Source organism: Rhipicephalus microplus, chromosome 9, assembly GCF_043290135.1.
Source record: "Rhipicephalus microplus isolate Deutch F79 chromosome 9, USDA_Rmic, whole genome shotgun sequence".
Taxonomy (NCBI): domain Eukaryota; kingdom Metazoa; phylum Arthropoda; class Arachnida; order Ixodida; family Ixodidae; genus Rhipicephalus; species Rhipicephalus microplus.
Genome location: NC_134708.1, coordinates 80,866,526 through 80,935,056, shown reverse-complemented (window position 1 = coordinate 80,935,056; position 68,531 = coordinate 80,866,526). Strand labels below are relative to the sequence as shown.

At 45.5% G+C, this 68,531-nt stretch overlaps 1 protein-coding gene and 1 long non-coding RNA gene across 2 annotated transcripts; one reads left to right on the top strand and one right to left on the bottom strand.

Moving 5' to 3' along the window:
• The first annotated feature begins 22,041 nt into the window (after positions 1–22,041).
• LOC142771939 (uncharacterized) lies at positions 22,042–25,282 on the top strand. The gene is made up of 2 exons (XR_012886214.1): positions 22,042–23,231; positions 24,661–25,282. It is a non-coding gene; the product is annotated as an uncharacterized LOC142771939 (long non-coding RNA).
• LOC142771938 (uncharacterized) lies at positions 24,657–26,231 on the bottom strand. Its single transcript, XM_075873943.1, has 4 exons — positions 25,891–26,231; positions 25,732–25,831; positions 25,215–25,369; positions 24,657–24,777 (listed from the first exon to the last, which is right to left on the bottom strand). The coding sequence occupies exons 1-3, from the start codon at positions 26,085–26,087 to the stop codon at positions 25,268–25,270; spliced, it is 399 nt and encodes a 132-aa protein (XP_075730058.1). The 5' UTR covers positions 26,088–26,231; the 3' UTR covers positions 24,657–24,777; positions 25,215–25,267.
• Between the last annotated feature and the right edge of the window lie 42,300 nt (positions 26,232–68,531).

The window sequence follows — 68,531 nt, the reverse complement described above, 5'->3', positions numbered from 1 at the left end:
GCTATCGTGCTACACCACGGGGCGGTGGATCCGCCGTTTTTATTAAATCGTCATTGTCATACAAACGCCGCAATGACCTTGCGTTTTCTAATATGTTCTGTGAATCTGTATGGATAGAATTTGACAAGAGTGTTTTCTCAGTCGATGGCCGGAACACAGTATTAGGGTGCATTTATCGTTCGCCAGCATCTTCACAGTCTGAGTTCTGTTTACAGTTCGATAAGTTGTTGCACACTATTACGAACGAAAACAAAAATATCATCATCTGCGGAGACATCAACGTCAACATTATCGACCCTACTAATCAGTCATGTTCTGATTATCTCGGGTGTTTACATGGCTACGGTTTTGAATCTTTAATAACCACTCCCACCAGATGTGACATAGCAGGATCTAGTACGTTAATTGACCACATATTAACCAATTTTGCTACAGACAATACAGAAGGAGTCATTGAGCACAGCATAACGGATCATTACCCTATATTCCTGACTTTGGGCACAGAAAATTACAAGTGTAAGGAAAACAAAGAGAGGATATCTTTTAATTCTCAAAAATTCGTATCTATGGTACAATCAATTGACTGGACCGTCGTAATAAGTGAATCCTGCGCTGAAAAGGCTTATCAGCTATTTTTGACTACAGTTACACAATGCATTAACGAATGCACGACGGTACACATCACAGCTCGTCATTTCAGTAATCCCAGAAAACCTTGGGTTACAAGGGCGCTACTTCGTTGTATCTTGAAGAAAAACCAACTTCACAAAAGAGTGTCTTGTGAGCCATTTAACTCTGAACTTAAAATTCGTTTCAAGAAATATTCCAACACGCTTGCAGCCGCACTTAAATGTGCAAAACGAGAATACTTTCAGAAAAAAATTTTGGATAATGGCAATGATACGAGGCGCAACTGGCAGGTCATAAACGAATTCTTAAATAATAAATGTCGTGAGCAGATAACGAAAATTAGAACTGAAGCAGAAACATACAGCCATCCAACTGATATCGCCAATGCGTTCAGTGAGTATTTTAGCAGTACCTGTGAATCTCTGAGAAATCCCCCATTACCAACATTACCTCGCCAGCCTTATTCTTTCTTCTTGCGACCAACGAGTGCAGAGGAAGTTCTTCTTGTTATAACTTCGCTCAGGTCCACGGGACCTGGTCTTGACTCTGTTCATCCATCCCACATCAAGTTAGTCTCTAGTGAGCTATCTCCTGTCATTGCAGATTTTGTTAACAAGATGTTTAAAGCAGGCATATTTCCCAATTCCCTAAAAGTTGGTAGAATAACACCTGTTCACAAAAAAGGTGATCGCGAACTTCTGAGTAATTATAGGCCCATTTGTATTCTTCCATTTTTCAGCAAAATAATCGAGCGTCTTATGCATACAAGATTATTATCCTACCTGACAAAGTTTAATCTGTTGACATCTAAACAGTACGGCTTTCGGCCTGGCTATTCCACTGAGCTTGCGCTTCTAACCCTCACCGATAAAATAAAAGGGGCAATCGACCAAGGCTTCGTAGTTGGTGGCGTATTCATAGATTTAACGAAAGCTTTTGACACAATTAATCACAAAATTCTTATACATAAACTTGAATCGTATGGCATAACTGGCCCTGCACTTCAATTTATATCTAGTTATCTCTGCAATCGCACTCAAGTTGTTCAGATTGACGGTAAAGTTTCAGCAGCTAAGAAAGTAAATCAAGGTGTTCCTCAGGGCTCGATCCTTGGCCCGTTGCTCTTTTTGCTATTTATTAATGATCTACCTAATGTTTTGACCGCTACAGATTGTATCTTATATGCAGATGACACGACCATTTTTACTTATGCTAACAATGTCGATGAGCTACAACGAAACATTAACGTGGATCTACATAATATAAGTTCCTGGTGTCGAATGAACATGTTAAGAATTAATCCATCAAAAACCGTTTTTATAGTTTTTCATTCCTTCCCGACTGTACTTTCAAAATCTATATCTGTGCGTCTGGACGATAATTTAATTCCCATGTCCGACAGTACAACGTTTCTCGGTGTAGTTCTTGACCGGCATATGAAATTCAATCTTCATGCGCAATCACTCATTCGCAAGATAACCTTTGGAATACGCGCCATAATCAAAACTCGTTCATATTTTCAGCCACACATAATCCACTCCCTTTATCACGCACATATTCACAGCCATTTATCTTATTGCATATCAGCCTGGGGTAACACATATTTGACCCACCTCAACCAACTACAACGCCTACAGAATCAAGCACTTCGACTCATGACTTTCAGCCATTTCTTAACCAATGCAACGCCACTTTATCAGAATTTAAATATACATCCTCTTTATCACCTCTTTCAGCTGAAGTTATCAGTTGTGATGTATAGGCTTTTTCGCGGTAATGTGCATATAGATGGCATTGTCTTGGAAGGCCTTGTAAATAATAATATTACTAGGTTTTCTGAGCTTGATAACCGCCTTCTGCCTAAAGTTCGCACAAACTACGGCAAGTTCACTACCACATTTACGGGAATCAAGCTGTGGAATTCCCTTCCTTACGTAATAAAATCATCAACCACAGAACATGCATTCAAAAACCAAGTAAAGAAATATTTTTTGCAACAGTTGTCTTCATCTTAGCAACTGCTTTTTAATGTAGCGATAACAATTGCTACATGTTATATTGTCCTTACGTTTTGTATTATAACTTGCGCTTGTTTGTTCTTCAGAGTTTTCTTTTTTGCCTTGCTAAACATATATGTATTTTCTACTTTCGTTTTTTCGCACTGTGCTTTTTTTTTTCTTACTGAAGATACCGTAACAACTGAATGTTGTATATTTTGTTTCTTCTCCCGTTAACATCATGTATGGGAGCCCCCCTGACAGTTTCCAACTTTGGGGCTCCTTGTGTGTATTACCAATCCTGTACGCACTTTTCTGTAAACTGACATCGTTGTTGAATAAACTTGAAGGTGCTGCCAAGTTGTCTTAAAATATTCTACTTCACACTCACACCACTCAGAAAGAAACTCCTAAGTGACATTTTTGGACCTCCGCATGAATCCTAATAACTTTTTATGTTGCTAATAGTTCTTTGTCTCATCGCCATTTCCTCAAAACGTATCCGGCAAAATCATACAGCCATAGTGGTTAGTAATGGAAGAAACTTCACATCAAAATCCAAGCACAAGTCTTGTGTTTTTTTATTTTTTTCGAGCACAACCAGGGCGGAAAGACAATAAAAAGGATTGTGTTTGGCCCGCTACAGTTTGGAGTACGGATGCAAAATATATTGGTGGAAGCTTCTAATTTTTGCGCCTTTCCAATCCCATTACCATCTCATTCAAATTAGGGCACTGCTGACAAACATCCTGTATATTGACACTTGTTCAAAATATATATATATATATATATATAACCCATTAAGTGAACGTGGAGGCTACCGCTATTGTGGCTGGGTGGTAGAGCATTTAACGTGCTATTAGAAAGTACGAGGTTCTGATAGTACGAGGTTAGAAAGTACGAGGTTCTTTTATCAAGTAACTTTTTCGACCACTTTTCTTTCTACACAATTACATTAGAGTTTGTTTTTAAACCATTCAGTCTACTTTTGTAGGCACATTTGTCTGTCAGTTATCATTACTACGTTGTTTAAAAAAGGAATAAACTAGCCCTAATGCGTCTTTTTTCAAATAAAACTATTCTTGCAAATTTGTTGGGCTACGTTGTTTACACTGATGGTTAATAGTTATTTGATTGTCAAGAGGCATATTTGGCTATTGTATTTATTAGAAAAGTAGCCGCTAGCACTGCATGTATGTTTCATAGGCCCTCATGGTTTTTGGATATTCATGAAATTTATATAAATTCCATGATTAATGCCAAAGCAATGTTTAAAAACTATGGATTGAATAATATTGTGGAATATTACTTTTTGTATCAATGGAAATAGTATTGGTAGAAGCCTTGTACAAGATAACATTGTTCCTACTAGTGAATAAGACTAATACAATGTAACACTGTACAAGCCGTCATCACTGCTTGAAAGCTCAAATTTTAAGAGAAATGGAGGATCGAGGCAGCATTTAAGAGTGGCCCGATATCCGTTTTCTAACGCCCTGGGCAATGATTTATCTTTGTACGGATCCTGGAGAAACAAGGAGTAGCAGTAGCGATAGGAGCAGCTCTCTGTCTACCGACCAACACTATAGTAATCATGTGAGCAGCAGTGGTCGCAGCGCGCATGCTGCTAGCCAGCCCAGCACACGCAATCAACTGCAGAGCTCCAGTTACAACCACAGCTCAAGCCACCTTTCACGCCATGACAGCAGTCATTACTCTGGCAATCATCATACGAAGCAGCAGCTGCCGCAACACCCTCAATTGCAAACGGGCGGCCAGTACAAGCCCTCGCCTACTTCCTCGTCCTCCTCGGCAGCCAGTAAGAACAGTAGTCACTTCGCCCAGCCTCTGCAGGGCTCATGGTACCAACCTCACCAGTCCAGGGGCAGCTCTTCTGAGCAAGGTGAGGACCACACCAGCCTAGCTCTTTTTCATTATTCTACTTGAAGGGCACTGAATGAGCCACGTGGCTATAAAAGAACAGTCATTGCAAGTGCTGCCAAGTTGTCTAAAGATAATTTCTTTTGCAGTCACTCGCCGCAAAAAAACTTCCTCTGGGGCACATCTGAAGCCACGCAGTACTCTTTCCATCATGTTTACTGTTTTTTTTTTTGAAGAATATTCCTTTCTTTGTCGGGCTTTGTCAGGCGTCCGTCGGGATCTGTCCTCCACCCTCTACCATAGCAGTAACTGCGGGCGCGCACGTCCCTGAATACCGGAGCTTCTACCATGTCACGTATTGGGGTCTGTAGCTGCCCACAGCAGCAGTGGGCGAGCGCGCTTTTCCTCGCCCTTAGCAAACGGAGCCCCTACATCCTTGAATTGAGCGTGACTTGCCACCACCTGATTACAGTGCGTTTGAAACGCGTTTGTGGTGCCCCCGTTGGTGTACACGCAGTACACAATTTTCTCCTATGTCCTTTCGTGGAGGTGGTTTTTTTTGTGCAGTTGATATTTCCTTAAAATGAAAATATCAAGTCAAACTGGTTATTATTGGACAAGAATTCTGCAATCAAGAAAGCGTTATTCCCAAAACCCTAAGCACAAATCTTGTGTGCTTTTAAATCTTTCAGAATACAGCCACAGCTGGAAGTCAATAAAAATTACGTTTGGCATGTAGTAAGGCCAGGTAATATTAGGCGTACTATTGCTGAATATAATATTGAAAGCTACTAAATATTGTGGCTTTTTTTTCATCTCAAGCGAAGTTCGGGAACTGCTGACAAACATCCTTTATATTGATGCATTTAGACTGTCCGGCCTCTCCATGCAGTTCTGTGAATTATGATGGTGCAAGTTTTGCAGACAGCTGAGCACAATGTAACTAGTTTCCTCAAAGGATTCCAACAATGCAATCAAAATGGGTACTGACACAGAGTTTGCCAGCTTTCACTGAATATTAAGCCTCCGTGAACTTCTCAAATGTTATAGGTCTGTACGTGTCTCTTCCGACTAGATTGAGTATGTGTGTGAGCAATATGAGTGCACAATGATTACATGCACGGAAGTTCAGCAAAGCATGTTGTAGTGTGATTTTTAGGCCTTAAGAAATACTGTGACAAACAGAAGAATTGTCATTAATGTCTTGATTGCTTAGTTTTGCATGCTTTTTCAAGACGCCTAATTTTGTTTTATTTCTATAATAAGAAAGTTGTACTATTAATCAAAGAGAAGCCAACCTTCTGAGTTCTTTCGGTAGTACACATGAACATACCTTTTCCTTCCTCTTGTTCTTGTGTTTGTTTGAGCTAATACGTTCTCTCGGGGATTATGGCCTTATTATGATGAAAGAGTAGTAGATTTCATTTTTGTTGCACTATGAATTTTCAGATCTTCTTTCATTGTTTTATTCCTTGCTCCTACTTACAGGCTTGCAAGTGAATGCAACATCAAATCCCAAGAAAAGACCTTTGCCATCTTCAAGTGCGGCCTCGAGTGCAGCCTCCACCACGAATTCCCCCGTGCCTTCGTCGAGCCAAGAACCTCGGAATGATCTTGACGTTCGACAACCAGCCAAGCGTTCACGACGGTTGTGAACAACAGAAACAGTTGCCCCTCAGCGCAGGACTAGTTACCTACCACTTCATCATTCATAATGTGCACAGAAAGCAATATCCCAGAAACCTGTATCACCATCCCATATGGTGGGGCGTATAATCGCCGCATATGACCCATGCATCTGACATAATGGCCGTGTGTGTGAGCAATTTACGCATAAAAGAAAAGCAAGAAATGAGGAAACTCTGACAACGTTTTTTTCAACGAAATGTGATTCTGTGTGCTTGCACAGTATATATACCGGGAAGTCTGTTGTTGCAAGAATCCCGAGCTTGATAAATGTACTAACAAACACCGTTGTGCTTCCATTTCCTTTTTTTGTTTTTCTCATATTTTGTTAAAAACTCGCATAATCGTCTTAACTGTCTTTTGTATGCATTCTTAGTGCGTGTCTGCGCTATGTGTGTTTTTCTTTTATTATCCCTTTCATGCCTGGTATTACTACTATGTAACACGTTCGGCTTGTTTTGTTGCCTGCCGGATGCTGTGACACATGCCACTGATTGCTTAGGCAGGCCTAACAACATATTATGTTTCATCCTTTCAGTCTCAAAATGAGTCATTGACACAGCATGGACATCATTGTATAGTGCACTCAACATCAAACTTTAGCAATAATGGCCACATGTTACGCTGGTTTATGCACAATATAGCGACTAGTTCTTTTGAACTTTGAATAAAGATGCATTTGTCATGAAGTCACTGGTGATATTTTTCTGCCTGATTACAATAAAATGTCAGCCGTGAAATACAGTGGAAGCTCGTTTGAAGCGCCAACTTGCAGTTTCGTCTTGGTTCGCGGGAAGTGGCAGTTTGCCTATTCGTTGAGCATTGTAATCTTTCTGTAGCGTTGCTACGTTCAAAAGTACTAAAATAACTAGATAAATAAAACTTTATTAAGAGTAAAGTTTATGTCGCATTAACTATTTCAACGTTCACAGTAATAGTGAATGCAATGCATCCTATTATATAAAACATTCCTTCCAATTCTTGGGCATGTTCGGTCGGTATTCCTCATTTATTTTTCAACCAAGCTAATCAGAAACGACTTCGCATTTGTTCCCTTGTGACAGTTCGCTTATGCATTATGGCTCATTTTTTATAAAGAAGGCGTCTATGAGCTTTAACGCCAAATTGTGTTGACTCCTATCCCAACCAAGAATGCCCTTTCAACGAGAAGCATTGTCTGGCTCTACATTGATGTAGTTTTTCAACGCACGAAACAATACGGACAGAGAAAGAAAGGACGGGCGCTAACTTTAAGCAATGTTTAATCTGGAAAAAGGTAACCATAGATAGGCACCCTCGCTTTTATATCATCATCATTACAAGCATATTGTGAATTCACATATCGAGTTAGCGTTTATAGTTGAGCGATTGTCAATTAAAAAGCGATTGCTGCGCATATCTGAGGCGCCATAACAACACGTTAAAGTGACTCTAAGGACTGTAGCGTGTATCGCGCTGCGCTGAGAGTGCAACGCGATGCTCAAAAAGGTAAATGTTTCCAACGCTTTGCTACGACGACACGGTGGTGGCACCTGTCTGTCGCTTTGCGTTCAACACTGTATCACATCCGAGACAGGCGCGCATCTTTCACTGCGGGCGTGCACGCCTTCGTTTTTGAAGATAAGTTCTAGACGGCGCTCGTGTCCATTGTGCCTCGATGAGCTCGTTCGCCTCCGCTACACGCTCGAAAAAATCTAACGCAACGTCTCCAAAATACCAGTCGCATATTTTCTTGTGCAGAGCATCAAATAAACGTTTTGTTCACTCTCTCCAAACGCAAGACTATCGTCTTCCGACGACATTCGCAGTGTAACATGCAGATTCGGGGTCATTTTTTGAGGGACGCTTATATGTTCTCTCCTATAGTAAAGCACCCAGTGCTTAAAATTAATAAACGCATTTTGTCAGCCCAATAGTATAGGTCTGCTGGCTCAGGTACTCGGCTGCTAACAGGCAGGCCGCGGCATCGAATCCCGGCTGCGGCAGCTGTATTTTCGATGGAGGCGGAGAAGCTGTAAGGCCGCGTTCTCAGGTTTGGGTGCACGTCAAAGAAATCCCAGATGGTCGAGATTCCCGGAGCCCTCCACGACGGCGTCTCTGATAACCATATTGTGGTGGTTATGGGACGTTAAAACCCACATATAAATCGTAATACCATGCTCCTTCCTGAAGTTTTTCAACAGCCCGTTATGATGTACGCGATTCTCAGCGCAAACAGTGCCCGCATTGTTGGAGAAGCTTCAAGACTGCAGTACATCGTTTTCTTGAGATTACGCCCACTTCACGAGTATCTCATATTAGTGTGAAATCTACGTCGCCACTAGCGATAACTCTAGAATGTTCGATGGCGAGTGTATAAATGTCAACATGTTTCGCCGCTTGCCAATTTATTGACCGCCGACGCTTCATTCGCCGCTACCAGTGCAAGTCTGCTCCTGTGATTCGAGTTTCCGTTTACCGAGCACAAGTTCGCCCAAATAAACAATTTAATGTTTATCTTACTCTCTCCTTCTTCGTCGAAGTCAAGACCCCGTGACAATATCAATCATATTGTAACGGGTGCAAGAGAGGAAAAGCCGAAAACTGGTTTATTATGGGCGAACTTGTGCCCTGAAAATTATGTGCGAAGAGATGGAAGAGTCCGCTAGAGCGTTCAAAAAACAAAAACTGTTCCTCTGCCCACGCACCTTCTTCTTCTTCGCAGCTCCAACCCACACTGGCATGTGTCTGTGAACAAGAGGCATGAGTCGTGCGGCCCCAAGCAGGAGTGCACACAAGACGGTGGACGCTGATTTTTCATGACGTCCGATATTGCAAACAGTCTCTGTGGCAATATCTTTGTCTAATGGACCAAGAGTCGACAGTGTTTAGCAATCCAAGCTGACGCCTTGTGGTGGGTGATGTAAACAAGTCATAGCTTCCGTACGAAATTTCTTACCTTTCTCGCGTGCGACACGTTGTCAAAGGCTCCTTTCAAGTCGAGGGCGAGTATCCCACGTGGTGCGTGCTTCGTTGCTTGCTTGACGACCAGCTCGTGGAGTTGGATCATCATGTCTTGGGTGCTGAGATGTTGCCTGAAGCCGTACATCGTCTCCGGCATCTGATCTGATTCTACAAGGGGCTTCAGCAGCCTGTGAAGGACCATGCGCTCCATCACCTTTGCTACACAAAACGTGAAAAAGATGGCCGCATGTGTTCTATCGTGAGGGCCTTGCCGGGCTTTGGAATAAAGTGGACCTCATCTTCCTTCCTTTTCTTCGGCAACTGCAAGCTCTCTGAGGCTTCGTTGATGTGCTCTAAGAGGCCGCGGGCAGCTGCATCGCTCATCTTACCGAGCAGTTTGTAAGTTATGGCGTCTTTGCCGGGCGCGCTATTCTTGTTGCTTTCGTCTATCACTGTCCACAATAACATCATGGTAAATGGCCAATCGACCTTTTCGTTCTCGGTTCCCGCGTACCTCTCGGGCACCGGGTACTGGCCCTTATCTGTCTTTAGGTACTTCACCTTGAGATCTTCCAGGAGTCTGTGGCCGTCTCCCTTGTACATGTTCAATACTTTGGCAAGCTTGCGATTGGTGGTAGTTTCGCTACTCAGCAGGTCGATCAGATGCTTCAAGAAGCACCACGTCTTTCGTGCCGATAGCTTGCCCTGCAGGCCGTTGCAGGTCTTCAGCTGATTTTCCCTGCAGAGCTTGGCCGCGTGCTCGGCGATTCGTTTGTTCAAGACAGCTATGCGCTTGGCCAGTTTTTCGTTGTGTCTTTGACGCTTCCACCGCCACATTAACGAGTGCTGGGTCGCCCGCGTGTTGGTTAGTCGAGCATCCACGTACAGTGTCTGCGACGTCATCGCGATTTCTTGGGTGAATATTTGTAGGGCCTTTTCTGGTCTTTCGCCCATTCAGTGCAGGTCTGTTTTCTTTCAGCTGGCTTCGAGTCTTTCTGGAACGCTTCTTCTTGTTCTTGGGTAAACTTCCTCTTCTTGTCCCAATCCTTTATACGTGCCTTCCCCAGTACATCCCGGTACCGGGAGCCTCTGATCGTAATGCCGATGACGGTGTGGTCAGACCGCAAGTCCACGTCTTCCTTTGGCCAGGTAACGTCTAGTGTGCCCGACACCCACGTCAGGTCTGGCTTAGTGTCTTTGCGACAATGTTGCCTCTTCTGGTGGTTACGTCCAGCTCGTTCAAGAGGACCATCTCGTGATCCTCCATCACTTTGGCCAACGCTTTCCGCCTCTTGAACTGCAACTTATATTCCCACGTTGTGTGAGGGGCGTTAAAGTGAGCGAGGATCAGGAGTGGCCTAGTTCTCGCAAACCCCTTTGCTGTCTCACGATGTGGCCAAATTCGTACTGACGTGGTGACGGCCGGCAGTACACACTCATTACGAATAGATTGCCCAAGCTGCCAATTTCTCTTGCATGAATTTCGACCAGCGTGTGCTCGCATCCACCCTGCACCGTGACGTGCTGACTAGCCACGACGTTGCTCCGTATGCGCACCGCCGTTCCATTCTCCTTGGAGTCAATGTACGTGACGTACCCCGATAGTCTTGGTTTCCCATTCGTTTCTTCTGAAGCAAATATATCGGGCTTCTTTTCTTGCCCGTCAATGTGTAACGGTAGCTCCGCTTCTTTATTGCGAATGTCACGTAAGTTTCATTGGTAAATTACCGTGGCGTACCCCCGAGTCTTGTTATGCTTCTTACCCAGCTTCTGCATCATCCTTTCCGGACGTCTCGACTCGAGCGCGTTTTTTGTGATCGCGTCCTTAATTCTTTTGGCCCACTAAGGGACACGAAGCGGTTCAGTACCGACGTTGAGGCTACTTTTTCGCTTGGCGGTCGCGCTTCACCGAGAGCGTGTGACGCTGACTCTCGACAGCTTCGAGTCGGGCATCCATATTACCTAGGCTTACGTTAATTTGGGTGATTGCAGCCAAAATGACCGTCAGCTCTCCTTTTCGCGGAATCTGCGTCGTTGCCGAGGTCGCGGTTTCTGTTGTTATACGCCTCTCAACAGCGTTCATTGCCTCTTAGTTATTCGATGCCCGTTGCGAGGCCTCATTCTCTCCCGTCGTACACCCTAGGCGGGTTGAGGGGGTCCCTCCGCGGCACCTTGCTCAAGCCTCTGGCGTTGTTTACTGCCGTGGTCTTGTTTTTGGGTTTTGTATTTGCCGAGCTGCCATTACTCACTAGCATTTCAATCTTGCTCATAACAAAACCAGGTGTTGCCACAAGACATTCGGCTACATAAGCGACTTTCTGTAAAACCGAATGCCGACCATCAAGACAGGGGAGGAGAAATCAGACCCTGTCGAGCTCGGTGATCGGGACACCCCTAAGGGGTCGGTCCTGTCACCTCTGCTCTTCAATCTGGCCTTCCTGCCCTTACCCGGTCTTCTCAAGCAAATCGGAGGTGTGGACCACGCGTTCTGCGCCGATGATTTGACGTTGTGTACGGCCCGAGCCGAGTCCGGTGCATTGGCCGAGAAAGCCTTGCAGCGGGCGGCGACGACCGTGCACGAGTATGCCAAGTCGTGTGGACTGAGCTGCGCTCCCCAAAAATCGGAGCTGCTCATGATCAAACCATGAAAACCCAATAAGGAGCGGCCACCTAACGTGAATATCAACATCGACGGAATGGCCTTCAAACCAACACAGCAAATTAGGATTCTCGGTCTACTGCTTCAGAGTGATGGGAAGGCTCAAGCCGCAGTCACGAAGGTCAAGACTACAACCTTACAGATCCCTGGCATGATTCGAAAGGTATCTAACAGAAACCTAGGCCTGAAAGAGGATGATATTATGCGCTTGGTACGCGCGTTTGTCGTGTCGCGGGTTACTTGCTGCGCTCCGTATCTCCAGCTGACGAAGGCGAATAGGGGAACCCTTAACGCGATGCTTCGCAAGGCAACGAAGCATGCACTGGACGTGCCGATATACTCGTAAACGCTAAGTGTTCTAGACATGGGCGCCCACAACACAGCGGAGGAGCTTATCAAAGCCCACCTCTCTAATCAGAGAATCCGGCTCAGTCACACGGAGCACGGACGAGCTGTCCTGCGCAAAATAGGATGGCAGATTGAGCCAGTACCCGTCAAGGCGGCCCTTCCGGAGGACTGGAAGACAACAATTCAAACAAAACCCCTTCCCCGGAGCATGACGCCAGGCAAGGACGATGAGAGGCGCACCGCGCCGGCCAAAGCCATGGCCCGGAAGCTGGAAGAGAACCCCAGGGTCACATACGCGGACGCCTCACTCTGAAAACACAGTGACCGTGCTGCGGTAGTGGTTACGTTCATTGACAGGCTAATCGTCAGCGCGTCGTTGAGGACAAAACACCCTGAAATAGCCGAGGATGTGGCCGTGGCCCTCGCACTCATACAGCCGAGCGTGGACATGGTGGTCACCGAGTCAAAGAGAGCCTATTGAAGCTTCCACAGGGGGGTAATCTCATCCGCGGCACGAGCCATTCTATCCATGTGCAAGCCGCTGGGAAGAGCCGTAGAGCTCGTGTGGGTACCGGCTCACTCGCAGGAAGCACACAACACCATGGCTGACTACCAGGCCCAAGAAATGTCAACCTGGGCCGAGCATGAGCCGGAAGAGATACCACACCCGGTTACCAGCTTTCGGGACATTACCCAGATGTACCGAGAGGGAAGGTGCAGACTACCAGAACCACAGGCCAACCTGACCAGGAAACAACAGATGATATTGCGTCGAGCGCAGGTGAGATCGCTTGCGCATCCCGTATTGCTGAACCGCATGTACCCTGCAGAACACGACATGCTCTGGCCCTTTTGTAAAATCGAAAATGAAACCCTGTCGCACATCTTGGCAGAATTCACAGAACTTAACCCCCCCCCCCAAATTTTTCCTCTCACCTCGAATCTTCAGTTCATTGAGTGATGGGAGACCTTGTTATCCAGCCCCACCCTACCGACTCAGCGTGCACTGACAGAAAGGGATCAGGAGCTGCCGGATACATATTACGGGTCCCGCAACTAGGGAACCACCCCGCCTGGTGCCTGCGCGTACTGCCAACAATGTTGGCCTCAAATAATGTGGACTAATCATTCATCATTCTTATCTTTCTCCGGTTTTTAGAAATAAAAATAATTCGCTCATTACCTTTCCTTCACTAATTTAGGTAATTAGGCTAGCCGTTGATGTAATTACTAATAGGTATATCTGACTCCCGACTGAGGGCTACAGTGTACTCCTATGACTATTAACCAGAGTTTTTAATCATTATCCCAAGGTGCCAATAAAATAGGATACAGCCCTAAATGCAGTACTTGTCTACTCTTTAGCAGTTATAAACTCATCGCGTTTATTTTCATGCACTCCAACCGCCCATGACGTATACGCTCAACGTGATAATCAAATGGAAGTAGCTGATTCGTCGCGAAAAAGGTGCGCGCAATTCGTCAGTTGACAGTAAAAGTCGAAGTAGGACTGCGACCACCTGATATCAGGAAAACTCGGACATGCCGGACACGCTGAAGCTAACACCGTCAAAACTTAGCGAAACAGGAAGAAGCTTTTTAAGGAAAAAATGAATTTTGAAACAGGAAACAAAAGCGAGGTGAGCTAGAGTCGGGTCAAGTTCGGAGTTGATACGTGGTCACGTAATAATCAACAGTGCTGAAAAAGTGCAACAGAACCCGAGTAATTGCGTAGCAGCCTAGAATGCCATGAAAAAACTAGGTTCAAATTCAGATGCCGGACCATTCCCAATTGTATATTTGCATAAAATGCATGATTATGGAACAACAAGGGCTAATTCTAGCAACATAGTTGTCCGCTCCCGCGCCGCCGGACTCCGCCGCCTCCATCACGTGGAGTAAGGAAAACAGCACAAATTATAGAGGGCAGAATGGAAGTCAATATCGGGCCTTCTGCATGTCAGTCCAGTGTCTATCACATAGGTATGCCGGTGCTTGAATACTCCTTTGCAAACTCACCCTATGCAGGCTTCATGTCGGGTAAGGAATCACGTAGGTTCTCGCGTATGGAATCCCTTGTGGCTAATAACCACCTTGGGGTGGTTATTATTAACCACCTTGGGGTGGTCCAAGTATTGAGTTTCGGGCAATATTCCTATATATTCTTATTACACGTTCCAAATTTTCTTTTCGTGAGATATATAGAACATAGTCATTGAAACGACAGACATTTCTGTCTGTTCAGGTTTTTAAGAGAAGTGACCTTAGTTTCCAGTCATCTTGTGTTTCTGTATGCCTGCGCAGTAATTTGGCAGAAATGATGTTGACAGAATGACAAACGGGTCGAATCGATGATGAAGGCGTTTGTTATCTATGTGTATTGAAGATTACACGACTAATGGGTCTAAACACAGCCTTCGGTGGATATGTTATATATCTCAAAGGATGATGAACCTAGTGTAAACTGCGTTCGTAGGGTCCACACATGTTGGCACTCTTTCTTCTAAAACAACAGCAGTAATTTGGAAGCTTTCGGCTTTTTCTAACTTCGTAAGTATCGTTATTTCATTTACGAAAGAAGACAGTAATTAGTTTTACAACCAGCTTGTGTGCGAAATGGGACTCGCTACGTCCCGCGCGTGTTGTCATTTCCGAACCCCTAGGACTCGACTAAAACGCACGCTTGGTCGTCTAGGGCTATGGTGCTCGATGGTGGAATGGCGGTGTGAAGCCACCACTACGGCATTCAAATTTTCAAATTAGATCAAAATGCTCCATCAGTGCACATTCGTCTGAACAGGTGGCCTACTGTTCCGGAGGCATCCATTACGGCATGTTCTATTACCATATAGTAGTTTGGGACGGAAAACGACATTCATTACTATTGCTACGGCGAGATGCCTTTATTGAGAGATGATGAATCCGAGAGTCCAGCGATCTGGAAGATCACCGCTCGTGCCCACCTCGTTCTCCTCTTCTTCCACCCGTCCCCTCAGTATCGTAGCAACATCATGTGAAACGCGCATGAACATGGCCGTTATGTCTGCTCAAAAATCATAAACCTACAAGCATCTGTCAATAAGAAACCTAAATTTACCCAAGCAAGCAAAAATAACCCCGAGGTGAAGCGTACTGCTGCTGTACCGAATTCCGTCCAGCCTGTCATCTGGAGCATCAGTGGTGCCCAACCGGTGCAGCGACGTGCAGGGTCTTGGACCTGGTCTGAGGCGTCATATCGACCGCTTAACCACGAATGTTGCTTTTGGCCGTACCACTCCCCTCAGGGTTTTCGTCCAGGCGTTCTGATCACGAGCCAGGCGTCGAGGCGTGGCTGTGCACGTTCAAGCTTCTCAGCATTGCGGCGCTGTAGATGAACTTATGTGTGGCACACCTTTGCGCTTCTTTTTTAGCAGGCACGCCGAGCCCGAGGTTTGTCGCAATGCGCAGCAGTCGCGAAAGCACCAGATCGATGTATTTTTCTTGCCCTTCATTTGACGGGCTGCTTCGAGACGTCTCTTTCCTTGAAGGGATAGCGCTTTTACGAGTCCGCGCCCTAATAACATGAGATCGCACCGCCTCGGTGCCTTGTTCAGCAGGTGGCAGGGACGTGCCACACTTGACTACCTGCCTTTTTGGTGGACGTGGCGGGGCGCCATTCCTGGTGACGTCCGGGCTCGCACCCGGTCGCCGTGGTGAGCTTTGGTTCGGAGCCACCTCGTAAGAAATCGCTGGCACCATCCACGGTGGCAAGAATGGGAAAAGTGGGAGTACTGGGTATGGACACTGGACGTAGTAGTATGGCATGGGCTCCGTAGGTAGTGTGGGCCCTGCAGTGTCCAGGGGAACGTCGACGAAAGGCCAAACAGCTCCAGCAGGCAGGCGGCGTCCATCAGTCCGTCGAAACCCGGCGGCGTGTGCTGGCGTCTGCCATGAAATTAGCGACTGCGCGGTCGTGGGGCATCCGAGTGCGGCACAAGCCGTGGTCTTGGGCATCGGTCACCCCTGTCGGATCAGCTGCGTAGCTTCGAAATGACGCCCAGTTCTTGAGCGTGCACTACGTATGCAGGTGCGAGTGCGAGCAGGCGTGCACATGAGGGAATTCTTCTTTTTATTCTCATCTTCTCATGACTATTACTCACTGCAGGAGATTCACAGTGTTCGGTGAACTATATTTTGCTGTTTTAGGTGTTTTTTTTGCAATACATCTAGAATGAGCAAGAATTGAATAATACAACAAACTAATTAAAGAATATTAGAATTTAATATGATGAAAAGTTGAAGAAATTAGGTCAATATTTTTTTAGTCTGAATGAATAATTCCTCTGAGTATAGCCTACAGTTCAAAGACGCCAAATGAAAGAACAACTGATTCGGATATTTCCAGACCCAAGTTTTGAAGAGGTGATGCTGGAAATTTTCTCCCGAATGATGTGTACCCACAACAGTATAGAAATTATGGGTAATTGTAACCTCCTCCTTACAGAATTATTAGACACAGAGGAGACAGCGTTTGACTTGCTCTGTGTAGGTAAACTGTTGCTTGCTTGTTCCTATATGCTTTGGCTTGTACCCACTATGAATGAATGACCATTGAACTTTCGGGTATTGTAATGTGAATAATCATAAGGTGAGTAATGAAAGTGTGAATAATCATAAGTTGAGTTAAAAATATATTAAGTAAGCAACTAATACATGAAATGAATAATTATATGGTAATTCTAAAGAGCTGCAATTTCTATACTTATAAAAGAGAATAAAAGGTGACAAGCAAACCGACAATGACGCTCCTGTTGCTGTGACCCAGAGAAGGAGCCCCAAAAAAAACATTATTCCCAGAATTTATAGTAATGTTTAGCTTTCGAACTATAGTTTCTAAATGTTTCTTTCTATGGCTTGTGGAACGTCGGGAAGTAATCAAAAAGTATCGATGTTTTCTGGCTCTTAAAAGTAAAAGTAAAGGAGAGATGGTATACCATCAGACTTTTATACATAGAAAATTAGAAGCGGAATACGGCACCAAAAGTTATTAATGCACACTTCCTATTTGCGATAGGGGCATTTATAATTATTTATTATTTATTTTATTATAATATTATGGCTCTGAAAAGAAAGCCTTCTCAGTGTGCTTTTGAGTGCTCCCCACGTCTCAATGAAACTCGCTATAGGAGCCATGCCACTCATTTCACCGAGTGATCGACGCGAATAGTACATCGAATCTTTATGATGTGCGTTAAAGCATCGGTGGTATGCACAAAACCGCGACCCTCGAGGTGGTGATAGCGGAGCGATAGCATCGCCGGGCATCCAGGCCATATTAGTGGTTCGGCCATTCACAGTTTCATGAGCGCAGCACCGGTATACATTCTGTGTGCACTCACCGTCTTCATGGTCCATGTGTCGTGAGAGATGTGTCAAAGATATTCGCTGTGCAAGCTGTTTTTCTTAGCTGGCATAAAGCGGTGTCTTATGCTGATGTGTTAGTTGAAAGGTCTTTGAACGAGTTCATCTGCGTGTGCGGAGAGGCGGTACGTGCCATGATTGCTCGTCTGCCAGCTGCGACAACGGTAAACTGTGCCGTGTTTAGTTGTAACAACCACTCGAAAAAGAAGCTTGGGGGTCAGAATGTTGACTCGCTAGGTTGACTTTTTTTACAAAAGATGCTGAAAAGTCAGGGTCCGAAGAGGCTTCTGCCCCGGCATACCATTACAGTATTCACCCGTTTCGATGACACTAGCGCGACTGAAGCAACGTGATTAGAAATTGTCAGGAAGTCGGGTTATCTTTCTGACAACAGCGATCGTGCTGTACGGAAGAACTCTCACGCCGGCACTGAACAGCTGCGATCACTCGGCTTCACATGATCATGGCACGCAGTGGTTGTTAATAATAAAACAGCCACTGCCGCAATGGCTGTGATGCCTTTCGTACCAAGAGATTCCGTTACCGTGTTTACAGTGCTGACATAGCGCTCGCACGTCCCATAAACCGCGATTACGAGTGAATGAGGGAAGTATGTTTACCTTTCCAGCCACCTCTGTAATAGTGCTGTTTGGAAGAACCTTCACGCCCGGCTGCTGCACCCTCGTAGGACAGTTGTGGCCCTTGACGGATTTGCAAGCTTTTGGGTGCTCATGTCACACAACGCTTGACGCGTGAACAAGATAGTCTTTTAGGCCGGTGAAGTCGACACGTGGCAGTGGTTGAACGTCGCGTTGCAGTTCAGCGTTATGAACTTCGATTGGGTCTACGGCGCCGCACAGACGCCATTTCTTCATGTAGCACAATCACACAGGTTTATCTAGCCCACGTGTGCATGAACTTACGTCCATTGCTGTCCACAGGGGCACCGAAAAACGAGAGAAAATGCAATAGCTCTACAGTGTCACCACAGCCACCGTAAATACGACCGTCGGGAGTGCCAAAGTAACGGCATCCCGGAACAACGCTAGCGCACCTGGCGGGTGACGTCAAGTGAATACCCTTTACTCATCGGCCAACTTAGCCAGTGCGTAAATGAACAACAAATGAAACACCATATTTCGATAAAGAACAGATAAGGACCTAGTTTACCTCCTCCTTGCAGCGCATGCTCGTCACCTGCCTGAGGCAAAGCGTGTCATGCTTTGCTAGCGACAACGAAAGTGCTTAGGCCTAGTCAGGACAAGTTGCCACGTGAGCTTGCCAAGGCTTACTTCACCCTGAAAAAAAAAAGAGAATTTCTATCAGTGATACTTCGATACAATTGCATGATAATTCACGTAATATTCTCGTATGCACGTAGGCGACTTGCGTCGTATAAATATGCGCTTTCTTATAAAGAAAATACAGTCGCGAGTCTGCGCCCATCCTCATTCAATTTTTTGTCCGTGTTTTCTTTGCATAGCACCTCGTTTAATGATGTACTACGGACAACCCCACCAACCTGCAATATTGCGACTTTTCTTACTGGTTGTCCCTCTCTTCATCGTCGTCCTTGTTACTGTAGTAACTGATGTTTTGAAACCACAAGCGCGATAAGTAGACAGGGAAAGCAAAGACAGGGGCAAGCACTTGTCCGTGTCATAGCTGTACCTGTCTACGTATCGGGCTCAAATTTTAAACTATCATGATTCACAAACTCACCTAATCAACTGTTTTGCAGTAGTTTATTCCCTGAAGAAATGTCCCAACCGGTCTTGAAATATAGGATGTGTTCTTAAATAGAAAAATATTCTCGCGAATCCACCAAGTGAATGTTGACGAAAAAACTTGCTCCAGAGGTTAAATCCGGTAAACCACGAATCCTCTGTACATATTCTTAATCGTTATCATATAAAAACGTGACACAAGAGTTGTGGTGTCATTGTATATACACGGGATATATATATAATGTTTTTTTTTTTTGAAGAGCCACGCCACACGCCTTAGTGCCAGCCCACAAGCATGATACCGTCCGCTATCTTAGACTGTAAAACTCGATTGGACGCTGCCCATAACAACGCGCAGCCATCGTGGTCCTCGCCCGCTGCGTGGAGCCAGTATGGAGCCAGTAAGGCACAACAACGTGATAACCCCCCCCCCTCCCCAAACAAAAGGAGCAAGTTCCTGAAATCGGCCATGTATGTGCTGCTTCGCTGCAAATATTATCGAAAGACGACAGTTTTCCGCCGGCCGTACTACATGAGTCCTGATGTCATCCGTGTGAGATATGGTCGCCATCGGTGAATAATGCACTTCACTGCTCGCCCGAAGGTCCCTGCATCGAATCCTGGGAACCGTATTTTCGATGAAGGTGACAATGGTTGGGCTTAGTTTAAGGTGCACGGTAAAGAACACCATATTCCTGGAGCCCTACACTACGGCGTCTCTCATAATCATATGGCGATTTTAGGACGTAAATACCAACATTATTGTTATTATTATTATTATTATTATTATTATCATTATCATTATTATTATTATTATTATTATTATTATTATTATTATTATTATTATTATTATTATTATTATTATTATTATTATTATTATTATTATTATTATTATTATTATTATTATTATTATTATTTGGCAGTGGCATCCGCAAACATGAGTTTGTGCAGAGACTCAGGACCATTGCCAGGGGGCAGCCATAACATCCACAGAGGGCTTTTTCGTGCATTGCGTCGCATTTTCAACGCTGCCGTTCAACCAATAGTAAAACAACATACCACCCAATACTTAAGAATTGATCTTGCGACCCGGATATGCGCCATATTTGCTCTTTCAGCGACTGAGTTTGGAAGTGTGAACGTAGCCGCCGATTCAAGATGGCTGGAAGCTTAGCAAGAGCTTACCTTTTGGCCGGGTGGCTGAATCAGGTGACAGGTAGACAACCAGAAAGAAAAAAATAATCCTCCCTTTTTGAAGGAATTCGTGAGGAAATGCGAATGCATTGCCTAGCGTCCATAACGGCGTTTTGCACGTGAGAACAAAGCGTTCGGCGAATAATGCTTCTTTTTTTTTAGGGGCGAAGCTCCTTAAGCCATGGGTCGTGCGACCACGATGTATGTAGTAGTAGTAGTAGTAGTAGTAGTAGTAGTAGTAGTAGTAGTAGTAGTAGCAGTAGTAGTAGTAGTAGTAGTATAGTAGTAGTAGTAGTAGTAGTAGTAGTAGTAGTAGTAGTAGTAGTGCGTCATAGTAGTGCGTAGCCACCCGCACAGCCGGACCAGAGGGGCGGCACAAGCGCACTCATTTGAATCGAGGAGTAAACCTACGCACATTGATAATAAATAAAAAGATAATTGTTTCTGAATAAATAACCTACAGAGACGTGAATCGATGACTTAATCTGAATAAAATTCGCCTTGAATCTGATGCTTACAAAAAAAACTAGTAACAGAAGAACAAACCATTAGCCCTATTGGCCGCGAGGGCCTCCACTGGAGAGGCCAGCGCTGCGATCGTTTTGACGTCACAGATAGGATGCGTGCGCTTGCCTTGCTTGCATCGCCCCCCATGGCTGCAGCGGTTCTTAGTCGCGATTTTACGATGCAAAGTAAGCGTGAGAGTGCCATCAGTGGCGCAATTGTGTAAAAGTTCCAAATCCGGACAAAGGCGGTCTCTTCCATTGAGTCGCACGCGATTGGCCCATACAAACTGTGACGAATGCTGTGACGAATGCTGTGACGTTATGAGTGACGTGGCTGGGGTGTCACGTGACTCTTTTTTTTCGGTTTTCGGAGAAAGGCGAAGGAACGGTCGGAGAGACCGTCCGAAAGCAACCGGATGGATTGAAATGGCTGCAAGGTGGCCTGGATTGGATTGAAATGGGAAAAATGCGCGACTTTTCGGCACCAAGGCACTTAGACAACATGGCGTTTCCCACTGACACGGTACTTCGCCTTGCCTGTGCGGTAGCTTTAACCGAGCAGAGGCGACGACGCGAGGTAAAAGATGCATTTGAAGAGTTCAGCGAAGAAGAGTTCCGGCAATGTTTTCGTCTGTTCAAACGAACAGTGCGTAGCTTGTGCGACGAACTTGACCCTATCATCGGGTGCCAGTGGCCTTTCCACAGAAAGAAAGGTGTTGTGCGCGTTGCGATTTTTCACCACCGGTAGCTTCCAGAAGAGCATTGGTCGCGAGGAACACATCGGCATGTCTCAGCCGGCGGTGAGCAACACCATCCACGAGGTGACGGAGGCGATCATTACCGTGGCTGCTAGAAAAAGGGTGGCGGTCTTCCTACTGACAACAGCTGCTAAGGATGAGGCAAAGGTGGAGTTTGTGCTACGCGGTTGCATCCCAGGGGTGCTGGCGTGTGCCGATGGCACGTTGGTCACCATTCGCAAGCCAGAGGGATTCTGACTGGCCGACACGGCGAGCTTCATGTCCAGAAGGGGCTATTATGTCCTGAACCTCATGATCGTAAGTACCGTTAGGATCGTTTATTACTCGCCCTTCGGAGCAATTGTTCAGTTGTGACGCCAAAGCTGGAAAAAGTAATAATGCAACGAATGAAAAAGAACCTGCAGGGAATTGGGTGCGAGCTAGATGGTGGCTCGCAAGGCCTCGGTAATAATAAGTGGCAAGTGTTTTGTGCGTGAGCCAGTTGCTGTTTTTGCACTGGCATGCATACGCAATTGAATTTTGCATTTTAGAGGTAATCGGTAATATGGGCAGCAGACGTAGCAGAAGTATATACACGACAGGGAAGTATTTCCAACACGAAAGTGCTTACAATCACAATTGCACGAGCTGGCTTTGGTATTTACGAGTGTTCTTTCCCAAGAGCAACGCGTAGCTTTTCACTTATCGATCATTCAGTGGAAGTCGTAGCCATGTGTACAGCAGAGATGGGGTCGTTGCCCCCACCCTCCCCCCTCCTCAGTGTGCTACACCCTGTGTTTCCTTCTAAGTGAAGCTCCTTGTACCAATGACTGTACTAGTACGCATTGTTTCCTGCATATGGGTAGAAAAAAGGGATTTATTCTGAGTATAAATGCAGTACTATTTTATATCGCTCCTCATCGCAGATGTGCAAAGCATGGCTGCGCATAATTGTCATAGACCCATGATTCCCGGATTCGTGCCACGACTCTTGGGTGTGGGAACACAACCCACTGCGTGCACGCCTAGCTGCACATCTGCAGCCTGGCGAATATCTGCTTGGTAAGTATTAATGTGTACTATCTGGGCAGAGCACTCAGCTTTTATGCTTACATTGCAGGAGACCCAGGCTATCCCCTCAAGCCATGGCTCCTAATTCCAGTCCTTGGCAGTCAACCGTGCAACACTTCAAAAGGCCGATACAACAAGGAGCACGCATCCATGCACAATGTTGTGTAAAGGTGTATCGCCGTGTTGAAAAGCAAGTTCCGCTGCTTGCACCACTTTCGAACGATGCTCTACAACCCCGATCGGGCAGCTCAAATCATCTATGCTTGCTTTGCTCTCCACAACATTGCGTTGCATGCAGGCGACTGGACCTTGGACGAGTATGTCGTGGACATGCCACCAGCTGAGGATGACGATGGAGAGCCAAGGGGGAGCCATATGCTCGCACCACGCAACGTGCTGCTCAGAGACGGCAGCAGCGCTGTCTTGGACCTTTTTTGAAGTACACAGGAACGGTGAGTTTTCATGTTTTCATATCCCACACATAATTTATTTACACTCATTCTAGTGCATCTAGACATGAAAGGGCTGTGTTTGCCACATTTGAACACACAAAGTACTTACCTGTGCTTCAATATGAAGCAAAGTGGCGATGTCAAAATGCTGCATTTTCTTTAAATGGCACATGAAATATGCAACAGAAACACCCTTTTCTATATTAGCGATCACAGTCACAACAGACTAGATTGGAGCAAGCATATATGAGCGGCACTCTGTGCTGAATGTTGCTATCACAAAATTGTGCGAACAATGCAGCAACGTCTCAAAATTCTTTTCACCAGAACGCATAAAAATCGAGATTCCATTAGTAACATGTTGTATGAACACATAATACATAAGTCCATATCTTCTCATAGTGACTGACTACAAGCATTCAATTGTGCATGCCAGGCTTGACGAGCAATTGTGCTCGTCAAGTTGTGCTGTTTTTTGCTCATTGTCTTAAACATTGTGTGAATGTTAAAATAACATTTAATTTGAATTCACGACTGCAGTCATGCTGCAATGCTAAAAAATACGCAAATCAAGACGGCAAACAACAGGCGAGTTGTTTTGATAACATACAGCATGAATAATTCGCTCAGCCATCTCGCGGCTCCCAAACCATACCACGTTCGAAATTTATTCCCGCAAAGAGTCGTTTACAATGAAAACTGGATAAAATCAATCGCTGGCATGTTGCTGTGATGACCATTTTCCTTTGTGAAACTGTGCGATATGACCACTTACTAGCTTAGCACTCCCAAACAAGATTCAGAATGTAGTTGTTGCATCTTAGCCTCATTGTGCTGAAATGAAAATATCACAGTGAACTGCAAAACAGTGTGATGCAAAAAGATATCACAATACTACACTATGTGGTAATGCTGAATAAAAATCACAGTGAGCTATAAAACACAGTGGGACAATACAAATATCACAGAAAAATTAACAGAAAATGTCAACTATACACTCGTGGTCTCCGTGTGAATGACTAGACACCTTTGAAATGTGGGTAAAAAACACTGCCACTAAAACAGCTTGAACATACATTGAGAAATGCATATATCGAACATAAAAAATGCTGCACTCCTTGTACAAAGTAAATGCTAACCTAAATCTAGTAATATGTACTAAATTCAAACAAAAAACGAATAAAATAGAACATGAACAGCAACACGTAAACATATCAAAAACACTAAACCAATTATGAATGATAAAAAGTTGAAAACATGGCGAAAAACAAACTAAACTATGTATATGTCTCCCGAAGCGTATAAAATTCAACATGAACAGCAGCGCCTAAACACATTAAAACCGACAAATCATTAATGAATGATGACAAGAAAAAACATTGAACACATGACGAAAAATTAAACTAAACTACGTATCCCTTTTTCGCAGAAAGCCCTCAGCCATGGCCAGTGCCCTCCTGCACCGCTGCCGCCTTCTCCTGTGCCGCTGCCACACGCCGTGCTGCAGAAGCGATGCGGGTGGTTGATTTTTCATCTCCCACAGCACCTGCGATGAATCGTCATGGTGTAAATGTTTAAGTGAGCTGCCGGTAAACCCTTAACCATCTCGTGGTTGGAAGCTGCTCCTGCTGCCAAGAATTGCAACGGGCACAACAATTTCCCCTCAGTTGAAGATCAACTGGCCTGATGGCATCCTTTGAAATTGGGAAGCTTTGTGTACAAGCTATGCCCTCCTCGTGCGGACCTACAAACATTTGTTGAAACTGCTCTTTATTAATGTCCTCAAATGCATCTCTCACCATGAAAGAGCCCCAGGGCTAACCAACCTTTTGCCCGGCAGTTTATCATTGCAGATACCCGATACCATACCCTCAATACAATGCATGGTTCTTGTTTACAGCCCAAGTTGGTTTCAGTCATCATAATAGAACATAGAGAATGCTTATGCCCCTTATGTAAAATGTAAACAAAGGGTCTACTCACCTTGAGCACCTTGTCGCCCTGCTCAAGGTTCCAGTCCTGCACTCAATAAAGCACTAAGTTCTCAGATGCTTGCGTGTTACTGTGTCACTGCCATCTTCAGCCGCTTCAGTGGCCTCCACATCCATTTCCACTGCAGCAGTGGGAACATTCGCCTGCTGGAAAGTGTAGTAAGCATGATCTTTCAGAAAGTGGGTATTCGTTACTCTGGCTATTTTGCAACCTTAAGTACTAAACATCTGCGGAAATGTTCTGCAGCTATTCAGTGGTCATTGATGTCATGTATTACCATTTTAGTGCATGCACTTGCCCGCAGTCATTGCGTGTTTTATGATAAATTAATACCCCTTGTACTGCAAGGGCTGCAGACAGATTTTAGTTAAACCTACCCACTTTTGATTACTTTCTCGTGCGCTTTATTCTCGTTTAACAAGGTTCCGCTAAAGGCACCCCTTCAGATATCAAACTCTGTCATGGTACCGCTCAGGAACCCGTGATACTGCGGCGGCAGAGTGCTTACCTGTTGATAGGTGAGACCAAAAACGCCACTGAAGCGTGTCATCCCAGTCAACTGTAGAACCCGGCCGCGGAAGCCAGGCAGCCAACCCCCTCCAGTGCCCCTGAAAATATACACTAATGTCACAGAACAAATTGCCAGTGCCATTCGACGGTCACTCACGTTTGTGCGTCTCTGATGGCGGCGGTGTCACGGCGGGCCTCGTGCACCGGCCTGCGCCACCAAGCCTGCCATTCCTGCGCAGGCACTTCATGGTTCAGCGCGTCGCTGAGCTCTTGCCACAGCCGCCACCGGTCGGTGATGGTGACGCCGTGCCGCAGCTCGATGGCATTCGCCACGAGCTGGGGATGTTCGTCCATAAAGGCGAGCACCAGCGCGCGCTGAGCCTCGGATAACGCCGATGAGCCGCTGCTGCTGTTGACTACTGGTACAGTTGACCTCCGCCACGATTGCGCTCGACTGAGCCAACAACTTCGAAAGTTGCGCCGTTTAGGTTTGTATAGTGGGGGAATTATGAAAACAGTAACTGCTTGAAACGGGGTTGTACTTAGCGCCACCACGTACCGTCCCGCTAAATTTAGCGTTATTTCAGAACAATAACGAAAAAAATACGTTTATATTGTGCCGTATTTCTTGATAAACGTTTGAAAACTTGTGCCAACACAATTTAATAATGATCAATAGTAGTTAAACATTTTTCAACACGTTACAAACACTTTTTACTTTGCTATACGGTCCCCAAGTCCACGTCAAAATGATGACGCGAAGCTTCATTTCGCTCATTGGCTGTTCACTTCCCTTCGTCCTCGCGACCGCTGCGGACCGCCCATTTTTTGACGTCACCGACAGACCGCCTCCGTCCGGATTCGGAATTTGTATATAATTGCACCACAGAGGCACCGATTCGTAGTTTGATTGTCCGTATTATCAGGTCTTACCGCTTCTAAAGCACTGAGCTTGAAAAGAAAGACAAGAACGCACAGTGCCCACAGCAAAAGTGCAGGAAACGCGATATCCTAGAAGACAACACAACCCGGTATCTTATGAGCGACGTCATGACATAGGTGGCGCCACCGTTTGTCCTCGAGGTCAATCTGTTTGCGAAATTGAAAATACTGGTGCAAAAAAAAGTCTTGCTCGGTCTGGGCGTAACCTCCTTGGTTTTAGCCTGGTTCAGCGAGTGTTGGGCCGCAGTTCCATGAACTAGAGGCGGCGAAACGTGCGAACTAGAAAGGAAGCACAGGCCGTAAGAATGTGCGCGCGTGACGCTCTATTAGTCCGGCTGAGCCAGATTTTGTTTATTTCTTGGAATGTCTACTGGATGGCGGTACTTCTATATGATTATTATATGATGGAAAGATGCGAGGTGGCGGTACTTGAAATGTTCACTAGATGAACGGACGCACAGATTTAGAAACAGACACATGCACGGACGGATGGACGCACGAACGGATGAGTGGACAGATGGACGGACGACAGCGCAGATGGACTGACGGATGTTTTGCCGCATCCATGATCATGCACTCCATTGATAAGGACAAACGGACTGGAAATACTTTATTGAAAGAAAAATATAAAAAGAAAAACCCTGTATAGTTACCGGCCCGGGCTCAGGCCACCGCGACGTTTTGTGCGGTGAGGCGTAGCCTTTCCAGTGCTGTCCGTGCCCGCTGGATTGCCCACAGTTGGTCGTGCAGATCTGTGCTAGTCAGCGCACTTAGCCAACGCTCTTCGAGAAGGCCCGGTTTTATATTGTCTTCTCGGTATATGACTGTGACCTGTGGGCATTGCCATAGAATTTGTGCCATATCTGCGCGTTCGTGCTTAAAGAGGGTACAGCTTGTTCGTGGGTATTGTCTGCAATTTACTCGGTTCAGGTGTACTGGATTTGAAAAGGTTCTGGTTTGCAATTTTCGCCAATCTGTTTCTTGAGACATGACCAGCTGCTTGTGTGGTGGCGGATAATATGCTGTGATTTGTTTCTCTTACACCGCGCAGCTTATAGTTCCTTTCGCCACACGGGGCGTTTTTTTTTTTTTGTCGCCAGAAACGCGGCTTGCTTTTGTAGCTCTTGTAGCTAGTGTGCATGGTTAAAAAAAACGCTACACAAATGCCGGAAGAACAAACGCTACAAACGCATTTCAAACGCCCTGCATTGAAACGAAGGCAAGTTACATTCAAGTCTAGAAGATTAGGGCTCCGCTGCTGGGGGCGAGGATAGGCGCGCGCGTCCACAGCTGTTGCTAACAGCTTCCGACGCTGAAGCGTAACTTGGTGGAAGCTTCGTCAGTAGGGACACACGCGCGCGCAGCTATTGCTATAAGAAAGGGCGGTGGACAGATCCCGACGTACGCCTGACATAGTCCGACTAAGGAATGCATTCGTATTTAAAACAGGCAGACCATAATTAGACAGACCATAAATTTAGGAATATCGTCTTTGAAACTGTACACTAAACGTGGCTGAGGAGTACGTTTATTCGTAAAGCAGCCTTCGTTATGCCGTGCAAGATCACTCCTTCTCAATTTCCTCGTGAGGATCTGTGAAGCTTACAGGAGCTCGTGGCACAGGGTGAGGTTCGAGCGTTCTTTGAAATTTTAAATATGTTCTAGTCTATATAATTTTTAGCAGATGATATCTTTGTCTCTTCATCTATCTATCCCACAAGTTTTCTCGCTTTCAAAATTTATTGTCGGTACTACTTTTATGGAATACTGAACATTTTTTTTGTTGCCAAAATCTTCAACCAATTTGAAAATTTCGGGGCCTTTATAAACTGATAGACGCAATTTTTGTTCCAGGTGAAATATATAGCAAAATAATGAGTTGACGTTTTACACACAGTTTTGCACCTAGCGGCTGCGTCGTAAACTAGAGAAGGGGACATTTAATGACGCCCCACACACCCATAGCGCGCAAGCCAAAAATAGACAGGTATAATACAGTTATATTTAATTGGGCTTAGCTGGATAGCAGGTTTGCCGTGATTTCGCCATCGAAGTGCGCAGGTGCCGTAACGTATGCGTCACCCGTACCGCTCATCATACACACGGTATTTTTCAGATTTAATTTGAGCGCATTAGCATGATGTACGTTGTGTAGGCAAAAAATGGCGGCGCTTGCGGACGCCCGCTTTGAAGAGATGTAGGCGTAGTTGTTGACAGATCCACTTCCTTCAGTATAAACGGCTGTTTAATGTGTCTTCGCTTACCTTCAGTTAGCTTCGGTGAGTGAGTATTACGGGTAAGTCAGCTTTGAGATAACTTCTCATTCCGAATGTCTCTAGGCTTAACCAGAAGACCGATGTAAGCATATCAGCAACACAAATTCTTTCGCGTTTCGTGCGTGGTTGATGCCTATTTATTTTTTCTATTACTGAAAAAAAGCTAAAATTGCTTCGCGTGGTGGCACAGGCAAGCATTCACGTTTTCTTTTCCTTTTAACTGTTCTTTAACCTATTCACCATCCCACAGGTGCACCACCATCCCAGCTATCAGGGCACGCAAACGCTATCTCATTAAACTATGAGATGCTGTCTGCAACGAACGTTTGTGGCATGGTAACGCTATTCCATCAACTCAAATATCACACTTACGGTGAACTATTACTGTCTAACGCCAGCTGTGGCTGGCGTCCCTCGACCCGCTCAGCTCTCGTTACGGCTCTTTAAATCACTATGAACACCACAGGTAGCGTGCAATGATTCCGGCTGGGGAATCGCGCCAAGATACATGTAAACTGGTAGCGTAACTTCCTTAGAAGCCAGTGGATTCAGTAGTCGGCGGCTCGCTTCCATCGTCGCCATCTACGTGAGGAGGGGACAACTAACAGCAAAGAAAAAAAAGTAAAATATGACGTCCAGACCACAAGTGGTAGCGACATTGCGCATTTTTCCTACATGGCACGAAATTGTCATTTTTCTCAATTGTTGGCCTGCTACGTGCTTTTATTATTGCGGGATTATATTGCTCTTATTGTGTCTCACTAATTGCATGCGAGAGAGAAAAAAAACAAAAATAACAAAGATCGAGGAAGCAAAGTTTATTTGTTAGCCACATGACGTACTTGCAGTATGCACAAGAAACTTCGCAGAGGCAATTGTGAGATAACTGTTCACGAGCACAATAGCATAATAGTTCGAAAAGTCGCGTTGCCGTATCGTTCAAAACTACTGCAGTGAGACAGCAGTTTTGAAAATATAGCTTTGGCAGCCGTAGAGTACAGCGTCTTGTTGCTTAGCCTGTCGCATTTACAGTCACCAAAGGCGAGTACGCGCCAGCCGTGCTCCAGCGAAAGCAGTCGGCCGTCACAGAAGCGGCCATCTACACATTTTGTGAGCTAGTTGATCTATAAAATACACATAAAAAATAAGTAAACTTCTGTACGTACGCACAAAACCACCACGGAAAAGTGAGCGATGCCTCGTAGACCTGGTAATGCTCTGAACCAAAGAGTACACCTTCACAAGCACCGATATCATATTTCCTCGATACGCCCTAAAATCCGTTAACCCCTGTTGCCAGACTGCCTGGATGTGCCCGCTGCTTATGAAACTTGACAAAAAAAGGCGCTCAACAATATACCAAGGACCAAAGATTTCTTGATGTAAGTTACAACTTTATAGCAACAAATGAAATTATGCTGATTGAAAATTATTATTTTTTGTTTTTGCTCTCTGCCCCCCTCCCTTCCCCTTTAGTTGCGCTTCAATTGTCACGTGGTGATTGATGTCTGCCGCAATGAATTTGAGACCACTGTACGTTCTGACTTTCGCGACCTATTTAGATTGACCTTGTAAGCGCTGTTGTCGAAGGAGGAGAGTGCAACAAAAGGATGGTTGGGGGAAAAGAAGAAGATTACAGGAACATGTGAAACCTGCATGTGCTTCAGTGATTGTGACGTCATGGGCCACGTGCAAACACCACACGCTGCCAATTTATAAAAACACAGCCAACTGTTCACATATACGGAAAATCAACTGAGCTCGTTGAAACAGTCGCATCTACAGAGTAGAATGGTTTTTCTGGGCAGGTAGTCTGCGCATGCTCAACGACCTTTAGGAAGCACGCGCAATGATTTTCGCCGGTGTAAACACGACTACATGTGTGGACATTGCAGCACCTAGTGCCATAAACATGCAAATGTTTCCCCCAATAGAAGCACGAAGTAAGGCCACCGAAACAGCCTACCAGCATGCGGCGGATAATTTCGGCGTCAGGGGCTACCAATTTTGACTTCGGCGAACTCTCCTTGACGTGCCGTTCAGACTAGGAAAAGCGCCGTTATGACGTTTTCGTCAGCTTTCCAATATTTGTTCACAATGCGTTGAAAAGAATACTGAGCAAAGCTTCTCCCGCCATGACTTCTCGACAAAGTGAAAGATCGGGTACCGCTTTCGCTGGACAAAGGCTTCGTTTCAGGCCTAGCTATAGAAGAGAATGAAGAGAGCAGACGGCCGCGCCGTGTACTATAGCGGGGATGACTAAAGTTCGTAGATATATTTTCCTTATGCTTCTTAAGTATCCACAATCATTCAAGCACCATTGACTAATCTCATTGGCTAGCACTCGTTTTCGGCAGCCGCGTTCTTCTTAACGATTGGTCAGCACCCAGTGAAACTAGATCGCTCACTAACGTGAGTGCACTGACCGGAGGAGAAATGCCCGTCACGTCTGCTGAAATATGAGTGGCTAATGTGCTTAGACATACGTGGCTTTGTATGTCTTTCAAGTTAGAAAGAAAACATTTGCACATGCCAGTCACCCCTCAAAGACAGCCGGAGAAAAGGCAGTAGCTGGTACCTAGGTAAAAGGGAGAAATCTAGAGGCTTTAGGGTGACGTTTGACCAAGTTCTACGGTTCCGAAAAAAAATGTCCCCGGAAATTTAGTGCCCTGCATGAATGTGCACGGAAAAATATCCCCATTCACGTTGTGAAAAAACAAAAAAACGTCATCTTAAAAAAGCTCTGCAGCAGTTTTTGAGCATGGTAAGAAAACGCTGACTTTCGGTTGTAGAAGCTCCCGACAACCCGCGAGCCAAATATTATAGCACAGATCGCTGCGTGGAATTCACAATAAATTATCAAAGTCAGCTAAATATTGCTTTGTCTTTTCTCGTCAAATGATGGAATATGCCCAAAAATCACGAATTAATTACCCATTTAGCAGCCATTGGCTGATTTGAACATGGCGCGCTCGCTCGTTACAGAGATCACCACGGGAGGCCGTGACTTGTCCACTCGTGCGCACTTGATCACTCCGACACAGCGGCGCATTTCAAAAAAAAAGAAAAAAAGCGCTCAAGGCCACGAGGCGCGTGTGACGTTTTTCTGTGGCCCTCCCCGCTTAGCTTCCAGCGCTTTCGTCGGGACGAGAGAAGAGAGAATGCAGTTGCAGCATGCGACAAACCACTGTAACTCTACTCGCACTGGACGGATTCTTAAATTTTTTTCCGGTGTAGAATTCGTGAGGCAATAAACTTTTCCAGTGATTTCATTCCGTTGTTACTTCTTGAAAGAGCCTTTCGAGGTCCCTTTAACACCGTGCACTGTCGAACGTTGCACCTTCCAGTCACCAATTCTTTATATCTGATTAAAAAAAAAACATGTCAGCAAAGAAAGCGGTTTACGGAATGATTCTAGACGAAGCGCCATAATGAAATACCAACTTTCCCTACCAATCTGTACAAGTGTAATTTTATATACAATATCACATACAATGCGCATGTCAAATACATGTCATCCAGCTATGCACATGCCTGAAAAAGACACAAAGGGGGTCAGCGCCCATACGTTCCATCTGAAGGCAGCTGCTTGGTCACTCCAGCACTCTGCAGTCAGGTGGACGCTTTCGGGAGCTCAGTCGATGCTTGCCGTGTGGTTCAGTGACCGGTATTTGTTTGCGCAATGGAGATAATGCATTAAATCGAGTAAAGGAGGCAAGAATCTGTGCCTGGGTGGTCATGCAAAGACAAAAACGTACTGCCTTGGGTATCTGCTGGCGTTGTGCTAAACGTAATGAATACAAAGCCCTTTTGAGTACGGAGATGTTCTCAAGCCACGGACTACCACTTAAACATTCACCCCAACCATCCTGCAGGTAATTCTGCAATTATTATGGCAAAAGTGGGGCAGAAAATGAAAGAGACTGCACTTTTCTCGAGAGAACAAATCCGCTACTATTGTCACAGTTGCCGTCAGAAACTCCAACAGCCAAAAAAAAAGAGAAATTCCACATAGGCAGCGAGCACAGCCTCAAGCGCTGCACTAGCCAGAAGCGGAGCAAGATCACCCACGGAGTCCGGTCAGCCTCGGGGACCTTGTTAATTCTGCACCTCAAACTATCGCTGTGGGCGACCGTCCAGAGCGCTTCCTGTGGTGCGGTACTGGCCCCGAATCACTAAAGAAGACTACTTGTATTCGCCAGCGTAACGTGAATAAAGTTATTATCAGAGAGCAGCAGCTGGTTTATGGACAGAAACTTCTACCTCGCTGAGGGCTGTTGGACGCACGATTTTATTTTAACTTCCTTTGTTTTCCAGCGCACTTTGAAAGTTCGCGAAGTGTCGAATGAAGACAGCATGTTTATTCCTCTCGCAGTTAATTTTCACCTGGCGATCTTTGCATCTAGACAGCCATGCCACAGGGTCCGGTTTTTTCGGGGACGCTCTTTTCTACACCTGTTTTAAATTACGGTAATCCGACAGTTCACCCTTTTCATTTGCGGCGTTTTGAATGCCACCTGGGCACCGCAGTATACTCATTATAAGGTTCTCAGAACGCGTGTTTCTGTTTCGAGCAACAGTCTAAAATACTTTAATTGTGTGTCAGTACCCCTTGAAATCATGTCCAGAGGACAGTAAAATTCCGCTGAGAAATTTTCAATCTAGCAAGCACGTGTAATGATTGTAGTGTACCATAACATATTATTATGCCGGGTTTTACGTCACAAAATCATCATATGACTTTATGAGAAATGCGGTGGCGCAAATCTCCGGAAATTCGGATCATCTTGTGTTCTTCGACGTACACTGACATCGCACAGTATACGGGCCTTTATCATTTCACCTCCATCAAAATTTGACTGAAACGACCAAAATCGAATTGACCGAGGCGCACGAGCGTGGGTGTTCTGTGTGCAGTTTGTGTTTCCTAAGGTGCGAGCACCTGCTCTGTGGCTCAGATCTGCTGACAGGTTATCACGGAACGCTAGACTGTGCATATTGCTCTGGAAGAAACGGGACGTCTTTTTGTCGAGAAACCTGTTTTGTGCACTGCAAGGCAAACAAAAGGCTCCCCCCCCCCAACCGTACCAAGGCTGCGTGTTGGCAGAGCCCGCACAATAGGCGCTTGTATCTGTATTGACCGGGCTACACTACCATGTGCGGACGCTGCATGGAATGTGGAGATGTGCGCCCTGCTGCACCTTTGGGCCTGAGCATACATCAGGCCTTGGGTTTTAGGGAGAACTACGAAATAAAAAAACACGCCTGGGAAAAAAATAAGGAATGATAACAGTATCCGTGGCAAAAAAAAATTTTAGACAGAAATGACAAAGATAGTGCGAAAAATAAGCGCAGAACGCCTTGAGTGCCAATAAACTAACCCTGATCTTACATTTTTTAAATATATAGCAAGAGTTTTTTATTTCATGAGAACAGGGCATTAGGCCGACTAAAAAAAAGAACAGAAGTTTTTTTTTTTCTCTCCAGCACGTCATCGAGCCATTATGAAGGAACGTTTACTGGTGATGGCATCGATAGATCCTTTGCCAATAATAAACCTCAAAAGTGGTGCACACTACAACTGCTGAAGAGAAACTGCTTCCTTTCTGTACCCTTCCGTGCAAAACCACGAGGGAAGCAGCTGTGCAGTGCTGTCTATGGGGTCCGGGAAAGGGGAGGGGGGGGGGGGACGAGCGCAGGAAATCTTCAGTAGATTTTCCCCTTTGAATTACCACGATGCCTTTCAGACACGTTTAACGGCCGGCCACCCATGAAGACGACCAAGGGAGCATTCCTTTATCGCATTACACTCTACAGCATTCTGACACGCGCCCGCTTATCTATTGTAACCGGTGTAGGAAGCCTGTTTCGTCATGGAGATCAATTCGTTGCGGTTAGCACCTCGTGCCTTGGATAGCCACTGCAGATTCACCTTTCATAGTTCACCTCGCTCTGCAGAGAAAAGAACCTTTCTCTCTTTAGCGTTATGCCCCACTCATCGAAGAAGGGAGAAAGACACCAGATATACCGCAGTGTCCCGAAGTCCTAGGTCAGTTAATCTTGTGCGTGAACTCACATTCGTCGTTAGCAATGGCGTCGGAGGTGTCAGTCCCGAACGAACCTGCGAATACGCGACGTAGTATTTGACAGAGGTTTTCTCCGCCGGTGTGTCACCGCTTCCCGAACATGAACCGTGGTCCAAGACGAGACTTCGACTGGGACTATATGGATCAGCTCTTCCCTCCCCGTCTGAGGTGAGGTTTTTCATTTATTGCAATCGCCCATGCTCTGTCAGTTCACGAACTGTAACAGGTTTTCAAAGCAATAACGTCAGCCGGCGGTTAATTATCGATCTTAGTGGCAACGCATTTGAACTATTCTAAGGTAAATGGTGCTTTCAAGCATATATGCTGGCTTTTCTTTGCCTTTGATTTTAGATTTCTTGCTCAAAGAGGTAATGAAGATGTTATTTTCTCGATGGCCACTTCTATCGGCACTGTTATTGCCACGCTGCTCACTCAGACACTGCCACGTACGTTAACTCTTGCTACGAGTTTTTTTTTATTTTTTTGTAACGATGGCGCGAGCCATGAGGGCTGGCCTCTTCAGGTCGGCACACCCAGAAACAAGGTGCCGAAATTAACTATAACGTTTGATGTTTAACTTGTGAAAACCACGATATAATTACGACAGACACGTTGGCTGGACTCTATCAATTTGCACATTCTGGCGTTCTTTAATGTGCACTGTAATCGCAATGGCTTCTGAATATTCTCCTCCATTAAAATGCGACCGCCGTGGCGGCGATCGAACCCGCGACCTTCAAGTAGAGGCCAAGCACCATTATCACTGCTCCATAATGGCTGACGAGTAACTGCGCCGCACAATGGTTCACGGCGTGAGTCCCTCGACTCGCATCTTCGTGAAATGTCGGCCTAACGCAGTCCTTGCGCAAGGTCCGTGTATCAAAACTCGATGCTGTATCTTATCGTTCTGTAGCGTTTCGTCTCTTGCTTTTGAACGCACCTGTTGTATAGTGTTTACCACTGAAAAAAAAAACTGGACAATTTCTCTGGTTTTACATGACAAAAATGGGATTACATCGTGCGGCCCGCTGTACGGTGGATTCGGATTCAAGCCGGCAACGGCCTCACTCTGGTGGCACGAACAGACATTTTTTGATACCTTTACAACTGATGGGTCAGCTGTTGTCCTGTTCTGCATAGTTAACTTATATTGGCCTCGAGGACATGCCGTGGCGCTTCCTACGTGATGACGTCTCTCATAGAATACCGGGTTGACTTTGTGCGCTAGAACTGTGCATTTCCTGCGCTTTTGCTGTGGGCACCATGCGTGCTTCTCTGTGTTTTGAAGCTCAGTGCCTCAAACAACGTTAAGACCTGATATTACGGGCGAGCAAATTATGAATCAGTGCTCCCGGTGCCTCTCCCTTGTCTAACTTGTATCGTAAAATTGCGACTAAGAACCACTGCAACCATGGGGGATGGTCTAAGTGGTGTCGCCAAAGCAAAGCTGCATGCCGTATTCCACAACTACGAATACTATCTGTGACGCCAAAACGATTGCAGCGCTGGCCTCTCAAGGGAGGCCCTCGCGGCCAATAAAAGCTTGATCTAAAAACATTATCTCTGTACATTTGCAGTATGTCTAATAAAAAAAAACTCAGCCATAGCTATTTCGGGATGGACAGGTTAGAATAGGTGCTAGTTACACGGTTTACGCTGACTGTGCCTCAGCTGTGACCATTTTACCATTTTCTTCAAAATCTGCCACAGTTACAACTGTTTTTCTCACAGCACATTACACATATTTGATTTTTGCGAAACGTAGCAACTAGGATTTTTACTTATTGTAGCTCATCTTTCAGAAAACAGCCAACTTCAGCTGTTTTATTTGTATACTATGCACTTACTAATCCAAGGAGCCAGTTCAGTTTCGGAGACCATATAGAAGATGACCCCTTCGGAGCACTTCATTTCATCAATCTATGCGTCGTCCTGATTTTATATGGTGGTTGCAATTGGCCGATGTCCTGAATACATGGATCCACTTTGATCCATTTTTTTTTTTGCGTAAAACTGCTCAAATTCTGCGGCTGGCTTTGCACATTGTCTAGCTACAGCGCCCGATCTATTTTCTCAACGTAACGGTTTTTAATGAAGCTAGACACAGTGCGATACGAAGCTCGCAAATGGTGTTGACTTATCGTGCTCCAAACACTACAGAAACTACTGTAATCTTCAAATTGCGTGGATATGTCAGCATGCATAATTCGATATAGAATAGTTGAGGTGTGCTGATATAACATACACATCACCCAGAAATGCTGCTGGACCATAGAGAATTTAACTTTATAAACTAACAAAAGTTATGTGGTGAGGGGGAGAGCTTTTATTCTCCCAGTAGGTGGCGGGGAAAAAATCACCTTAAAGTTACTGTATGTGCTGCGTTTAGGTAGCGTATCGACTATTTTATAGACGGGATTCAGTTCCCTTTTACAGAGTGGTTGAGTTTTGTGTGTTGCAACAACTAAACAGAGAGTGTTACGGCCGGCACACGTGCTTGAAAATTGTTGCATTGCGGCATACCATACTTCACGAATTTATTCGTTGACTTAACAGTCCACCACGGCGGCACTCAGAGGTCTTACTCAAAACAGTCTATACAGTACATTTACTACAGCAATATAGTGAGCGCCCTTCAGCGTAGAGTGGTCCCGATTTTATGTGTGCGCTTTAAAAACACGTTTGAAAGTCTATCCTTAGTAAATCTTTTCAAACCAGAACGCTTGTTCCCAGAATGCTCTTCCAGTTGTACGCCTCCACATTCTCGTGAGGGTAGAGGAGCGCCACAAATGCTTTTCAAAGCAGACCTGAGAAATGTCAAACCTCACTTCAAGTTGATCCCACGAAACAAAGAGAAAAAGCGGGATAAAGAAAAAAAAGGTTTGAAAAAAAAAAGCTTGCTGGCTAGCGTGTGGCAGAGGCTAAGGTTCCTAGATTTTTCCCTTTTATCTAAATACCGACAAACTGCCTTTTCTTTCCGCCCTCTCTACACACAGTGTACGTCTGCCGCCATTTTCTTCCCTACTTGGAAGATTTAGAAAGCTACGTATATTTAAGTAAAATAGCCCCGCCTCTTTCAGAAGACGCGAAGCGCCGTTCTCCACCGCAAAGTGTCCCGCCGCTAGTCAGCGGGGGACTCGATTCACCTTATGCTGGCAAAGCATTAGGAAGAATACTGCTGCCGAAAACAAACGTTATCAAATGAGGTTCGTCAAAGAGACTTCCATGGTTGTAAACACTTAAGAAAGAACGGGGAAAAACTGGGGATTTTAGGTGGCGCCACACTGTCGATGCATAGTTTGCATTCAAGTCACCATGCCCGCCATCTAGGGCATCCAGCTTGTTGAAATTCTGCGTGAGCGTGAACGTTGATTTTAGATTAGTGCATGTTGACCCTTGCGTTCCTTTGGATGCTCCCGTGCCGTGGATTGAGAAAAGACTAACATGGGAGAGCATGAAAAAAAAAAAAACGCCTGGACCGATTGAATCCATGTCCTCCTCTGAACCGACATGCTGTAACGAGATAAAAAAAGTCACGTTTACCGCCATTCTACGGCTCCCACCGTAGGGAAGATGTCTGTGACATTACGATAACAATGTATACAGAGACAGGTGTCACTACACGCCATTTCATATATGAGGTGGAACGCGATCGAAGCTAACGGGGCTTATTGCAGCATATGTTCTCGCTTGAAGAAATAGTTTAGCGAGTTCCAGAAAAGCGATACAGGGGGAGGGGGGGGGACCACCTGTTACCTCATACTCTCCGCTTGCGCCAGCCCTGCTCCTTCCCATACTGCTTTTTTTAGCTAAATGCACGTTCACCGCTCCACATTCTAGTGAAGGTGTGGACGAAACAGAAAGCCGTTTGTAGTCACACTAAAGCATTGGGAAGCCTAGTTGTCTCTTCGTCCTCGTGCAAAAAAAAAAGAAAAGAAAAGATGAAAACAGAAGTGTCAATGGCGAACGAACAAAAAAAAATTGCCGTCTAGATTATGGTCAAGCCTATCTGCTAGCAAGATCATGCATTCGCACTAGCTATTTTGCAAACGGTTCACTAGAAACAGTATACTAAGAAAATGTGAACCTATTGCTAGCGAGCGTGTTTTCTGTCTGTGTCTAGTTCGTACTTTTTTGTTTTTTTTTGTGTGTACCGTGCTTTCCAAAATTACTTAATATCAGCACTATTGATGTGGCATAGGTTTGCTGACCGATTATCACATCAGAATTGAAATATTTTAGCGATGCTTCATAATGCCTCGCCGCACACATTCACACATGCTTCCTTTAAAGAAACACATATCAGACACAGCGCTCACAACCAACTGTGTAATATGCGTGACAGGCCATCTCATACGGATAGCTTGCACTTATGTCACTTAGAGCGCATGCTCAAGCCCTTTTATGGGGAGATGCCACACTTTCAATGTGACATTATTGTCGGCAGAACATAACATGCACATTATTTCATTGTTGAAGCGAAGAGATGTCATCTTCACATAGCTACAACGCATTTCTAATCCAAGCTGCTTTTGTGGATTCTTAGTTCCTTTCATAAGCCGCATCCATGACCTCACGTGCAAGCCATCCTTACGCGCGATTGTTTTGAGAAATTGCCAAGATGCACCAAACTACTTTCCTTATGTTGAGCCACTAAACCCAAGTTTTGATAGGTTACCACAGATCGCACCACCATGTCTATTTTGTTAAAAAACCTCCGCCACATTCCTAGGGCAATCATGAGGAAATCCGAATGAATTTGTGTGGAGTCCATAACGGCGTTTCGTACGTGAGAATTCAGCGTTAGAAGAATACTGTTTTTTGTCTTACATCATGTAAGTACTAGCGCAATTCGCCTTTCGTGGAGTTGTCATCTAGTGAAAAACGCAGTATGCTTTCCTGCTCCAGTAGCTAGCGTGCACGGTTACAACACACTATGAGGTGAACAAAAGAAAGATTGTTCTTGGCGTTGCACAGCGGAGTCTCGAGTGCACCATTCTGGAAGTTCTTCGCAGGCGCCCAGCCAGCGAACGCTCGAGAGTGAGGCGCGAGCAGACGGGAATTGGGTGCAGGGAAGAGAGAGCGAACGGCGAGAGAAGGAGCAGCAAAGCCCTGCAACTCATAGAGTTTCGCACAATACTTACTAGAGGGAACTCTGGCACTAGGGTCTATGGGAGCTCAAACGGACGACGCTTCAGCGAGCATAGGAATGATGGGTAGTACACACATTTGTTTAATATTCGTACTTCTGGCCTGCTTTTGGCTCCGTGTATGTTCATGTGGCTTGGAAGTTGGAGCTGTTTTCTTACGAAACAAGTCTTAGCAAAGTTTCAGCTGTTGCGCTTCTCCATCTTATTTTTTAAGACTTACTTTCCAAATCGGCTCATGAAGTTCAAAAGGGTTCAATCTTTCTTTCAAAACAAAACCGAAGCATAGCAATAAACGAAGCCGCAAGTACGATTTGCCGCCCGCAAGTACGAAGACTAGGCAAATGTGTGTACCACCCATCACTCCCATGGTCGCTGACGATCGCAGCGCCAGAGTGTTCTTTAGTTAATTTTAGGAAAATCGTTGCTGCAACTTCGTACCTTCTCCTGCGCACTCTCGCACGTCATGCCCGGTTGCTAGGGCGAGCGAGCTATGGTTGCTATGGTGAGGGAGTGACTGCGGAGAGGGACAGCGGTGGCGCAAGCAACGCCCGATGCGTGACGTAGCCCGACTATAAAATGCCTTCGCACTTAAAAAAATGGAGATTTCTTTTTTGTCAAAAAGGTGCCTTTGGCCGTAAGCTCATACTATACACATAGAGAGCCTCCGCGATCGTGAAGCAAAGCCAAGCTAGTCTGCGCACATGACCCATGTCGGCAGGTCCCAAACGGATTCACATATCGGGTGCGACGCTGTGGAAGATATATATGAAAAGTTTCGAGATTCAAATTGGTAACTCCGCGAGCCTCGAACGTCTGTATTATCAATGTACACGTGGCTTCCGCGACAGACTTTAGCTACACACTAGCAGAACTAATTGTGGAGAACTCAATATGAAAACACTTCCATGCCTAGCGATCGTGAACAGTCTATTGGCAACTGTAAAAATAATAGGATTTGTGAACATCTCAGGCACAAAGAATCTAAAATTTATTCAGTGCGCTAAAAAGAAGAAGAAAAAAACACACCATTGGAAGCGAAATAATTGAAATTTTTCTTGGTGCGCAAACAAGTACTGTACGAAGCTTCGCTAACTTCCTTGAGTTTGCACCTGAAGTAATAAAACGGAGTGTAATGGCTACACATGACTTTATATACATAGTTTTCACGTGAAGTCAGGGGCACGCTCTCTGCGCCGGGGATCTTAGGTTTTCATTGCCTAGGACACGAAGTCGTTCTTTCCCCGAATTCGGGGAGATGGCGGCCACATTGCGGCGGGCACATTGTGTATTGGCTGCAGGGTGTTATGTTCTGAGGACACTGCATGGAATGCGCATATGTCCCTTCAGCTGTACCTTTGATGTTCCTTCAGCTGTACCTTTGGCACAAGCCTACGGAGGTATGCACACGACGTCATCCACGAGGATCGCTAGCATCGGGTTCACCATTTCATAGGTCCGCTCGCTCACTAAGAGTGCTAAGAAGTCGCTGCGCACGCTGTGTCGGAGATACATAAAGAAACTTCGATGTCTAGTGAACTCTGACACTCCACATGTACGCCGAATCGCGTCCAGCTTGACAAGCGAAGAAATGTGCTTTTAAAACGGCGCGGTGACAGTGTTGGCGCTTTCCAGATAAAGGCTCAGTGCGTGCACATTATAATAAGGCTTGGGCTTAATGGAAAGCTAAACACGCCTGCGATTGAACTAAGTAAGAGACGGTTAAAGTACTTCCGGCAGAAATTAAGAAAGTAAGAATAAAAACAGTGAGAAAAATTAGGACATTATGCCGTTATGAGCAGACAAGATGCCTGTAAACTTACGTTTAGTTTTAAGAGTAAGATCAATTTATTCGAAGCGGGCTAATCTATGAAGACTCAAAGATGAGGAAGGGTGCTTTTTTTCGCTGCCACCGGGCCGTTATAAAGGGTACGCTCTTAAGATTTCTCTATCAACGTCGGATACTAATCATGTAGAGCGGTACACTTTTCTGTCCCAAGAAAGTGAGCACTCTCTTTCTAAGCCGTTGCCCTCCCCCATGCGCCAATAATCCGGGAAGTGCTGCCAACAGAGACCAGGGAATAGGGGAAGGGGTTCAAAAAAATTCCAGTACTTTTTTTTTCTTTCAGTAAACACAATGCCACTGAAACATGTTTAACGCGCTCCCATTCGAAAAGCGTTGGGACGAAAACGCCAGCATTCCCTTGTAGTTTAACAGCTGGGGACATGCTTCACAAAATTTGCTGACGCTCCCCGTTATTCATTGTAACCAATTTCAGAAACCCGTTCCGTCTTAGAGAACAATTCGTTGCGGTTAGCACCACGTGGCTTGGATGGTGACTGGAGATTCACCTGTCATAGTTCACTTAGCTTTGCAGAGAAAAGAACCTTGCTTTCTTCAACGCCTTGTCCCCGTGCATCGAGGAAGAAGGAAAAATACCAGATATACTTAGTGTCCCGAAATCATACGTCGGTCTATCTTGTGCTTGAACTCACACTCGTCGTTAGCAACGGAGTCGGAGGTGGGCACCCCGAAAGCCGTGTAAACTAACGAAGACGTGACGTGGTACAGAAGCCATGCGCCGATGATGTGCACCAGCAGTCAAATTTTCCACGAGCCAGCCTTGATGATGGGCTAGTCCAGACGGCTCCCACACTCTCTCCCTACGAAGAGCATGTATAGGCAGCAAGAAAAACAAAAAAAAAACAATTTACTGATGTGTCTGTTAGCGAAGCAGAATTTGGAGCTCTATTTAGAATGAACTGGAACGTTGTGTTTTAAAAGAGTAGGATGTACGAAAACCAGACATGTTACAACAAAAACATCCTCAATGTTTTTGGCGAACTTAGCTGAAACCTTACGAAAGAATATGCATTTTCCGCATAACAGATGTGTAACAAAATATACTTGAATAGCGCTCTGGCATAATGCGTATACTTGCCAATTCATTAATAGGGCAGTGCGTACATGACGGTATGCGCTTTGATCAAGTATCCATTAGAACTAACACATAAAATAAATTACAAATTTTAGTTTGAACACAACTAATGTAACTTTCTTCCGGCTGCCTACATTAGGACGATTATGCCGATAACATAGAAAATTGGTTTCACTAAACTACTATTGACAACTGCTAAATTATGGCTGTTAATTCAATGATTCCAGGTGGCTGAAAAGGCAGTGCCCCTCACTCATCCCTAACATACCCCTCATTACAGGCTGTCTAATAAATAATGGGAAAGAACGTGGAAATGCTAATACAACGCACCCAACTTGAGCTAAATACAATCCCAATAAAGCATGCAAGCTTCTGCAACAATCTCAGTAACAAGAATACTGGAAGGCATTGGTCACGATTTAGCAATACACAATAAACATTTCATGAGACTGATTTCTGAAGTTGTGTAATTGCATCAATGCCAACAGCTTGAAAACATGCAGTCTATATTCATGATTGTCAGATGAACATACTGTCCAATTTTCCATTTTCACAGTAACATGTGCATGCCTTATGTATGCATACTATGATGTATAACATTGTTGCTAGTTTTGAGCGTTAAATAATTTATTTGTTTCTCCAAACACCACAGATCCCTTCTACAACTGTAGTGCATGCCTATAGAATTTACTTAATCTTGTCATCTGATGTGAAGACAAATAAAACAACATGCTGACCCTAATTGAAAGCATGAAGTTTTGGCCCCCACACAGGAGCCCTATTCACAAGTGACAAAGACTGTGCTTTTATTCGTGGCCAGTGTGGTGTTTTTAATGTTTTCATGTGTGTTTCTGAGCAGACGGTCTTAAGCTTGTAATCTGTTATTAAATGGCATTGGAGGTGGTGGTCTAAACTGTCCTTACTGTTCGTACAAGTAAAAGTGCTTAGCAAAGTTTGAACACAAAGTTTGGGCGAGGCACATACAATATTTAGCAAACCACCACAAAATAATGAATTCTAAGCATAGCAAAAACAAGCTGGATAAAACAAAATGTGCTCTACCGCATGAACTACTGATCGAATTAGGGCTCACACAGTTAAGCGACAGTTATTCGGCCCCAATGAGCCATGAAAATTTTGTTCGGAAATACAGTTCAAGTTTAACGAACGGCTCAAAATTCATGGGTTCCGAACGCATCAGGCAACCTATGTTGCGGGTGTATAACGTAAGCTCAGATTTGACTAAACGGGCTACATAAACACCTAAGCGTACATACGTGCAAGCCTTGCGAGCCGTATCTAAGACGAGGCAGCATGCAGCACGCGAACTCCAGTAACACGGGAGTTCAAAGATCCGTGCCGGCGTGGATGCATACACCGGCATATGTTCGGCTACCCGCAGCAATTTCTGATAGCAGTTTAAAAAAAGAACGTACAACGTATAAAACTGTTTTCAAACTGTTTTGGACGTACAACATATGAAGCGTACAACATATGAACCCGTTGACTCCTGTAGCACACAATATGAACAGGCATGCAAAAAAAAAATCCTCAAGTTTAGAGATCCAAACGTACGCGTCTTAGGCGTAATCAACGCTTACAGCTAAGAAACGCCGTCTTCGCCCAACAATTATTTAACAAAAAGATTGGCCATCGCGAGCAGGGCTCCCTGCCAACACCACCGCCGACAGAGGCGGACGCCGTCACAACTCGCACAAACCCGACGCCGAATTTCCACTGCGCACGCACGCGCCATGTGCTTCACACACCGAAGCATGCTTGAAACGAAAGAAAAAGCTCGCCCACGCTCGCCTTCCCACAAAATGCCTTCATCCTAATAAAATGACAAACACAAACAGGTTCGCTACGTTAAAAAACCTCACTTATCGCCCACATGTAACAAAAACGCAGCATGGTGTCGTTATCACGCTCTTGGTGTTGACAAAGCGCCGACAGCAGGAATGTGGTACGTACCTGGCGAGTGTTCCAAAATGCGACGCCACACGTCCTCACTTGAGTAGAGTTCATCTTCGTAATAGGCAGCACCGGCAGAACACAAAACACGAACGCGACGCGCAAGCACACCTCAAAAAACGAGAAAAATCGAAGCAGAGCCGACCAGCTGCGAAGCGCCCGACCAGCGACGGCAGCGAACAAGCACGCCCGAACAAGTATCGTGGTTACAGCTCCGCAGACGTAAAATGGTGCACTAAATGGCTTTAGTGATGCATTTAAGTATAAAAAGTAAACGCAAATATATATACCATGAAAACTAAGGAGGCAAAATGATTTTATCTTCACGAACAAACAAAATTAACGCCTAAACTTAGGGCGCAAAGTTTGAAACGCTTGCAGGTACAATGCCTTTTTAACAAATGAACAACAGCGGTAATAATCACCTAAAACACTCATGTTCTTGAATTCGAAATATACTATTATTGACGCAAACATTTACACACAAAATTTTATTGCAATGATTGATGGTGCCTATGCATAGGCGTGCCCACCACGGTGGTAGGGGGGCGGGGCCGGCCCTTGGTCACTTAGGGGGCGATGTAAATTTCTATAGGTACATGGAGAAATATAGAGGAGGCACTGTAACTCGACGGGGGTTGCAGTGCCCCCTGCTAATTACCTCATACACCCCCCCCCCGAAGGGATGTCAAACTGAAAGATAGCAAATACAAATTTGACGGCGTGGGTCACAGTGTCCCACATTATATATATATATATATATATATATATATATATATATATATATATATATATATATATCCCTTGCCCCTCAGGGGGAGATACATATATATATATATATATATATATATATATATATATCTCCCGCTAAGGGCGAGACAGAAGGTTAGGAGGGCAGATGAGATTAAGAAGTTTGCGGGTATAAATTGGCAGCAGCAAGCACAGGACCGGGTTAACTGGCGGAACATGAGAGAGGCCTTTGTCCGGCAGTGTATAATATATATATATATATATATATATATATTGTCGCAGTACAATGATGTGAACAAAGCACAAGTACGCCCACTACCTGGTGTCCGCTCAATCCCCCCATCATCGTTTTTGTCCACATGTAGACACGGGTCATTTGCCTCCCTCTCAAAAAGCATCGACCCGATGCGAAGTCAATAATGCAGTTTTTGTTAAAAGATAAGTCTCACGCAATCACTCGCTGACGTAAGGCTTCATGCGCACTACGTGAACGAGTTCTGGATGGTGCTGGCGATGCTTGGTACTACACGAATTGTCGGGAACAACTTCGTAAGTGACGTCACTCAGTTGTCGCAGCACTCGGTATGGCCCAGAGTATCTTCTTAATAGCTTTTCTGATAGTCCTCGTTTCCGCACGGGTGTCCAAATTCATACTTTGTCGCCAGTTTGATAGACAACTGCTCTGCGGTGAGCATTGTTGCGGCCTGCATCGTACTCTTGCTGCTGGCGGATCCGTAAACGTGCCTGTTGTCTAGCTTCTTCCGCGCGTTCCGTAAACGTGTTGGCGTCTGGGTCAATGTCATCACTTTCGTGCGGTAGCATCGCATCTAACATAGTTCGTACTTCTTGTCCATGAACGAGGCTGAACGGGATCATGCGGATCGTTCCTTGCTTGGCCGTGTTGTACGCCAACGTTATGTATAGCAAGATTTCATCCCAAATTTTGTGTTTAATGTCTACGTACATCGAAAGCATGTCTTCAGTGGTTTTGTTCAGACGCTCCGTCAGCCCGTTTGTTTGTGGGTGGTAGGCAGTGGTCCTACGATGCGTTGTTCCACTCAGCATCAGGATGTGATCCAAAAGGGCTGCCGTAAATGCGGTTCCTCTGTCTGTGATTACGACGGTTGCTACACCATGCCTCAGTACAATATTTTCGATGAAAAATCTTGCCACCTCCGCTGCTGTACCTCTCTGGATAGCCTTTGTCTCGGCATAACGTGTCATATAATCCGTCGCGACGATAACCCAGCGGTTCCCTGCAGTAGAAATAGGGCCGTGTTGTACGCCAACGTTATGTATAGCAAGATTTCATCCCAAATTTTGTGTTTAATGTCTACGTACATCGAAAGCATGTCTTCAGTGGTTTTGTTCAGACGCTCCGTCAGCCCGTTTGTTTGTGGGTGGTAGGCAGTGGTCCTACGATGCGTTGTTCCACTCAGCATCAGGATGTGATCCAAAAGGGCTGCCGTAAATGCGGTTCCTCTGTCTGTGATTATGACGGTTGCTACACCATGCCTCAGTACAATATTTTCGATGAAAAATCTTGCCACCTCCGCTGCTGTACCTCTCTGGATAGCCTTTGTCTCGGCATAACGTGTCATATAATCCGTCGCGACGATAACCCAGCGGTTCCCTGCAGTAGAAATAGGAAGTGGGCCCAAAATGCCCATGCCTATCTGGTAGAATGGAGCTGTTGGGACCTACCCGGGTAGCAGGAGGCCAGCTGGTTTAGTCGGAGGTGACTTGCGTCGCTGGCAGTCGCGACAGGTACGAACGTGGTGCTTCACGGCTGTGGTTAGTCTCGGCCAGTAATACCTTTGCTTTACTCTGGCCAACGTTCTCATGTAACCCAAATTGCCAGAGGTCACCTGGTTGTGGCATGCTTTGAGTACTTCGGTACGAAGGGCTGCTGGTATGACGAGCAGATAGGCGGATCCTGTCGACGAAAAGTTTCTGTTGTAAAGTACTCCGCCCCGCAAACAAAACGATGACAACACTCTTGCGAAAACTCTTGGCGCCTTCTGAGATCTGCCTTGCAAGTAGTTAATTAAGCCAAGCAACTCAGTGTCGTCACGTTGTTGCTGCGCAAGGCGGTCCTGTCGAGGACACCTAGAAATGCCGTTTCCTCTTCCTCAGGTAGAGTTTCCGACTTGATGGGTGAACGGGGCAGACAGTCAGCGTCCATATGTCGCTTGCCTGACTTGTGCACGACCGTCATGTCAAACTCTTGTAGTTTTAGGCTCCAACGTGCTAATCGGCTGGTGGGATCTTTTAGACTAGTTAACCAGCAAAGGGAGTGATGGTCGCTAATAACTTTGAAGTGCCGGCCTTACAAGTACGGGCGAAATTTTATTACTGCCCATACTACGGCGAGGCATTCTTTCTCTGTTGTTGAATAGTTAGCCTCTGCGCGTGTTAGCGTTCGGCTTGCGTAGGCGATCACTCTTTCTGTGTTCTCTTGCCGTTGCACAAGCACAGCTCCAAGCCCTAGATTGCTAGTGTCTGTGTGAAGCATCGTCGGGGCTTCTTCGTCGAAGTGGGCAAGCACAGGGAGCATTTGAAGACGTTGACGCAGGTCATTAAAGGCAGCCTCCCGTTCTTCTTTCCACTCAAAGGCAACATCGTCTCTTGTGAGACGAGTTAGTGGCGACGTGATGCGGGCGAAGTCTGCGATAAACCGGCGATAATACGCACAAACGCCTAGGAAGCGTCTGATAGCCTTCTTATTGGAGGTACTGGGAACTGTGCGACGGCGGCAATTTTTCGAGGATTGGGCCGGATACCTGCGTTGCTGACGACGTGACCGAGAAACTGAAGTTCGTGAAAACAGAAATGGCACTTTTCTGGTTTCAATGTTAGGCCCGCAAACCGTATGGCACGTAAAACAACTTTCTGCCTTTTGAGATGCTCGTCAAAAGTGGTCGAAAACACTATAACGTCGTCCAGATAGACTAGGCACGTCTTCCACTTCAATCCCAAAAGTACCGTGTCCATAAGCCTTTGAAAAGTCGCGGGTACGGAGCACAAACCGAAAGGCAAGACTTTAAATTCGTATAAACCATCTGGCGTCACAAAAGCGGTTTTCTCTCGGTCTCCTGGGTCTACCTCGATCTTCCAGTATCCACACCTCAAGTCCATGGAAGAAAAGTAGCGAGCGTGTTAAGTCTGTCAAGGGAGTCATCAATACGTGGGAGCGGGTACACATCTTTCTTGGTCACCCGATTCAGCTTCCTGTAGTCCACGCAAAAACGCAGGGGGCCGTCCTTTTTCTTTACTAGCACTACAGGCGATGCCCAGGGGCTCTGTGACGGTTGAATGACGTCATCTGCAAGCATTTTCGCGCCTTGTTATTGTATGGCTTCGCGTTCCTTTGAAGCTACACGATGAGGGTTCTGGTGGATAGCTCTCACTGTGTCCTCGGTGATTATTCGGTGCTTTGTCAAAGGTCTTCGACCAACTCGTGATGTCGTTGAAAAGCAGTCGCGGAATTCGGCTAGCAGCTGAAGAAGTCTCTGTCGCTCGTCCTTTGACAGAGTGGTGCCAACATCGAGAACGGGTTCTGGTTCTTGATTAGGCACTTCGTCCATTACCGACAAACATAAACTGCCTCGCATTTCTACAATATTGTCATACGAAGCGATAGCTGTGCCCTTCGGAAGGTGCCAGTGCGCAGCACTAAAGTTTGTCAGAAGTATATTCGTGCGTCCACCAGTGAGACGGACGATACCTCGTGCGACCGAAATGCCATGACTAAATAGCAGCGAGCCAATTTGGACAGCAATGCCTTCGCCATCAAACGCTTTGTGGCCTTCCACCGAAACAAGAGTGCATGACCGGGGCGGGACAACCACATAATCATCAATTATACGTAAAGTGTTGCGTATTGCGTCTGAACAGTCAACTAAACCAGGGCTGTTGCGGAATGTAAGTGAACGGTCCGGCACGTTGAAGACGGCACCATATTCTCTTAAGAAGTCCATCCCTATGATCAAGTCCTTGCAACACGAGGTGAGGATGACGAACGTCGCCACGAAAGAAGAGCCACCGATGTCGAGTCTTGCTGTACACCTTCCGACAGGCATCAACAGCTGGCCGCCTGCTGTCCTCAGGTGAGGTCCCGTCCACGTAGTCTTCACATTTTTTAGGTGTACAGCCTTCAGTTTTTGAGCCGCCTTCAGTTTCCCCGGCGTGGACTTGCTGACCTCCTTCCACTGACGTCGGCTGTAGTTCGGTGTCGTGACGAAGGCGAATATGCCGGAGACGGAGAGCGTGGTCGACGTCCCAAACCTGGCTGGTAATCAGGCACACTGTCGTCATTATTGGCACGGCGGTTGTCAAAATGGGACTGAGACAAGGGGGGTCCTTGATAATGAGCGTCCCGGCGTGGTGCGTAGCCGTCGTTGGCGCGTCGATCGTCAGACCATTGCCGAAGAGGTCGAAACATATCTACGTGGTGCGAGCAATGGCGGGAAATGTAGCCCACACTTCCGCAGGTAAAACAAAGCGGACGCCTATCTACAGTGCGCCAGGCGTCTGTTTTACGATGCTGTGGACGCCGCAACAGCTCGTAATGTGGCAAATGCCGTGTCTCGTTGGAAGACGGCTCTTGGTACGGCGGCATTTCGTACGGCGGTACGACGGCAGGGCGCCGTGGTGTCTGTTCTTGTGGTGGCCACTAAGTAACGGCTGCCGATGGCTGGCGGTACGACGGCGCAACGGGCGGTAGGCGGCGAAGCGTGCTGCGTAGCTCATAGGTCACTGATCGTCAGTAGGATCAGCTGTTGAAAACGCTTGGCGTATTTCTTCGCGGACGACTTCAGCGACAGACGCCGTGGGTGGTTCCGTGACCAAATTCCGCAGCTTCAGTAGCTCTGCGCGAACAATCTCTCTTATTAAATCGCGCAATGAGCTTTGATTGTCAGATGTAGCGGCGACTTGCATGTGGGCGCTGCTGGACAAGCGATCGTATTATTGGCATCGTAGGTGAAGCGCCTGTTCGATAGCCGTAGCTTCTTTGATGAAGTCTGTCACGGTGCTTGGCGGGTTCCGCAAAAGTCCGGCGAACAATTGCTCTTTAACGCCGCGCATGAGGTAGCGCAACTTTTTGTCGTCGGTAATGTGAGGGACAGCTTTACGGAAGAGACGGGTCATGTCCTCAGCAAACATTGCGACCGTTTCATTGGGTTTCTGAACACGTACCTCGAGTAAATGCTGCGCACGTTCGCGTCGGTCGACATCGGCAAATGTGTCAATCATCCCTCTTTTAAAGTCACTCCATGTTGACAAACTGCCTTCTCTGTTCTCGTACCAAGTTCTAGCGCTGTCGTCGAGATAAAAATAGGCGCGGGAAAGTCTTGTTCAAGGGACCACTGGTTGGTGTTAGCGACACGTTCATAGTGATCAAGCCATTCTTCGACGTCTTCATGTGCTCCACCACCAAGGCGATCAGGCACCAGCGGTGAAAAAAGGGTTACCTGAGATGGGGTTGGCAAACTACTGTCTCGTAGTAACTGTTGTGGACTGGCGGTGGCCATTGGTAGATGTGAGCGGTGCCTTGTAGAGTGTTCCTGTGAGAGAGTGAACTCTGGAAGGAGGCCTCGCAAGCGACGACTGAAGCGACGCACGGGAGTGTCGACAAGTTCTTCTGGGCTGGATGAACGGCTCCCCGTGGGAGTGTGGAGCATCAGGCGGGGTCGTGGGCCAGCACCTCCACCAGTGTCGCAGTACAATGCGAACAAAGCACAAGTACGCCTTGAGGCAGCGAAAGCAGCGTGTTCTCAACAGCTGAGTCGCAAGTTATTCTTCCTCGCTCACGCGTCAAGCCAGAGGCCCACTACCTGGTGTCCGCTAAATCCCCCCATCATCGTTTTTGTCCACATGTAGACACGGGTCAATATATATATATATATATATATATATATATATATATATATATATATATATATATATATATATATAAATATATATATATATATATATATATATATATATATATATATATATATATATATATATATATATATATATATATATATATATATATATATATATTTATATATGTCTGTGTGTGTGTGTGTGTGTGTGTGTGCGTGCGGGGACGAGAGGCATGTCTCTCCCTCCTCTCGTACCCATCTCCCCTTCGCTTCGCAAAGGCGCTGCGTGCACTGACCATGCCATTCTCTGATCTTTATTTCTTGACCTAAAGAATCACTTCCCGTGCTCCCGCATGGTTGCAGAAGGTATACTCTTTCTTTTTCAACCAAGCATGTGTCGTCTTCGATAATCTTGTGAAAATGATTTGCACTCGAACGGCTTTTCACCGAGCAAGGGTTTTTGTAATAAATTCAAGCTTTTTTACTCAATTGCTTCTACACTTGAATATGTGCTGTTCGTAGATCGTACCAGCCCATTCTTTTAGTCACACATAATGTGGACGATATAATGTGGCAATGCATGTCGAATCTTACAGTGCGAGAAAAAATAAGTTTCTTTTACATTTTCCCAATTATTCTTAGAGTGTTCTGTAAAATTTTGCCAATGCCTCAATCATTTCCTTGGTTTTTTTCATCCCTACGACATTGTTATCCTATAAGAAAGGCATTCCTTGCGCTATGCGTGGTATTTTATTTACAAGCATGGATGCAGCTTGATTTTTGCACGTGCACTCCCGCGCCGGCAGTCTGGTGCTTACGGTGCTGAACTGTTGACCCGCAAGTCGCAGGATCGAATCCCGGCAGTTCACGGCGGCCACATTTTTGGTGGACGAGAAATAGTGCGAGACCTGTGTAGTTAGACTTATGTGCACCTTAGGTATAACCCCAGGTGGTTTATATTTTCGGAGACCTTTGGTACGGCGTCTCTAATGACTACACGACAACTTTGGGACGCTAAACGGAACAATTTTTATTGCAACAATTATAGGTGTACACCCTTCTGTTCTTCAACACCCTCACGAACGGCATAGTAACACCCTTATGCCCCTTACACATTTTACCGAGGGTGTACCAGCAAAGAAAAGGGTGTTACATCCATTCGAAAATGGTGTAAATCTGTAAAACACCCTTAATACACCCACAAGGGTTTATTAAGGGTGTTTTATTTTATTTTGTTGTTTTTAGGTGTTTTTGCAATACATCTCGTATAAGCTAGAAATGGGTAATACAACAAACTAATTAAAGAATATTAGAATTTAAAATGATAAAAAGTTCAAGAAATTAGGTCAATCATTTTTAATCTGAATGAATAACTCCTACGTGGCGTAGTAAACATTCCTCTGACTATGGCCTACAGTACAAAGAAGACAAATGAAGGAACAACTGATTCGGATATTTCCAGACCCAAGTTTTGAAGAGTTGGTGCTGGAAATTTTCTCCCGAATGATGTGTACACGCAACAGGATAAAATTATGGGTGATTCTAACCTCCTTCCTACAGAATTATTAGACACAGAGGAGACAGCGCTTGACTTGCTCTGTGTAGGTAAAACTGTTGCTTGCTTGTTCCTATATGCTTTGGCTTGTACCCACTATGGATGAATGACCATTGAACTTGCGGGTATTGTAATGTGAATAATCATAAGGTGAATAATGAAAGTGTGAATAATCATAAGTTGAGTTAAAACTAAAGTAAGTAAGCTACTAATATTTAAATTAAATATTCAAATGGTAATTCTAAAGAACTGCAATTTCAATACTGAAAAAAAGAATAAAAGGTGACAAGCAAACCGACAATGATGCTCATGTTGCTGTGACCCAGAGAAGAAGCCCCAAAGGAAACGATATTTCCAGAATCTATAGTAATGTTTAGCTTTCGAGCTATAGTTTCTAAATGTTTCTTTCTGTGGCTTGTGGAACGTCGGCAAGTAATAAAAAAGTATCGATGTTTTCTGGCTCTTGAAAGTAAAAGTAAAGAAGAGATGGTACCTCAACGGACTTGTATACATAGAAAATTAGAAGCTGAATATGGTACCAAAAATTTTTTAATACACACTTCCAATTTGCGATAGGGGCATTAGTAATTATTTATTATTTATTTTATTGTAATACTATGGCTCTGAAAAGAAAGCCTTCTTAGTGTGCTTTCGAGTGCTCCCCACGTCTCAATGAAACTCGCTATACGAGCCATGCCACTCATTTCACCGAGTGATCGACGCGAATAGTACATCGAATCTCTATGATGTGCGTTAAAGCATCGGGGGTATGCACTGAACCGCGACCCTCGAGGTGGTGATAGCGGAGCGATAGCATCGCCGGGCATCCAGGCCATATTAGTGGTTCGGCCATTCACAGTTTCATGAGCGCAGCACCGGTATACATTCTGTGTGCACTCACCGTCTTCATGGTCCACGTGTCGTGAGAGATGTGTCAAAGATATTCGCTGTGCAAGCTGTTTTTCTTAGCTGGCATAAAGCGGTGTCTTATGCTGATGTGTTAGTTGAAAGGTCTTTGAACGAGTTCATCTGCGTGTGCGGAGAGGCGGTACGTGCCATGATTGCCCGTCTGCCAGCTGCGACAACGGTGAACTGTGCCGTGTTTAGTTGTAACAACCACTCGAAAAACAAGCTTGGGAGCCAGAGTGTTGACTCGGTAGGTTGACTTTTTTACAAAAGATGCTGAAAAGTCAGCTCCTGAAAAGGTTTGAGCCCCGGCATACCATTACAGTGTTCCCCTGTTTCGATGACACTAGCGCGACTGAAGAAACGTGATTAGAAATTGTCAGGAAGTCGGGTTATCTTTCTGACAACAGCGATCGTGCTGTACGGAAGAACTCTCACGCCGGCACTGAACAGCTATGATCACTCGGCAACACATGATCATGGCACGCCGAGGTTGTTGAAAATAAAACAGCCACTGCCGCAATCGCTGTGATGCCTTTCATGCCAAGACAACCCGTTGCCGTGTTTACAGTGCTGACATAGCGCTCGCACGTCCCATAAACCGCGATTGCGAGTGAACGAGGGTAGTATGTTTACCTTTCCAGCCGCCTCTGTAATCTTGCCGTTTGGGAGAACCTTAACGCCCGGCCTCTGCACCCTTGTAGGATAGTTGTGGCCCTCGACGGATATGCAATCATTTGGGTGCTCACGTCACACAACACTTGACGCGTGAAAAAGATAGTCCTTTATGCCGGTGAAGCCGACAGGCGGCAGCGGTTGAACGTCGCGTTGCAGTTCAGCGTTATGAACTTCGATTGGGTCTACGCCGCCGCACAGACGCCCTGTCGTCATGTAGCACAATCACACAGGTTTATATAGCCAAGGTGTGCATGCACTTACGTCCATTGCTGTCCACAGGCGCACCGAAAAACGAGAGAAAATCCGATAGTTCTACAGTGTCACCGCAGCCACCGTAAATACTACCGTCGGGAGTGCCAAAGTGGCGGCATCCCGAAACAACTCTAGCGCACCTGGCGGGTGACGTCAAGTGAATACCCTTTACTCACAGGCTATCTTAGCCAGTGCGTAAATGAACAACAAATGAAACACCATATTTCGACAAAGAACAGATACGGGCCTAGTTTACCTCCTCATTGCAGCGCATGCTCATCGCCTGCCTGAGGCAAACCGTGCCATGCTTTGCTAGCGATAACGAAAATGCTTAGGTGTAGTCAGGCCCAGTTGGCACGTGAGCTAGCTGAGGAGTACTTTATCTTAAAAAAAGGGCATTTTCATCAGTGATACATCGATACAATTTATGATAATTCACGTAAAATTCTCGTATGCACGTAGGCAACTTGCGTCGTATAAATATGCGCTTTCTTATCAAAAAATACAATCGCGAGTCTGCGCCCATCCTCATTCAATTTCTTATCCATGTTTTCTTTGCATAGCACCTCGTTTAATGATGTACTACGCACTCATCCAGCAACCTGCAATATTGCGACTTTTCTTATTGGTTGTCCCCCTCTCCATCGTCGTTCTTATTACTGTAGTAACTGATGTTTTGAAACCACAAGCGCGATAAGTAGACAAAGACCACTAAGACAGGGGCAAGCGCTCGTCCGTGTCATAGCTGTACCTGTATACGTATCGGGCTGGTATTTTAAACTATCACGATTCACAAAGTCGCCTAATCAACTGTTTTGCAGTAACTGATTCCCTGAAAACATGTCCTAACTGTTCCCGAAATATAGGATGTGTTCTTAAATAAAAAAATTAAAAAAAGCTTGCTCCAGAGGTTAAATCTGGTGAACCGTGAATCCTCTGTATATATTCTTAATCGTCATCATATAAAAACGTGACACAAGAGTGGTGGTGTGCTTGTATACACACGTGATATATACAATGTTTTTTTTTTTTTGAAGAGCCACGCCACACGCCTTAGTGCCTACCCACAAGCATGATACCATCCGCTCTCTTAGACTGGAAAACTAGATTGGACGCTGCCCATAACAACGCGCAGTCATCGGGGTCCGAACACGCTGCGTGGAGCCTGTATGGAGCCAGTATGGCACACCAACGTGAGAAAACCCCCCCACCAAAAGGAGCAAGTACCTGAAATTGGCCACGCATGTGCTGCTTCGCTTCAAATATTATCGAAAGACGAGAGCTTTCCGCCGTACGTACCACATGAGTCCTGATCTCATCCGTGTGAGATATGGTCGCCATTAGTGAATAAGGCACTCCACTGCTCACCCGAAGGTCGCCGCATTAAATCCCGGCAGCCGCACTTTCAATGAAGGTGACAATTCTTGTGCTTAGTGTAAGGTGCACGATAAAGAACACCAAATTACTAGAGCCCTACACTAAGACGTCTCTCATAATCATATGGCGGTTTTAGGACTTAAATTGCAACATTATTATTATTATTATTATTATTATTATTATTATTATTATTATTATTATTATTATTATTATTATTATTATTATTATTATTATTATTATTATTATTATTATTATTATTATATTCGGCAGTTACATCCGCAAACATGAGTGTGGGAGGAGACTCGGGAACAATGCCAGGGGGCAGCCATAACATCTGCAGAGGTCTTTTTCGTGCATAGCATCGCATTTTGAACGCTGCGTACTAACCGGTAGTAAAAGAACATACCACCCAGTGCTCAAGAATATGTTTTGACTCGGATATGCGCCATATTTGCTCTTTCAGCGACTGTGTTTACAAGTGTGAACACAGCCGCCGATTCAAGATGGCTGGCTGCTTAGCAAGAGCTTAACTTTCGGCTGGGTGGCTGAATCAGGTGACAGGTAGACAACTAGAGAGAAAAAATAATCCTTCCTTTCTGAAGGAATTCGTGAGGAAACGCAAATGCATCGCTTAGCGTCCATAACGGCATTTTGCACGTGCGAACAAAGCGTTCGGCGAATAATGCTTCTTTTTTTTTAGGGGCGAAGCTCCTTAAGCCATGGGTCGTGCGGCCGCGATGTATGTAGTAGTAGTAGTAGTAGTAGTAGTAGTAGTAGTAGTAGTAGTAGTAGTAGTAGTAGTAGTAGTAGTAGTAGTAGTAGTAGTAGCGCGTCATAGTAGTACGTAGCCACCCACACAGTGGGTGGCTACGTACTACTATGACGTGCAGAAAACGCGATGTTCTAGAAGACAACACAACCCGGTATCCTATGAGCGACGTCACGACATAGGTGGTGCCACGGTATGTCCTCGAGGTCAATCTGTTTGCGAAATTGAAAATACTGGTGCCAAAAAAAAATATTGCTGGGTCTGGGCGTAGCCTCCTTGGTTTTAGCCAGGTTCAGCGCGTGTTGGGCCGCAGTTGCATGAACTGGAGGCGGCGAAACGTGGAAACTAGACACGAAGCTCAGGCCGTAAGAATGTGCGCGCGTGCCGCTTTTAAGTCCGGCCGTGCCACATTTTGTTCATTTCTTGGAATGTCCACTGGATGGCGGTACTTCTATATGATTATTATATGATGGAAAGATGCGAGATGGCGGTACTTGAAGTGTTCTCTAGATGAACGGACGCACAGATCGAGACACACAGATGCACGAACGGATGGGCGCACGAACGGATGAGCGAAGAGATGGACGGACGACAGCGCAGATGGACTGACGGATGTTTTGCCGCCTCCATGATCATGCACTCCATTGATATGGACAAACGGACTGGAAATACTTTATTAAAAAAGAAATATAAAAAGAAAAACCCTGTATAGTTACCGGCCCGGGCTCAGGCCACCGCGACGTTTTGTGCGGTGAGGCGTAGCCTTTCCACCGCTGTCCGTGCCCGCTGGATTGCCCACAGTTGGTCGTGCAGATCTGAGCTAGTCAGCGCACTTAGCCAACACTCTTCGAGAAGGTCCGGTTTTATATCGTCCTCTCGGTATATGACTGTGACCTGTGGGCATTGCCATAGAATTTGTGCCATATCTGCGCGTTCGTGCTTAAAGAGGGTACAGCTTGTTCGTGGGTATTGTCTGCAATTTACTCGGTTCAGGTGTACTGGATTTGAAAAGGTTCTGGTTTGCAATCTTCGCCAATCTGTTTCTTGAGATATGTCCAGCTGTTTGTGTGGTGGCGGATAATATGCTGTGATTTGTTTTTCTTACACCGCGCAGTTTATAGTTCCTTTCGCCACACGGGGCGTTTTTATTTTTTTGCCGCCAGAAACGCGGCTTGCTTTTGTAGCTCTTGTAGCTAGTGTGCATGGTTAAAAAAAACGCTACAAAAATGCCGGCAGAACAAACGCTACGAACGCGTTTCAAAAGTCTTGCATTGAAACGAAGGCAAGTTACGTTCAAGTCTAGAAGATTAGGGCTCCGGTTGGGTGCGAGGATAAGCGCGCGCGTATTCAGCTGTTGCTAATAGCTACCGATAACGAAGCGTAACTTGGTGGAGGCTTGGTTGGTAGGGACACGCGCGCGCAGCTATTGCTATAAGAGAGGGCGGTGGACAGATCCCGACGTACGCCTGACCTAGTCCGAGTAAGGAATGCATTCGCAATAAAACAGGCAGACCAGAATTCCAGTCTTCAAGTCTCTTAGGAATATCGTTTTTGAAGCAGTACACTAAACGTGGCTGAAGAGTACGTTTATTCGTAAAGCAGCCTTCGTTATGCCATGCAAGATCACTCCTTCTTTTCAATTTCCTCGTGAGGATCTGTGCACCTTACAGGAGCTCGTGGCGCAGGGTGAGGTTCGTTCTTTGAAATTTCAAAGATGTTCTAGTACATATAAGTTTTCGCAGATGATATGTTTGTCTCTTCATTTATTTATCCCACAAGTTTTCCCGCCTTCAAAATTTATTGTCGGTACTACTTTTATGAAATACTGAACTTTTTTTTTCGCTGCCAACATCTTCAACCTATTTGAAAATTCGGAGGCACCTAAACTGATAGACGCAATTTTTGTTCCAGATGGAAACTATAGCAAAATAATGAGTCGACGTTTTACACTGTTGCACCTAGTGTTGCACCTAGCGGCTGCGTCGTAAACTACAGGAGGGGACATTTGGTGACGCCCCACACGCCCATAGCGCGCAAGCCAAAAATAGACAGGTATAATACAGTTATATTTAATTGGGCTTAGCTGGATAGCAGGTTTGCCGTGATTTCGCCATCGAAGTGCGCAGGTGCCGTAACGTATGCGTCACCCGTACCGCTCATCATACACACGGTATTTTTCAGATTTAATTTGAGCGCATTAGCATGATGTACGTTGTGTAGGCAAAAAATGGCGGCGCTTGCGGACGCCCGCTTTGAAGAGATGTAGGCGTAGTTGTTGACAGATCCACTTCCTTCAGTATAAACGGCTGTTTAATGTGTCTTCGCTTACCTTCAGTTAGCTTCGGTGAGTGAGTATTACGGGTAAGTCAGCTTTGAGATAACTTCTCATTCCGAATGTCTCTAGGCTTAACCAGAAGACCGATGTAAGCATATCAGCAACACAAATTCTTTCGCGTTTCGTGCGTGGTTGATGCCTATTTATTTTTTCTATTACTGAAAAAAAGCTAAAATTGCTTCGCGTGGTGGCACAGGCAAGCATTCACGTTTTCTTTTCCTTTTAACTGTTCTTTAACCTATTCACCATCCCACAGGTGCACCACCATCCCAGCTATCAGGGCACGCAAACGCTATCTCATTAAACTATGAGATGCTGTCTGCAACGAACGTTTGTGGCATGGTAACGCTATTCCATCAACTCAAATATCACACTTACGGTGAACTATTACTGTCTAACGCCAGCTGTGGCTGGCGTCCCTCGACCCGCTCAGCTCTCGTTACGGCTCTTTAAATCACTATGAACACCACAGGTAGCGTGCAATGATTCCGGCTGGGGAATCGCGCCAAGATACATGTAAACTGGTAGCGTAACTTCCTTAGAAGCCAGTGGATTCAGTAGTCGGCGGCTCGCTTCCATCGTCGCCATCTACGTGAGGAGGGGACAACTAACAGCAAAGAAAAAAAAGTAAAATATGACGTCCAGACCACAAGTGGTAGCGACATTGCGCATTTTTCCTACATGGCACGAAATTGTCATTTTTCTCAATTGTTGGCCTGCTACGTGCTTTTATTATTGCGGGATTATATTGCTCTTATTGTGTCCGACTAATTGCATGCGAGAGAGAAAAAAAACAAAAATAACAAAGATCGAGGAAGCAAAGTTTATTTGTTAGCCACATGACGTATTTGCAGTATGCACAAGAAACTTCGCAGAGGCAATTGTGAGAACTGTTCACGAGCACAATAGCATAATAGTTCGAAAAGTCGCGTTGCCGTATCGTTCAAAACTACTGCAGTGAGACAGCAGTTTTGAAAATATAGCTTTGGCAGCCGTAGAGTACAGCGTCTTGTTGCTTAGCCCGTCGCGTTCACAGTCACCAAAGGCGAGTACGCGCCAGCCGTGCTCCAGCGAAAGCAGTCGGCCGTCACAGAAGCGGCCATCTACACATTTTGTGAGCTAGTTGATCTATAAAATACACATAAAAAATAAGTAAACTTCTGTACATACGCACAAAACCACCACGGAAAAGTGAGCGATGCCTCGTAAACCTGGTAATGCCCTGAACCAAAGAACACACCTTCACAAGCACGATATCATGTTTCCTCGATACGCCCTCAAATCCGTTAACCCATGTTGCCAGACTGCCTGCATGTGCCCGCTGTTTATGAAACTTGACGAAAAAAAAAGCGCTCAACAACATACCAAGGACAAAAGATTTATTGATGTAGTTACAATATTATAGCAACAAACGAAATGATTCTGATTGAGAATTATTATTTTTTGTTTTTGCTCTCTACCCCCCCTCCCTCCTTCACCTTTCGTTACGCTTCAATCGTCACGTGGTGACTGATGTCTGCCGCAATGAATTTGAGACCGCTTTACGTTCTGACTTTCGCGACCCATTTAGATTGGCCTTGTAAGCGCTGTTGTCGAAGGAGGAGAGTGCAACAAAAGGATGGTTGGGGGAAAAGAAGAAGATTATAGGAACATGTGAAACCTGCATGCGCTTCAGTGATTGTGACGTCATAGGCCACGTGCAAACACCACACGCTGCCAATTTATAAAAACACAGGCAACTGTTCACATATACGGAAAATCAACTGAGCTCGTTGAAACAGTCGCATCTACAAAGTAGAATGGTTTTTCTGGGCAGGTAGTCTGCGCCTGCTCAACGACCTTTAGGAAGCACGCGCAATGATTTTCGCCAGTGTAAACGCGACTACATGTGCGGACATTGAAGCACCTAGTGCCATAAACATGCAAATGTTTCCCCCAATAGAAGCACGAAGTCAGGCCACAGAAACAGCCTACCAGCATGCGGCGGATAATTTCGGCGTCAGGGGCTACCAATTTTGACTTCGGCGAACTCTCCTTGACGTGCCGTTCAGACTAGGAAAAGCGCCGTTATGACGTTTTCGTCAGCTTTCCAATATTTGTTCACAATGCGTTGAAAAGAATACTGAGCAAAGCTTCTCCCGCCATGACTTCTCGACAAAGTGAAAGATCGGGTACCGCTTTTCGCTGGACAAAGGCTTCGTTTCAGGCCTAGCTATAGAAGAGAATGAAGAGAGCAGACGGCCGCGCCGTGTACTATAGCGGGGATGACTAAACTTCGTAGATATATTTCCCCTATGCTTTTAAGTATCCACAACCATTCAAGCGCCATTGACTAATCTCATTGGCTAGCACTCGTTTTCGGCAGCCGCGTTCTTCTTAACGATTGGTCAGCACCCAGTGAAACTAGATCGCTCACTAACGTGAGTGCACTGACCGGAGGAGAAATGCCTGTCACGTCTGCTGAAAGATGAGTGGCTAATGTGCTTAGACATACGTGGCTTTGTATGTCTTTCAAGTTAGAAAGAAAACAGTTGCACATGCCAGTCACCCCTCAAAGAGAGCCGGAGAAAAGGCAGTAGCTGGTACCTAGGTAAAAGAAAGAAATCTAGAGGCTTTAGGGTGACGTTTGACCAAGTTCTACGGTTCCGAAAAAAAAATGTCCCCGGAAATTACGTGCCCTGCATGAATGTGCACGAAAAATATCCCTATTCACGTTGTCAAAAAACAAAAAAAACGTCATATTTAAAAAGCCATGCAGCAGTTTTTGAGCATGGTAAGAAAACGCTGCCTTTCGGTTATAGAAGCTCCCGACAACCCACGAGCCAAATATTAGAGCACAGAATCGCTGCGTGGAATTCACGATAAATTATCAAAGTCAGCTAAAAAATGCTTTGTCTTTTCTCGTCAAATGATGGAATATGCCCAAAAATCACGAATTAATTACCCATTTAGCAGCCATTGGCTGATTTGAACATGGCGCGCTCGCTCGTTACAGAGATCACCACGGGAGGCCGTGACTTGTCCACTCGTGCGCACTTGATCACTCCGACACAGCGGCGCATTTGAAAAAAGAAAAGAAAAAAAGCGCTCAAGGCCACGAGGCGCGTGTGACGTTTTTCTGTGGCCCTCCCCGCTTTGCTTCCAGCGCTTTCGTCGGGACGAGAGAAGAGAGAATGCAGTTGCAGCATGCGACAAACCACTGTAACTCTACTCGCACTGGACGGATTCTTAAATTTTTTTCCGGTGTAGAATTCGTGAGGCAATAAACTTTTCCAGTGATTTCATTCCGTTGTTACTTCTTGAAAGAGCCTTTCGGGGTCCTTTTAACACTGTGCACTGTCGAACGTTGCACCTTCCAGTAACAAATTCTTTATATCTGATTTAAAAAAAAACATGCCAGCAAAGAAAGCGGTTTGCTGAATGATTCTAGACGAAGCGCCATAATGAAATACCAACTTTCCCTACCAATCTGTACAAGTGTAATTTTATATGCAATATCACATACAATGCGCATGTCAAATACATGTCATCCAGCTATGCACATGCCTGAAAAAGACACAAAGGGGGTCAGCGCCCATACGTTCCATCTGAAGGCAGCTGCTTGGTCGCTCCAGCACTCTGCAGTCAGGTGGACGCTTTCGGGAGCTCAATCGATGCTTGCCGTGTGGTTCAGTGACCGGTATTCGTTTGCGCAATGGAGATAATGCATTAAATCGAGTAAAGGAGGCAAGAATCTGTGCCTGGGTGGTCATGCAAAGACAAAAACGTACTGCCTTGGGTATCTGCTGGCGTTGTGCTAAACGTAATGAATACAAAGCCCTTTTGAGTACGGAGATGTTCTCAAGCCACGGACTACCACTTAAACATTCACCCCAACCATCCTGCAGGTAATTCTGCAATTATTATGGCAAGAGTGGGGCAGAAAATGAAAGAGACTGCACTTTTCTCAAGAGAACAAATCCGCTACTATTGTCACAGTTGCCGTCAGAAACTCCAACAGCCAAAAAAAAGAGAAATTCCACATAGGCAGCGAGCACAGCCTCAAGCGCTGCACTAGCCAGAAGCGGAGCAAGATCACCCACGGAGTCCGGTCAGCCTCGGGGACCTTGTTAATTCTGCACCTCAAACTATCGCTGTGGGCGACCGTCCAGAGCGCTTCCTGTGCTGCGGTACTGGCCCCGAATCACTAAAGAAGACTACTTGTATTCGCCAGCGTAACGTGAATAAAGTTATTATCAGAGAGCAGCAGCTGGTTTATGGACAGAAACTTCTACCTCGCTGAGGGCTGTTGGACGCACGATTTTATTTTAACTTCCTTCGTTTTCCAGCGCACTTTGAAAGTTCGCGAAGTGTCGAATAAAGACAGCATGTTTATTCCTCTCGCAGTTAATTTTCACCTGGCGACCTTTGCATCTAGACAGCCATGCCACAGGGTCCGGTTTTTTCGGGGACGCTCTTTTCTACACCTGTTTTAAATTACGGTAATCCGACAGTTCACCCTTTTCATTTCTGGCGTTTTGAATGCCACCTGAGCACCGCAGTATACTTATTATAAGGTTCTCAGAACGCGTGTTTCTGTTTCGAGCAACAGTCTAAAATACTTTAATTGTGTGTCAGTACCCCTTGAAATCATGTCCGGAGGACAGTAAAATTCCGCTGAGAAATTTTCAATCTAGCAAGCACGTGTAATGATTGTAGTGTACCATAACACATTATTATGCCGGGTTTTACGTCACAAAATCATCATATGACTTTATGAGAGATTCGGTGGCGCAAATCTCCGGAAATTCGGATCATCTTGTGTTCTTCGACGTACACGGACATCGCACAGTATACGGGCCTTTATCATTTCACCTCCATCGAAATTTGCCTGAAACGACCGAAATCGAATTGACCGAGGCGCACGAGCGTGGGTGTTCTGTGTTCAGTTTGTGTTTCGTAGGGTGTGAGCACCTGCTCTGTGGCTCAGATCTGCTGACAGGTTATCACGGAACGCTAGACTGTGCATATTGCTCTGGAAAAAACGGGACGTCTTTTTGTCGAGAAACCTGTTTTGTGCACTGCAAGGCAAACAAAAGGCTCCCCCCCCCCCACCCGTATCAAGGCTGCGTGTTGGCAGAGCCCGCACAATAGGCGCTTGTATCTGTATTGACCGAGCTACACTACCATGTGCGGACGCTGCATGGAATGTGGAGATGTGCGCCCTGCTGCACCTTTGGGCCTGAGCATACATCAGGCCTTGGGTTTTAGGGAGAACTACGAAATAAAAAAACCCGCCTGGGAAAAAAATTAGGAATGATAACAGTATCCGTGGCAAAAAAAAATTTAGACAGAAATGACAAAGATAGTGCGAAAAATAAGCGCAGAACGCCTTGAGTGCCAATAAACAAACCCTGAACTTACATTTTTTAAATATATAGCAAGAGTTTTTTATTTGATGAGGACAGGGCATTAGGCCGACTAAAAAAAGAAACAGAAGTTTTTTTTTCCTCTCCAGCACGTCATCGAGCCGTTATGAAGGAACGTTTGCTGGTGATGACATCGATAGATCCTTTGCGAATAATAAACCTCAAAAGTGGTGCACACTTATACCGCTAAACAGGAAGTGCTTCCTTTCTGTACCCTTCCGTGCAAAACCACGAGGGAAGCAGCTGTGCAGTGCTGTCTATGGGGTCCGGGAAAGGGGAGGGGGGGGGGCGAGCGCAGGAAATCTTCAGTAGTTTTTCCCCTTTGAGTTACCACGATGCCTTTCAGACACGTTTAACGGCCGGCCACCCATGAAGACGACCAAGGGAGCATTCCTTTATCGCATTACACTCTACAGCATTCTGACACGCGCCCGCTTATCTATTGTAACCGGTTTAGGAAGCCCGTTTCGTCATGGAGATCAATTCGTTGCGGTTAGCACCTCGTGCCTTGGATAGCCACTGCAGATTCACCTTTCATAGTTCACCTCGCTCTGCAGAGAAAAGAACCTTTCTCTCTTTAGCGTTATGCCCCACTCATCGAAGAAGGGAGAAAGACACCAGATATACCGCAGTGTGACGAAGTCCTAGGTCAGTTAATCTTGTGCGTGAACTCACATTCGTTGTTAGCAATGGCGTCGGAGGTGTCAGTCCCGAACGAACCTGCGAATACGCGACGTAGTATTTGACAGAGGTTTTCTCCGCCGGTGTGTCACCGCTTCCCGAACATGAACCGTGGTCCAAGACGAGACTTCGACTGGGACTATATGAATCAGCTCTTCCCTCCCCGTCTGAGGTGAGGTTTTTCATTTATTGCAATCGCCCATGCTCTGTCAGTTCACGAACTGTAACAGGTTTTCAAAGCAATAAAGTCGGCCGGCGGTTAATTATCGATCTTAGTGGCAACGCATTTGAACTATTCTAAGGTAAATGGTGCTTTCAAGCATATATGCTGGCTTTTCTTTGCCTTTGATTTTAGATTTCTTGCTCAAAGAGGTAATGAAGATGTTATTTTCTCGATGGCCACCTCTATCGGCACTGTTATTGCCACGCTGCTCACTCAGACACTGCCACGTACGTTAACTCTTGCTAAGAGTTTTTTTTTTTTTGTAACGATGGCGCAAGCCATGAATGCTGGCCTCTTCAGATCGGCACACCCACAAACAAGGTGCCGAAATTAACTATAACGTTTGATGTTTAACTCGTGAAAACCACGATGTAGTTACGACAGACACGGTGGCTGGACTCTATCAGTTTGCACATTCTGGCGTTCTTTAACGTGCACTGTAATCGCACTGGCTTCTGAATATTCCTCCATTAAAATGCGACCGCCGCGGCGGCGGTCGCATTTTAATGCGACCGCCGCCGCGGCGGTCGCATTAAAATGCGACCGCCGATGGAGGAATATTCATACTCATACTTTAATGAATATGAATATTCATATTCATACTTTAATGGAGGAATATTCATATTCATAATGGAGGAATATTAATACACGGTCGCAAGGTCCGTGTATCAAAACTCGATGCTGTATCTTATCGTTCTTTAGCGTTTCGTCTCTTGCTTTTGAACGCACCTGTTCTATAGTGTTTACCATTGACAAAAAAACTGGACAATTTCTCTGGTTTTACATGACAAAAATGGGCGGCCCGCTGTACGGTGGATTCGGATTCAAGCCGGCAACGGCCTCACTCTGGTGGCACGAACAGACAGTTTTTGATACCTTTACAACTGATGGGTCAGCTGTTGTCCTTGTTCTACATAGTTAACTTATATTGGCCTCGAGGACATGCCGTGGCGCTTCCTGCGTGATGACGTCTCTCATAGAATACCGGGTTGACTTTGTCCGCTAAAACTTTGCATTTCCTGCTCTTTTGCTGTGGGCACCATGCGTGCTTCTCTGTGTTTTGAAGCTCAGTGCCTCAAACAACGTTAAGACATGATAATACGGGCGAGAAAGTTATGAATCAGTGCTCCCGGTGCCTCTCCCTTCTCTAACTTGTATCGTGAAATTGCGACTAAGAACCACTGCAACCATGGGGGACGATCTAAGTGGTGTCGCCAAAGCAAAGCTGCATGCCGTATTCCACAACTACAAATACTATCTTTGACGCCAAAACGATTGCAGCGCTGGCCTCTCAAGGGAGGCCCTCGCGGCCAATATAAGCTTGATCTAAAAACATTATCTCTGTACATTTGCAGTATGTCTAATAAAAAAAAACTCAGCCATAGCTATTTGGGATGGACAGGTTAGAATAGGTGCTAGTTACACGGATTACGCTGACTGTGCCTCAGCTGTGACCATTTTACCAATTTCTTCAAAATCTGCCACAGTTACAACTGTTTTTCTCACAGCACATTACACATATTTGATTTTTGCGAAACGTAGCAACTAGGATTTTTACTTATTGTAGCTCATCGTTCAGAATACAGCCAACTTCAGCTATTTTATTTGTATACTGTGCACTTACTAATCCAAGGAGCCAGTTCAGTTTCGGAGACCATATAGAAGATGACCCCTTCGGAGCGCTTCATTTCATCAATCTATGCGTCGTCCTGATTTTATATGGTGGTTGCAATTGGCCGATGTCCTGAATACATGGATCCACTTTGATTCATTTTTTGCGTAAAACTGCTCAAATTCTGCGGCTGGCTTTGCACATTGTCTAGCTACGGCGCCCGATCTATTTTCTCAACGTAACGGTTTTTAATGAAGAAAGACACAGTGCGATACGAAGCTCGCAAATGGTGTTGACTTATCGTGCTCCAAGCACTAAAGAAACTACTGTAATCTTCAAACTGCGTGAATATGTCAGCATGCATAATTCGATATAGAATAGTTGCGGTGTGCTGATATAACTTACACATCACCCACAAATGCTGCAGGACCATAGAGAATTTTAAATTACAAACTAACGAAACTAATGTGGTGAGGGGGAGAGCACTTATTCTCCAAGAATGTGGAGGGGAAAAAATCACCTTAAAGTTACTGTATGTGCTACGTTTAGGTAGCGTATCGACTATTTTATAGACGGGATTCAGTTCCCCTTTAGAGAGTGGTTGAGTTTTGTGTGTTGCAATAACTAAACAGAGTGTTACGACCGGCACAGGCGCTTAAAAATTGTTGCATTGCGGCATACCATACTTCACGAATTTATTCGTTGACTTAACACTCCAACACGGCGACACCCAGAGGTCTTACTCAAAACAGTTTATACAGTACCTTTACTACAGCAATATAGTGAGCGCCCTTATGCGTAGAGTGGTCCAGATTTCATGTGTGCGCTTTAAAAACACGTTTGAATGTCTTTCCTTAGTAAATCTTTTCAAACCAGAACACTTGTTCCCAGACTGCTTTTCCAGTTGCACCCCTCCACACACCTCACTTCATGTTGATCCCACGAAACAAAGAAATAGGAAAAGCGGGCTAAAGAAAAAAAATGTTTGAAAAAAAAAAAGCTTGCCGGCTAGCTT

What these genes read in the sequence shown, in the direction of transcription:
- LOC142771938 (XM_075873943.1), bottom strand. Translation starts at nt 26,087, where the DNA reads ATGGACGAACATCCCCAGCTCGTGGCGAATGCCATCGAGCTGCGGCAC. An exon ending in GCCATCAGAGACGCACAAAC is followed by an intron (nt 25,832 to 25,890) that starts GTGAGTGACCGT and finishes GTATATTTTCAG; the next exon opens with GGGCACTGGAGGGGGTTGGC. An exon ending in TTGGTCTCACCTATCAACAG is followed by an intron (nt 25,370 to 25,731) that starts GTAAGCACTCTG and finishes TACACTTTCCAG; the next exon opens with CAGGCGAATGTTCCCACTGC.